At 45.1% G+C, this 71,708-nt stretch overlaps 1 protein-coding gene across 4 annotated transcripts; it reads left to right on the top strand.

Moving 5' to 3' along the window:
• The first annotated feature begins 14,053 nt into the window (after positions 1-14,053).
• EHF (ETS homologous factor) lies at positions 14,054-50,103 on the top strand. 4 transcript variants are annotated; one of them, XM_028087748.2, is made up of 9 exons: positions 14,054-14,137; positions 33,780-33,879; positions 37,658-37,903; positions 40,173-40,235; positions 42,924-42,992; positions 43,113-43,181; positions 48,450-48,512; positions 49,719-49,914; positions 50,004-50,103. In XM_028087748.2, exons 1-9 carry the CDS (start codon positions 14,054-14,056, stop codon positions 50,101-50,103), a joined length of 990 nt encoding a protein of 329 aa, XP_027943549.2. The 4 variants fall into 4 exon arrangements, with proteins under 4 accessions (XP_027943549.2, XP_087873743.1, XP_087873744.1 ...); XM_088017617.1 differs by lacking the exon at positions 14,054-14,137 and having other exon boundaries at positions 33,783-33,879; positions 48,453-48,512; XM_088017618.1 differs by lacking the exons at positions 14,054-14,137; positions 43,113-43,181 and having other exon boundaries at positions 33,783-33,879; positions 48,453-48,512.
• Positions 50,104-71,708: the final 21,605 nt, after the last annotated feature.

Below are 71,708 nucleotides of genomic sequence, written 5' to 3'. Positions count from 1 at the left end.
AAAAACACCCTCCCACAGTGTTCCTGCCCCCGTGCCCCCCATGCCCGAACCAATGATGGGTGTTACCAGTTCTGCTTGGGCTTTCAAAGCTGTGAAACCCTCCTCCTCCCTGCCCTGATCCTGTGGGCCACTGGTCAGCAGTATTCCATTCCTTCTCTGCTATAAGGTACCCAATAAAATGGTAGGTACCAGGCCTGAGGATATCTGGAAAGCTTGCTTTTAGGGCTAAATGGAGTATCTCTGTTTCCAAACATAAAGTCTAGAAGCAAAGGGTGATCTACTTTAAGCACATAGCAATATATTACTATGGCTTTTGTTATTGTAGAAAGTTCTGACTCACGGATCTTCATTGTGCTTGGCAGGAGGGTAGTTAGGAGAAGAAGATGTGGAGAGGTTGAGGTGTTAACTTTGAAAAGTGTGACTTTGTCAAGCTGTGCTGTCACGTGTCCTGGTCACATCTGGGCCTTGGGTGTCACAAAATGCAAAGCACCAGGTAACCAAATAGCATTTCCATGGAAAGAGCCCGTGGCCTCTGGGGCTGGGCGCAGGTGAGAGAGTGAGCACTCACAGCAAGAGGGGGAGTGTGAGAGTGGGGAGGGGGGGACTGGGTGTCTTTAGCCTGTGAAACCTAAAACAAGGGGCCACTGGAAATTTCCAGGACTGGATTACTGATGACACACAGGCCCCATGGCTGGCATGTCTGGGCTAACCAAAGACTCAGGAACCCGAGACCGGGGCTGGTCACCAATTCAACTGGCTCCGTTTTAAAACTCCCACAAGCAGGGGCAGGGAGTCAAGCCCAATGGTCTATGGAGAGATGGTGATCAATGGAAGTTGTGGAAGACAGATGGTTAAGTAGTGGGAACAAGGAGGCAGAATTCAGCATTATAGGAATAATGCATAAAATAACGGACAAAAGTAGCCCTTTACATGTGTGATCTAACTTAACCCCCTTAATGACCCAACATATTTAGTACTGTTATAGTCCACATTTAACAAATGCGGAAGCGGGAGCTCAGAGAGGTCAAGTCACTTGGCCAAAATCATGCAGCTGCAAATAGATATGGAACCAAACTTATGTCTATGAGACTTAACAACCAAAATGCCGAGGAGAGCCTCTATTTCAGCGTGGCAGGGCTCACCTTGGGGGTGGAGGATGCTGTCACAGATTGCTGGATATGATAGCGGCAGGTTTTCATTTTCTATCTTGATAAAGGATCTCTTTCTACCTTGTTGTGGGGCCACGCGAAGAACCACAACTTCCGTTTCTCAACCACATTGCTGATTTTTGTATATTTGACCATTCTATCAAGCTCCCAACAGTGTGACCCCAACCCGCCTCCGACTCTTTCTGAGAATATTGGGTGAAGGTGGTGGGGGGTGGTTGGCATTGGATTCTTTGGCACAGACTTCCAGAGGGAAGAGAGGCAAGAAGCCTATGCGGTGTGCAGGTTGGCATGAGGGAGGTTTTTACTTTTAAAATTCTAACTGGGTCCCCAGTGGCCTGGTGGAGCCCTTGGCCTTTTCCAGACTATAATCGGCTCTACCACAGGTTGCTGCCTGGCCTTCTGCTGCAGTGAGGTGCTCATCCCTGAGATGCAGGTCCCTCAGGATTCCTGTCATTCCTGGGCTCACACGTACTTATCAGGACTCGGGGGTCATTCCCTTGCTATCACCTGGGGAAAGGGGGAGGTGCTCCTACGGCGAGGGTGCTCCCATGGCAAACCCCTGTCTTCTCTCTAGGCACTTGTCAAGAGGGGTGGGCTGAGAACCGTGGGAAGGAGGATGCGACCACAGGGGGCTTGTGAGTGGGGCACGTTCTCAAGGCTCACCTCCTGGAAAGCCGTGGGGTACATGCTATGGGAGACAGGACACAGGGGTAAGGGGGGAAAGAGGGAGAGAGGGCAAGGTTCTTAGACAGCCTGGCTTTCAGACCCAGGCTCGGTCACTTACTACGTGTCTGACTTTGGCTCAATTTCCTAAATTCTCTGAGCCGTGATTTCCTCAACTGTAAACAGATTAAAAAAGTGACGTCATCAAAGCATTTTTGGGAGGAGTTGATGCAAAGATGCAAGTATCGTGCTTTGCATAGTGTGGGTACCCCATGAGGGGTGATGCTCCTGCTGATGATCCTAGGGCAAAGTTCATGCCCGTTCTACAGATGGGGGAAACTGAGCCTCAAGTTGTCCCAAGTAGCATAGCTGGTAAGTGGCAGAGTTAGGATGAAAACCATCTATTTCTGGGGTGCCTGCGTGGCTCAGTCGGTTAAACCAAGAGTTTCGGCTCAGGTTGTGATCTCTGGGTTGTGAGATCGAGCCCTGCGTTAGGCTTCATGCTCAGCAGCGAGTCTGTTTCTCTCCCTCTCCCTCTGCCCCTCCCCATGCTCTCGCATGCTCTCTCTCTCTTTCTGTCTCAAATAAATAAATAAATCTTTCAGAAAAAAAACCCTGTCTGTTTCTAAGTCAGGAAACCTTTCACCTGTGATGGATGGTCTTTAGGAATGGGTCTGTGTATTCGACTATTGAGGACTGAAAAACAACCTGTCCAATCTGGCTTTCATTGGCATGGGTTGGTTCTATGTTTTCTCCTCAGTCTGAAGCCAGGAGCAACGTAATGAGATTTTGCAAATATTTATTCAGGGTTCTGGGAAGCCCAGCAGGGTTTAGGGTAAGCCATCCTCCAGCAAGCAAGGGCTCACCTGCTAATTCCCCTCCCTCCAAGGCTGATCAGATTGCTCGGAGGCCAGTTTCCTTCTATATGCCAAGGGAGAACAGCAGTCGGCTCCTGCCGGGCCGCAGGGGGAGGCTGCTTCCTACAGATGGGCAGGTGGTGGCTAGGGGTCTAGGTTCTGAGCTCAGGCAGCCTTGGTTTCTGTCTGTCCTTTCCAGCAGTGTGACCTTGGGCCAGTTACTAAATCTCTCTCAGCTTCAGCTTCCTCATCCTTAAAATAGGGAATTACAATGCTACCTTGAGGGGCTATGTAAGGATTAAGTGAGAAATTGCATGGAAATAAAGTGCTTAGTATCTGGCACATAATAAGTGCTTAAGAAAAAGAATAAGGCAGAGCTGAGTAGATTGTGGGTTTGGTTTACAGTGCTTTGCTAGCAAGTCTCTTGTTTCCTGCCCACTCAGGGATCCTGGTGAGACTGTCTGTTTTGGCCACAAGGTCCTTGACACATGAATCTCCAAAAGAGATCCAGTCAGTGGGCATCAACTGGCTCATAGGTCCTTTGATTCAACTGCAGCAATTTCTTTTTACATTGCTTTCAGTCCACCCGCAAAGGTATTCACAGCAACCATTTACGGTGCACTGGTGGCCCTCTAGACTTCTTACATCACCTCTTTAATCCCTGCGGCAACCCTGGGGGTAGTGTCATCTCCACTTGCAGATGAGAAGGTAGGGACTCAGAGATGGTGGGTAACTGCCCAAGGACACACAGCCGTTAGAGAAGAGCAGATGGGAGCACAGTCTGTGTGACATTCAGCTACATTGGCCAGCCTCCCTGGTTTGCCTGGGATCATGGGGTTTCCTGCTAAACCCGGGGAGGTCTGGGATGAGTTGCTTACTCTACCTGTAGCCTCCCTGCCGAGGCTTGACAGTGGTTCTGGAAAAGAGAACGGCAGGAGCAACTCTGCACTGTTTCTGGAAAGATGTCCTGGGGGGCTCAATAGCTTCCGTGGGTTCGATTTTCCAGCGGGAAGTAGCGTTGTCTGTGTCTGGAGGTGTCCATCTCTGAGATTTGAGGAGAGCAATCAGAGTGGTGGGAGATGCTCTTAGGAGCTGTGCCCCTGACCTTGGGCCTCTGCCTGCCATGTACGAACTGCATGGCCTCTGGAAAGGTGTCAAGCCTGATAGGGTCATCAGTTCAACTATCTTGTGTGTATCACACAGCCCCGGGGTGTTGGGAGGATCTAAGGAGATAAACGGAGGTAACAGTTTCTAAACCACCATAGATCTACAGGGTGTGTGGGTTATATCACTGCTTCTAGACACCGGAGCCCCAACTCTGGGGTTTCAACCTCTGGGAACGGCCAATTCAATGTCCCACTCCTTGAAAGGGAGTCAGATCAGGCCTTTCTGGGGATAGGACAATGAAAACCCTGTCTGTCTGCATTAGGTAGGCCAGCTGGGGGAGGGGAAAAGCAGTACCCCAAAGTGGCCCCACACGAGAGACTAGGAAACATGCTGACATCTTTCTTCATTAGAATCTACATTCTGTGATGGCAGGAATTGTGCCTTTTTTTCCCTTCTATGGCTGCATCCCCATTTTGCTAGCCCAGAGCCGGGCACATGGGAGAAGCTCAATGAACATTTGTTCACTGTCGGCTATTGAGTGGTCCCAAGTACAGCTCTTCCTCAATGCACAGTGGGGTTACATCCTGATAAACCCATTGTCAATTGAAAATATTGTGAAGTCAATAATGCACTTCATAAGCCTGACCTACCAAACATCCTCTTACCCTAGCCCACCTTAAATGTGCTCAGAACACTTACGTTAGCCCACGTAGCACAAAATCGTCTAGCACAAAGCCCATTTTATAATAAAGTGTGGAATATTTCATGTAATTTCTTGAATACTGTACTGAGAGTGAGAGACAGAGTGGTTGTGTGGGCACAGAAGTGTTGTGGGTGTACCAGTTGTGGACTCCTGTGATCGTGGGGCTGATGCGGAGCTGCGGCTACCCTGCCCAGCATCACGAGGCAGGATTGGACCACGTATCACTAGCCAGGGAAAAGATCTGAATTCGGAATTTGAATGTGGATCACTTTTGCACCATCACGGAGTTGACAAATTGTTCAGTTGAACCATGGTAAGTTGGGGGCCATCTGTACAAACGAACTGTTCTGGGAGATTTCAATCCTGATGAAGAAGTTGTAGGAGACTGAAAGGAGGAAATGGGATGTGTCCCACCAGGCAAAGATGGGGAGGGGAATGGTCCAAGTGGTGGGACACACCGGAAGCTGGGGAGCATGTGACGCATGCACAGGAATGATGTGGGGCCACTGTACCTGGGATGCACCCCTTGAGGTGCAGTTGGGGTCCAGCAGGCTTCAGGCATTGGTGGGGACCAAGTGGGGAAGGGCCGGTAAGTGGCGCGCCCTCAGGGAGTTAGGACCATCCATCTTGAAGCTACTGTTTCTCCAATTTCGATCACTTACATTTTCTGAACACTATTTTTGCCATGTCTGTGCACTTCCCTATTTATTCACTTAATAATTTTCACATTGACTTATACTGACTCCCTTTTATACTTTACTAGGTTTGTCTTCATGTCAGAAACATAAAAATTATCATTTGCACTGAAAGTCGTCTTGCTTACTACCCTCTGTAAGGTAGACTTCTCTCTGAGGAACACCTCCAGGGAGTGTGGAGAACTGGCAAAGCTTTCTGACTGAGGGAAGGATCTCATGGTTTTCCGAGAAGGCTGCAACCATAAAGAATGGGAGCGTGTGTATAAAACTCTGGTACAGTTGTGACAGAAATGGTAAGAAATATTACCAAGGTGAGTTTGTGGGGGCATTTCCCAGTCTGTCAATGGGCATCAGGATAAAACATGCAGGGAATGCTGTCTCCTTCCTTATTGGTCTTGCTTCACACTTTTTCCTAGCAACTCAGCCCTACGGCCTAATGCTTGCTGCCAGGAGCTCTGGATAATGGAGCCCTGCAGTTAGAGGAATGAATGGTGCGCTCTGAGTGAGGCTGTGGGCCATTCAGTGACCCATGGTGGGTCTGGATGCCTCTTGATTGTATAGTGTTGTGACTTTCCTAGACTTGTCTTACCTGGTTGTTCAAAGAACGTTACCCCAGCCAAGGCTCACAGAGTGTTGACCCATCCCCTAACCAGCCTATTTTCTCTAGCTGTGCATTCGGCTTCCAAGTTAAGGTGACCTGCCAAGCTGGAAAGAAAAGGGATCAGCAAAAATCAGACATTTGCCAAGGGTACCCCTCCTCCACCGCGACCACACACAATTGTGAGATCTAGGGTTGGACTCCCTGAGGCTTTCTGCTCTGGTGGCTCTGGCAACCTGGAGACCCACAAACTGGTCAGTTTGAGGACTGTGAGCTTTGGGCAGACCTTGAAGTCTTTTGGAAAAAGTCCATCAACACCAAACTCTGCTGTTGACGGAGAACATCCCCAGCAAGATGACCGTGACTTTCTCACACCGTCACCTTGTCAGGGGTGGCTCCAGCCCCTCACCCTCCGTGTCCCCTTCTTTCTAGCATAACAGAACTCAATGGCTTCCATGTTTTCCACTGTAAGGAAGTGGGTAAACTGTGGCTGGTCCCTTTCAAAACAGGGCTGTCCGCCCTGACAGAGAAGTTTTCAGATGAACCAACAGTGCAGATTTTGGGTTAAGTTTGCAGAGAAGGAGTTCCTTATTTCAATTTTACTGTACACCCACCTACACAATATTTTTTGGTTCTCAGAATTTCAGAGCCATTAACCTCAAACCTTAAATCAGGATTCTCATAAAACTTTCCTGGGGCACTGTCATAAAAGAAACTAGGTCTTAAAATATGACTGTGTGGTATACTGTCCTTGCCCAGGAAGACAGATTGACTAATTTCAAACCCTGAGCTCACATGTAGTTGCTAAGAATGGGGGTGGGGGAGAGAGAGGGGAGGAAAAATCATAGACATGCCATGATACATGAGGGAAAATTTCATCTGGACTTCCCCAACTATGGGATACTTATTCAGAAATAATTCCGAGGGCTTCTTTCTTGACATTCCACCAGGGTGCAGGTGCACATGTTTTGAATGGACTGAATGGATAATTTATTTATGCAAATGAGTTTTTTGCACAGTCCTAATGGTTGTGCTTATCAACTCTCAGATACCATTTCCAGGAGGTGTCTAGATGCATTCTTTCCAAGGCATGAACAGACCTAGAATTCCTAATTTCTATCTGGAATGCATTTAGGGGCAGAATCTGGTTGATTAGCATTTTATGTTACCTTGAGCCACTCTCAGCTGCTTATGAAGAACGGGGACGGAAGAAACTAGGAATTGATGGCACTTCGTACCCTCAACTAGATTCCATGCAACCTTCATGTTTAATGCCTTCATCATCGCACCCACTCTTTGATCTACGCCTCTGCCATTTCTGGATCCAGATGCCTACGGGCTTCTCACTGTGGTATTTAGCCTGCCCAGTGCTATTAAGCCTGGTGGGGGGTAGAGTGACCTTTGTGTCAGAAGAGTCTCATGATTTCCCAGGCAAGACCAAGTCACAGCTTTTCCAATGGGTTTCCCCTCAACTCTTATTCTGAGCATTTAGCTTTTTAAGTATTTGGTACTGAAGGGCAGAGGCTGAGGACTTCCATAATAGGAGCCAGACCTGTTTGCTTATTTCATACTTCTCCCATTTCAACTTTACCATCTCCTTCTTCCAAGAAATATTCACATCTCCAGTTGCCTTCCAGAATGGAGCTTGGTTTTCCATGCCTCAGTAAGCTATTACAGTCCAGATTTCAACAAGCTGTTAAGCTTCTTTTTTTTTTGTAGAGGGTTGTGGTTAGGAGATCTCGTTTTGGAATGACATTTACTTTGGTCTGAGCTCCAGCCATTGGCTTTACTGTGTGACCTTGGTCAAATTACTTCTCAGGCTTATGAGGCTTAATTTCCTCATCTGTAAAGTAAAAATGGTAATAGCACCTTTCTGATGGAATTTTATGAGGATTAAATGAGCAGATGCAAATTAAATTCTTGGTCTAGCGACCAGGACATGGTTAAAACTTCATAAATGTGAGTAGTCATTATCACTCTTTGTTCTTCCTATGACTTTTCCAGCTTCACCCCCTTCTCCTCTTTTGTCTTTTGAAACATGGAGAGTTAGTTTTCTGACCACTGTACGCAACCTCATATGTCATTAAGGGGATCACTGAAGATTGAAGCTTTATACTTAGAGGAGACAGTAAACGTTTCCTGAGAGCCCACTGAGTGCCAGGCACTCTGCTAATGCTTTATACAATTACTCACTTAACTCCCTACAGCTCACTGAGAAATCAATATTCCCAAAGAACAGATGGGGAAACTGAGACCTAAAGTTTAAGTAGATGTGACAAGGTTGTCCTGGCTCCAAAATCCATTTCCTCTCTATCACACCAGGCTGCTCCTGAGAAAGCTGAGCCATCTTGTTATTTTAGGGTGAGAGAATAGGTGCCGAGCACCCCTAGTCTTCCAAAACGACAGGTTCTCCCAAATAATTAGGCATCTAGATGGTGATTTTACACATTTTCTCCTTGGGTCTGAGAGTCTGCTGTCTCTTGTGGTCCCTGGGTAAAAGATACCAGGCACTGAGACCTTCACCCAAGGTCAACTCCATTAAAATGTACGTTTAGATGGTAGGAACCCAGTCTTCTGATTTATCATTAGTGGAATAATATGGGAGCCCACAAAATATAAACAGATCTCGATGAACAAAAAGTTGATTATTGTCTTTGCTATCACTCACCCCTGCAGGTGTCACTTTGGTGGGCGTGGGGAGAGACTCCTGAGTTGTGAAGGTGGTTCTGATGCTCCATTGGCTTAGAGCAAGGAACAGAGTCAGAAGGATGATCTAGCAGAGAAAGCTGTGTGCTGCTGGGGGAAGCCAGGAAAGGCAATGGATTAGGGGGGACACTAGCTGTGTCACCCCCAATCCACACATAGTGGCATCTCTTCATTCTTTTTTCTGTATGGGGGCTCCATGAGAGTGGAAAATGGGTTCTTAAGCTAAAACAATATATATTTGTTCTTATGCTAAAACAATATAAAACATCTGCCATAATTATAAGAAACTTCCCCAGACCAAAAAGAAAAGAAAAGAAAAGAAAATATTGGCTGCAAGCAGGTTGCCTGGAAATGGCCAACATTTGTCTGCTCTCCCCTCCTCCTCTGAGACTGAGAAATGTGCCTTCTCGAAGACCCTGATGGGCATACTGTTTTGAGACTCAAAGCAGTTCGGTTCAAGAACCCAAGTGCTTATCTCGACAGTGAAGTTGGCTCTGAGTGTAGAGCTGTTTGTGAGGAAAGATAAGGTAAGTAAGAGCATGATAACATGTAGGTGAAGGAGCGGAGCAGGGTGATTTAAGTTAGGCAAGAATGAGTGTCTTGAGAATAAGTAAATTTGAAGGGGGAGTTCTGAAAACTCTGGTCCCTGCATGGCTAAGACTGGTGACTTATTCAGATGCCTGAAGGGTATCTCTGTGTGTGTGTGCGTGCATACATGCATGTATGAAATGGGTCATTCTTTCCAGACACGGTAAGCCACCCTCTCCCACTCCAGCACTGGCATTGTCCCCCACCTCAGCGGTTCAGTGGTACGTGCCATTGGTGGTGGATTTGCTCAGCGTGTAGGCACAGATGTGATCGCAAAAGGCATGATCAGAGGCGCCATGCAGATCTGTTAGGACAGCTGACAGTGTCAGACCTCCCAGATAGAACTCAGGAGCTACCTTCGGAGCCCATGAAGCTTCTCCTCAGGGCATTTGAAGATCCCCAGGAGTCTAATCTAAGTCAAAATGTAAGGATTTTGGAAACACGGCTTTTAGAGGGGAGTAGGGTAAGAGGCAAGATGATATTTATGAATCCTAGTTCCTTATTTGACTCTAGTCAGGGTAACTGATGATAATGTTCCGCTCTATGTAACCTTCCCTCCACTACCAGACAGAAGTTCTTGTTCCCATCGGTCCTACAGTGATATTCTTGTGTGGCTCTCACTAAATAGTTGTCAGGTTCTGCCCTTGAGGTAACTCCATGTCATGAGGAGGGGATGATAGACAGAAACATATACAAACACACACTTGCTTTCAAAAATAAATTTAGGGCCTCTAGTTAAAAGATGCTGTGTAAAGTAAGCAAGGATCCTCTTTCTTGCAAAGCAAGCACGTAACTCTCATTAACCTTGTAACCACAGCCTGTGTTGGTATTAAGATTCAGACCCCTTAGGGCTTGATACTTGGCTTGGAGAGATTCTTTTTCTTGGCCTTGATTTAGGAAGTAAGGTCTCCTGGGGTTCTTTGGTTCTGTGTCTACTAGAAAAGATGAGTCTTCTAGGAGACAACCCAACAGAACTCAGGGTCCACCACGTGGTCTGGTTTGCTCTGCTTTCCTTTTCCTCTGTGGGAACCAGCATCAGGACTTGATTCAAGTGTCTTTGTGCAGATCTGGGACAGGGATAGGGCCTTGGCCTGCAGGGGAGACCAGAAAGAGTAATTGGGTTCGTAGAGCTGGTTCCTGATCCCAGTATTATCTTGATCTTGACCTGGGGGCAATCCGCATTGTCTTTCTCTCTCTTAAGTCCATCTGTATAACTCAGGCAGTCAGCTCTGTCTCACCACTCCGTTCACATCCCTGTGTCTTCATCAGTGCCCCCCCACCAACCCCGAGTCCTGGGAGCACAGAATGGAAGGCATCTGTGCTAGGATTGGAGGTCTGACATGATAATGAGAACCTTGCCCGATTCCTCCTCGAGAAGGTTATGACTTTTAGGAAACAAATGATGTATCCATATAAAGGTTCTGGTGCACTTGATGTTTTTGTGGTTATACTTTTAAATTTCATATCCACGAGAGACATGCTTGATGTACTTGAGACTCTTGCGACAGAAGGTCTCAGCATTAAATCCAACTTGTAGCATTCTCAGTTAAAAATCAGGACTTCCATCCATTTTTTCCCTATCTATCTATCTATCTGTCCACCTATCATCTACCAATCAATCATCTAATTTGATGCAAATGCTGTCTTGTTGAAGTTGACCATAGGATGAAAGCCCTTATACGCTGAAGGAATTTATTTATGGATTCAACATGCCAAAAAAAATCTAGCTTTTTTTTTTTTTTTTTTTGGAGAGGGGAGGTATTGTTTTTGTCTTTCTTCTAGAAGGTTCAACTAGGACCCAGGTAACGAAAAGAACCAGTACTTAACAAGAACCCACTAAGTACCAGACACATTGTTAGGTACTTTATATACATGAAGACTCCACGAATAAAATAGCTTGTGAGTATGAGGTGACATTTTCCATCTCCTTCCACCTGCACTATCCCCAAATGACTCTTGTCAGGAAAGCCTTAATGGAGCAGTACTTTGATCTAAAATAGGCAGGAGAAGAGTGGATAAAGGAATAGCGATGTCACTGGAACTCTTTAGCTGGAAATGAAATGGACTATAAATTATAAGTGGTTGGGACTGGACCAGTGAGCCACACCACTTTTGGGGTTGCTTTTAAAGTGTATCACCTCTTGACCACACAACCTGAGGCCACCTGCCCCGCCGTGGTCTCAGGTTAATCTCAGGCAAAATTGTAAGGGCCAAGTTTACTTCCTGGAGTCACACTAGCACAAATAACAGCCCACAGCACCCCACCCCCAACACATACACACACACACACACACACACACACACACACACACACGCACGCACACGCACGCGCGCATGCACGCACATACTCTGTAGTGGGTGGAGGTGCTACTTCAGATTGCTCCTGATTCATCTCTCAAGCAAAACGTCACCAGTCTGTTCCCTCAGGGCTCTGCTCTCAGATCTGGAGCTGATAGACTAATTGGGGCTAATATGATAATGCACAATAATGACATTTACTGTTTTTATCAGACATTTGCATTTTAACAGGGCCCTTGGGAAATATACAGGTGGACAATAGGGGAGGGTGGCGATATTTGATGAAAGCTAGGAGGCAAAGGGGCTTTTCGGGGCTGCCTAAATCACACTCCCCAAACCTTCCAAACCTCCGAGACCTGCCTGAATTCCAAGACCCTCCCCAATGCACCCCTGCTCTCCCACCAAGTTTTTCACACATTCAAAAACCTCTGCCTTCATGTTACATAAACTAGGAACACAGGCAAGAAAGGAATGTTGCTACCACTCACTCACCATTCCACCTGCATAGGACAACCACTTACTTTTTGTTCTATTCAGTCTTTGCCCACATACACACACTTTCTTTTTTATACAAGGAACTTCTTGGTTTTGATCATAAAGGCTTTTGGCAAAGCTTTCTTTGCCCAAACTCAGTTTTCCTTTCCTTTCCCACAAAGGGGAGTTCTGATGAGTTAAAGAAGTCTGCTTGGACGCTTAGCTCATGCCAGGCCAGTGTCCAGGAAGACCCAAGAGAGAAAGTTAATGGTTAGGATATGGTATTTTTTCCTTGCCAGGAGCCGTCATTCACCTACATGGTGGGAATGCATTTGTTACCCAGCGAAGCAGGCCCTCAGCCCAGGGGAATGGGGATTGCAAGGGCACTTGAAATCCATGGATCCTCTCTGGGATTCTACCTTGTTTTTGTCCACACTGTGTTGTTTTATTTCCAGTTTCAGCATCTTGGTCTTTTTCTCTCTAGCTCCTTCCTATAGGGAGTGTTGACATAAAAAAGACCCTGTAAGTGTCAAGAAGGAATAAAGAACCTGGATAAACCGCCAGCCAGAGAGTCAGCCCTTGCATTGTTGAGAGTTGACTGTTCCACCTGAGCAACTCAGAGCAGACCCTCCCTCTCAGGACTCTCCCTTCAGACTTCCGAAAGCTCTTATCTGAGGCTGGGGTGGGGGTGGGTGGGGGGGGGGAGAGTGACTCTTCAAAGTCCATTGACATCGCCAAGGGTCATTGTCAAAGAGGCAATCATGGCGCCTGGGGAGAACTCCTTCAGAATCCGGTACCTGCACGGCCAGGGCACAGGTCTTGATGCCAAAGCAGAGTCGACTAAATACAGATTAGTACACGAGACAGGTGTTTAGGAGGGCCGCCACTCCCCGATACCACCATTCCCTCCATGTTTGAACCTCTGCTTAGCTTGCTTTTACACATCTTTGGGGAGATGGTGTCTCTGGAGAGCTAGCATGGCGCTCTTCACCCGAAACAGTCTCTAAGCTGAAAAGAACAGTCACCACCAAATCAATTCCTCATCCATTAACAGGTCGTCTCTCTGTTCTTGAGACACAGGCATAACCTGGTTAGACCTGTTTTGTTTGAACACTAACGTGTGAGTTGGCCAAATGCAAATGAGCCAATGTTTGTAATCCTTTATTTTATTTTTTTAAAGAGCCCGGCAGCCAATCAGAAGAGGGGGAAGTGACTTAGGGAATTCCCGGTTGGTGACTTATTGCTTAACATTCTACAAAATGATTTAAAATTATTGTCATATGCGTTTATCTTCACTCTGATGAGGGCTCAGACGTGATAACACCTCTGGTTCCCTGTCCCCGCGGGAGCTGGCTTGCAGGCTGCGGGCTGCCTCCCCTCCATTAGCCACAGCTATTGGATTTCCCACCCAGAATCTTTAGGTAAATGAGGTAAGTTCTTATTTTTTTAAACCTTCTTTTGAATCTGGAATTCAAACACCTGAGTGAAAGAGCAGTCTGCCTTGAATCAGGCAGATGAAAATAAAAGACTCCCGGAGGCAGGGGGCAGGCTCGCCTCACCTGTGCTTACCTCACTGGGTCTCATTAGAATTTTATTCTGGAAGGCAGCTGGGCTTCTTTGGATATTGTCTGTGAATTCGCTGCATTGAGTCTGGACTTTCAGCCACTGTGGATTTAAAAGCCCCCTGGTTTTCCTCTGTGTGATAAAGCCATTTCCCTGGGTTGAATTGTGAAGCCAAAAGGCAGTCAGGGCAGCCAGGTGATCCCGAGATAGCTCAATGAAACACGGGTTGGCAGAATTGAGTTGGGGCTCAGAGCACATGTTCTCACTTTCCAGAGATGTCTTCTACTGTCTTCTACATCTAGAGATGTCAACTACTTCTACTACCAGTCAGAAAAACTGGTAGTTTTTCTGACTCACTGGTTGGAGAGAAAGGCAGATTTGTCTTTGGTATAATCTGTTGTTGGAAGATGGCTGGAAACAGGTGATGGCGTATGCACCCACACTGGAAAAAGTGGTCAGGCAGCCCAAGTAAGTGAGGACGCTGGGGAGTGCCGCACACCTAAAAATGATTCTGTCCAGAAAAAAAAAATGACAAAGAATTTTGCCATATTGCAAGGGGACAGACTAACCCTTCGTTTGTACCATCATGGGATACCAAGACCAGACAGGCAGATGTGAGTCAGCAGCACCAAATGCCTACCAAAACAGGGACTCTTTTCATTTTGTTTGGACACCATAGAGAAGTGTTGGCCTCAATGTGGGTAGAACTGGGAACAGTGTGGAATTCATCTTGGGGTAAATAACAACATCGAGTCAGGAAAGTAACATTGTCACTATCTGCCTTTGAGCAGATTTGGCATACTCCCAGTGTTGTGGAAGCATGTTTCTAAGATGAACTGGGAGACCCTGTGCGTCTACGTTCACAGGTGCCTCTGCTATTTATCTGCACCGACCTTAGTCACAGGGAGAAAGTGGGGGTTTTAGATTGAGAACTTTCTGATGGGAGGACAAATTCAGGAATTGGTTTTGCAGGCGTGGGTGTGAGGATGTGTTCAGATAGAGCCTTTCAATGTGTAAAAGGGTAGGCAAGGATCACGAGTGGCCATGCGCTAATGCCATGGAGGTCGAGGGACGCGTTGATTTCCAACAGGGAAGCTGAAGTCCTTAGGAAGCACTTCATGGGTAAGAAGTCTCACCAGAAAAAGGCTCTTCGAAGATTTCAAAAATAATTTTAAAAGCTGTATTTGGAGGTGCCAGAAGGCTTCACTTGTCCTCACTTTGAGATCTAGCATTCTGAGACTCTGAAATAAGTCATCCGTTACGTGTTCTTATAATCCAGAGTTGGGTAGGATCTGTCATTTCTACAACAACTGCTAATGGCTGATGTGGATGGATTTGAAAAACCATGGGAACCTGAAATGAGGGTCACTGGGAAGTCTGTGATCACATTTGAAAGAATAACAAATATAATGGAGACAATCCTTCCCCACGTTTCCAAAGTATTTTACAGAGACCTTTTAAAAGAAAATAACTTGGGGGGCATAACTGCTGTAGGTTCTCTTGTGCTGCTGTTCTGGATGGCGGCATTAGCCAGGCCCCTTCTAGAGTGACTGTGGGCAGGGCAAGGAATTTGATTCAGGCCTCATATGTACGGAAGATCACAAATTCAATTTTATTTGTTCTTTTGTGTTAAAAAGCATCTACTTGTTAAATTCAAACAACAATTTTTTGATATTTTTTCCATTTTTTAATATATCGTGAGCTCCCCCAAATGGAAATGTCTTGGGTCTTTCTGGACCTCTGAGAAGCCCTACGTTCACACTTATTGGTTCCATGCTTTTTATGCTCTCATTAAATTACCTCTTTCAATATCTTTTTGACCCCTGGGGACGCTGGCACAAAAAAGAAATTGAGAGGTTAAAATATTTACTCAACTGTATTCAATTAGCTAATTGAAAACTGGAAGGAACTCGGATAGGGTCCTAGGTCAGAATGTGAGTGCTTTGGGCCAAAGTTCACTTCTAGGAAATAGAATTTAGCTTTCTGGAATTCTGTAATGTTTTATGTTCTTTAAACAAATCATTCGAAAGCCCTTCAGTCTGTTCCCCTTTCTCCAGATGGAGGCATCTCTACCCCCTTTCCAACTGATGTGATTTTCAGAGACCTCTGTGAGATGGGGTGGGGTGGATACCAAGAATGCCAAGGCCGAACCTGCTAACACATTTGAGGAGTAGTGCCACGGTTTTAAGAAACCAAATATGAACTTGGAACTTGATACTCGGTGACACCTTTTTGTGGCTGTTTCAGCCCATTTTTCTTGTTTGAGATCTCTTTCTGGTACAGTTGAAGTGACAGTCGTTTCTGTTGTGGTGGGGCTCTCGTGGGGAGGCATGGAGTCCACTGTGGGCTCTGTGTTTAGAGAGTACGCGTTCTCACCCTGCCTTTGTTACTGGGTAACTGACGCAGTACAGAGGCTTTCGGCTTGAGTAAACTGGGTCTGCGGTAGGGGGTTGTCCTCTGAAGACAGAGGGAGGATGGTTGTCATATATTGCCAGCGTTGTCTTTTTTAACATTTTTTTTATTTTAAAGATTTTATTTTATTTATTTGAGAAAGAGAATGAGAGAGAGAGCACATGGCGGGGGGAGGGTCAGAGGGAGAAGCAGACTCCCCGCTGAGCGGGGAGCCCGACGCAGGACTCGATCCCGGGACTCCAGGATCATGACCTGAGCCGAAGGCAGTCGCTTAACCAACTGAGCCACCCAGGCACCCCACCAGTGTTGTCTTAAATCTGTTGCTGAATAATTGAAGAGATGAGGGTGATAATAAATTTTATTTAATGTTTTCTTGCCTAATTTTTAGTAATACGATTTTAAGTAATACAGTTTGTTTTAAGGTGCAGGTGACTGGGCTCTTGCTAGAAATAGGTGACTATTCGGTTTGTTTCAATTCGATGGGGTTTCAAAGGACCAAGCTATAGGGCTGTGCAGGGAACAAAGAGTGCAGTGGGGAGAACAGCTCCCACAGCAGCTACTATTAGGAGGGGCATGTGTTCAAGCCAAATGGCATTGATGTCAGGAAGCCGAGATGTGCTGGAGTAGAAATTTCCATGCATCCCTCAGAGTTATTTGATAAAACATTTATTGGGCTTCAGAGGGGAGAAGAAAGATATTTCTTCAAGAATCTTCCCTGAAGAATTTCAGACTTACATTTTTGAATGAGGGGAGCATAGTGTGCACGAGGCAGTACACCGGACTGGCAGTCAGGAGACCTGGTTTTCTAGTCCTGGCAAAGCCGGGTGTCCAGAGCAGCACACCCTTCTCTCTGGGCTTTAGTTTCTTCATCCAGACAAAGGCATTTGAACCTGATTATCTTTAAGATCTGTTTCCACCTTCAGATTCTGATGACCGGGAGAAAGCAGGTAAGCCTAGCGGTCAGCAGGCTCGGCTTGAGTCTGCAGCAGCTGAGAAGGGCTGGGGGATGCCCTGCTAAAGACAGGAAAGAAAATCAGTAGGAGCCCGTCAGTGGCTTCCTTAAGGGGTTTGGAACGTGGCTGAAGGGCTATACCTGGTGGAGGTACCAAGACCAGATTCCGGGAGCCTTGATTAAGGGTGTTAGCGTCTGCTGCCATGACAACTTCTCACCTTTATCAATGGGCCTCATGATTCCAAAGTGGCTGGGGGGTGTAGAAGTGGATGAAAGCAGCTGTTTTGTGGCCACAGGGCACTCTGATGCTGTCTTCTGTAGAACACCGAAGCAGCTTGCTGAAAACATTCAGGCACCCATGGAGTCTACTCCGTTTGTGGGGTGCTGATCAGCTTGCTTGACTGACTCTCTGGGGATTATTGGCTAGACTGCACAGAGATGGACTCCCTTCTCCTAGAGGAAGAACCAAGATGCAATCAGACAGAGCATGGCTGGCCCAGCCGCCGGGCAGCCCACCCGGGGCCTCGGTGTTCTCAGAGGACTTTGGCCTGAATCTGGAGCGATCAGAGCTTGCAACAGGGTCGAACAGAGTGGTCCATTTAAAGAGGCTCCAGGGGGTTTGATTGACCTTGTTTTAAAAAGAGACACCCTGTAAAATACTCCTTTGAGAATTGATTTCACTAGCACCTAACCACACTCTGTCTTCGGTTTGTTTTATGGGCTGGGCCCTTGTTCATTGGATTCATATTCTCTCTCCTCTTCCGATCTTCCTGCACACCCTGGCCCTTAGAGCCTCCTTCCCTGCCTTTCTTAGAAGCATCTCCATCATTATTAAGAGTATTTGCCTGTTTATTTAAAAATATAGCCAGCATTGGTGCACTTAAAACATGTTTTCTGAGGAAAACAAAGCCCCAAATAAAAAGGAACCTAAATGCCTACTATAATATTTTAATAGACCACCCCATTAACCCCATCATTTTAACATAGCTACTTATTTTTACTTTTGTATGACCTTATCTAGATGCACACTTTTTTTTTGAAGTTTTTGTGATTGTGGTGACCTTAAAATTGCATCTTTTGTCACTCTCCCCTCACTCTAAGTCATAGACACACAATAAACAATCTTGGGGGCTGGGCCCCCATTGGGCCAACTGTGGATAAGAGAAGATTCTGCCATCCTGCCAGCCCTTTCTCAGCTTGATACAAATTTCTTCTAAAAGTCTGCTGGGTCTTTCTCGGAAGACGAAGAGGGCCTTCTCCTTTTCGTATATGACAATGGAGCTTGGCTAATATGGCGGTCTTGTAGAGATTATTTTGGGATCCCTCTTAGGAACCTTTGAAAACACTCCCTTAGTAGGGCCAATGATAGATTCTGGTGGATGAAGTCAGTGAGGTCTGGAAGGTGAAGGCTATTTTCGGCACTGTCTTCATGGTGACTACTCACAAGACGTGTTCTGTCTTTGCAGTGGGCTTTAGATTTGGCCCCAAGATCAGCCAGATGTCCACCTAGAAACTCAGACAGCATTTAGCTCACCTTTCAGCCATCTTAACTCCACCAGCTCGAAGGCTGTGGGTTGAACGATGTTGATGAACAGTAGACTTTGGCCGCTTGTGTATCTGAACTGGGCAGGAGGCTGTGAGTTTTTTGTTGCCTGGAAGCAGCTAGAATGTGTTACAGAGAACACCACGTGTAGAATCAGAGTACCTGGATTCAAATCTGACTCTGCCACTGAGTAGCTGAGTGTTTGGGTGAGTTATGTAAGCTCTAGACTATAAGTTTCCTCATCTGGAAAATGAGGTTAATAGCATCTGCACATGGCTGTTGTCAGGGTTAAATGAGACCAAAAAATCTGAAAATACCTGGACAAATGCTTGTGAGTAAATAATTAGAAATTTGTAGAATGATAATTGAGGGTAAGTCCTCAACATGGCTGTTCTCAGAGAACCTTGACTGGGTCAGAGTAGATGAATAATTCTGGGATTTTGTTTTTCAAGGTGATCGATGTAGGTTCCGCACTGTGACCTTGGGAAAGAAATGCAATAAGGTTTTCACTAGGGAAGGCGGGCAGCAGGGACATGGGATCAGCCGTGTTCATGGGGGACCTCCAAATTGAGCTTGTCTTTAGCTGGCTGCACCACAGCCTGTAGGAGTTCCAAGGAAGACCTGGTGTGGGCACCCAGCATGTTCGTATCCATGTGTTTTGATGCCTGGCATGTAAGCGGCTTTCAGAAGAAACTGATCCCCTCCAGGCAGTTCACTTGACTAACCACAACATCATATACCATTGCCCACCCCTAAAATTCTTGATAATGTCTCCAGATGTATACTGACTACTACCCTTGGTGTTATAGAGGCTTTGAAAAAAAATTGCCAAGACACCATGGGGTCTACCTCTTGGTAAATTGTTCAAATGACACTTGTAGTGTCTTGTAGTGACTTGTAGTCGCGTGGAAGTGGTTTCTAGAAGCTATTGAGTTGAACAAGCAGTCCTTGCTGTTAATAAAAGAGCAAGGTTCTAACCTAGGATCCAAGAGGCTCCTGGTGTCCATGGAAAAAATTCAGGGAGTTTGTGAACTTGGATGTGTAAAAGAATGATGTTTTTATTCTTAATAATCTAACTAAAATTTAATATTTTCTCTTCTAATATATAAATGTAGGCAAAACCCTAGAGTAGCATTAGCTGTGACTGTCACTGAGAGAGATTAACAGACATTTTCATATCACATTATACCTGTTGCAGATGTCTCAATATCGATGTTCATCTCTACTTTGATATCATGGATGTTATTCGATCTGCACTAGATATTCTTATTTAATGTGTTAATAAAGAAGCATATATGTTCTTATGATATCACACATTAATTTTAAAAAGTATATTGATAATTGTATTTCAATATAAACTTTCTTTCTAATCTTGTTATTTTAATTTGTCATTTAAAAGCATTATTTTAAGAAGGGCTCCATAGGTCTCACCAGACTGCAAAATGGGTCCATGTATAGAAATAAAAGTCTAGGAACCCTTAATTTATATCATTCTCTTGCACAGGGCCAATGAAATGATTTCTGAATGATGTCAGCTAATAGATGGTCTCTGTCAAAACAGGGATATATGTTCTTCCCACTCATTGTTTTTGCCTATGGATAACCCTGGAGTTGTGGAGGGACCTTGGAGTAATGAAGATAATGATTAATAATAATTAATGATGATAATAATAGTAATAACAGCTAGCATTTGTTGGGTGCCTGCTATAAGCCAGGTGGTATTACAGGCATGTTCAATGTCATATTTTGTTTAATACTACCAACTACTTCAGGAGGTCATTCATGGGGCAAAGACAAAAGACTCCCCCCCTGCTCCCCATGGTGATAGAGTGTTGCTGCAGGTGAAGGCGAAGGATGGGACTGACCCCCTGAACAGGGCCAGTGTCCTGGGTATGGCACCTGTGCAGTAACACAGGGCTCCACACTTAGAAAGGTCTTGGGCATGGTTTAATGCTCTGCTATTACGGTCTTGAAATTCTTAATAGCTTTTGAACACGGCACCCTGCATTTTCCTTTTGCACTGAGCCCTTTGAATTACGTAGCTTGGTCTGTCCCTGGATGTAATGAAGTTGTTGTAATGTGTGACAACTCCTGATACTGGGAAGCCAGGAATCTGCTCGGAGATCCCCCTTACTCATCTAGCTGACCTTTGGTGGAAAGCTGAGGCCTGTCAAAGAGGGATGCTGTAGTTTCTGAGTTGGCGAATTTTATGATTTTCTTGAATGTCAAAGATTTCTTTCCGCCAAAGCAGCTGGGGGAATGGCTGAATAACTGGCTGGAAGGTTCCCGGTTCCTCGGAAAATCTTTCTGGTAGGGAGTTGCTTATCTTGCTGTTGGGTTTTTTCATTTTTTATTTTCCAGGGGTCTTACTACATAGACAGGGAGCTAGGAGAAGCAAAGTGTGTTCTGGAAGGGAAAATGAGACCAGGTGTGCTGAGAGTCGATCATTCTTGTAGGAAGGTGATATGAATGAACTTGGCTTTCTTGCCTATTGTCAGTTAACGATTATCTGTGCAAAAAGAAGACCCTACTTCTTCTAAAGAGGAGATCCTCTAATCTGTGAGGAAATTCGGATAGTAGTTGTTTCTCAAGTTCAAAGATGATCATTAAAAAAGCCTTATGAGGTTCTGTCTGCATTTTACAGCTATGTTTTTACAAACTGTTCCGGGGTCATGGACATGGTCTGGGGGGAGGGACTTTCCTAGATGTATTGGTCAGAGCGATGGAATTCAGGCTCCCGAATGACACATCCAGTCTCTCAGTCGTCGGTGTCATGTCTACAACACAACACAGTGGGTCTATCATCAGGTTCCACGTGTGACGGCTCAGCCGTCAGGTGCTTTTCCAAAGGAGCCATAATTTTCCCTTAACTTCTCAACAGTTTTTTTTTCCTTGTTATTATTACTGCTCTTTTATCATGGCTAATAAGTCTGAGGTGGCTTCAAGCAGCCAAGCCCAGCCCCTGAGTCAATGTGGGGCTTTCAACAAGAAGCCAGACTAAAGTTTTGACAGGTGGGTCGGAGTGGCTATGATCTGCTGCTTCTGTAGCATTGGGATGGACGGACACTAAAGGGAAGTTTTATAGTTGGGCACAAGGAGGATTGGTGTGCCTCCTATTTACATGTAGGGAAAAATGATGGAAGCCATTCTTAAAGGATCTCAATTTCCAAAACAAAAGTGTGAGCTTCTAAAAGTGAGCCTCTTCCACTCAGAAATACAAGGATCCATTTTCAGTTCCAGAGAATGATGTTGCATTTCCTGTCGTTTATACCCATCCCCAACTCTCCAGTATATTTATTATAATATATACAGTCCATTTACTAGCTATGTCCCTGGGTAAGTCGTTTAACCTCTTGTGCCTCATCTGTAAAATGGGGATAATATTAGTACCAGTGTCCAGGGTTATGGCAAGGATTAAAGGAGATCATGTATGTAAAGCCTAGCTCACTTCCTAGCACATTGGGGATGTTCAAAAAATAGAAACTATCATTGCTGTCATAGTTTTGATTGTTGTTTTGTAATTGGTCTGTGAGAATCCATGTAGCGGCTATTGATCTTTCTTTGGCTGGAGAATCTTGGTTTTTTTCCTGGAAAGAAACTTGAATCTTGAAATGGTCAAATCCATTGTTCCAGTCCATCCCAACCCCTCCCTGGCTCCAATCCCCACCTCCTACCTCTCTCCACCCTTCCCGCATTCCTGCACAGTTGGTCTTAATTTATTTTTCAGTCAACTGAGGGTGTTGTTAAATCTTTTATTTTTCTGGCTGCCCGATTTGGTTCTGAGGCACTCCACTCCCTGCCCTGCTCATGACAAGAATGCTGGGGAATGCTCAGCCAGCCATGTCCCTCCCCTGTCGGAACACCCTGTTCTTAACGCTCCTTGAGAAGTGGCATTTCTGAGACCTCCCCTGGCTGCCATGACCCCCCCATTAAGCCAGTGATCTGGTGATAATGAAGACCCAATGGCTGAGAGAAAGCCGGGAGAAGGTGGTAATCTAGGGGAACATCGCACATTGCCCACGTCCTGTGCTTTCTTCTCAGGGCTTAAAAAGAGATATTGAGAGGCTTTCTCTAATTGTGTATATTGAAGGCTGGGTGATGATGCCATTGCTTAATTAGTGTTGTTGTGATCTGCATTTGAGTGATTTGTTTAGCACTTTGTGGCCCTTTTTGGCTTGAGCTCATCATGTGATACTGACAAAGTGATGAGAAAGGGAGTGCAATGATGCTTGAATTAATGCAGAGATCACACCCCGAACCCGAACATCTCAGGTCCTTTCTACCTGGGATGTGGGACCTCAAGTCACTTGGTGGAACATGAGTGAGTCTACACAGCCCACCTTCAAGGTAGGTATGGCTAGCTTCGTTTCCCCGATGGAAAAATTGGTCCAGGGACCAGAGGCTTTCAAATTATGTGTGTTGCCCAGGGATGGACGTGGGAAGTCTGTGGGAGAGGCTGGACTGAGACTCAGCACGCTGAATCTCTGCTTTAGGTTACCTTAGACCACACCTACTCCCTGGGCCATGTTGACTTTCTGAAGTCAACCATCGGGAAGAGTGTGGTTTGGGTTTTGATCATATCCCAGCAGCCCCTTCTCTGCTCCTGTTAATCTGATTTATGATCTTCACCTGGGCTGACTGGAGGCTGGCCATGTCAGTCTTCAGATCTTGGACACCCCTCAGTGCCCTCACAGAGCCAGCCAATGGAAGAGTACAGTGTCTTCTGGCTTCTTGGCCCTGCCAGCTCTGGCCGGTCTATTCGATACCTCCTTTCCTTCTGGGGGAGTGGGAAGGTAGTATCCAAACTGAAAGCACAGGTTTTTCTTTGGTTTTTATAGGAAAAACAAATTGGCATGAATGCTCAGTCAAACCAGCTCAGGCTGTTTGGGCAGATGCCTTTCTTTGCTTTTTTCTGTTTATTTTCCAACAAATCAATGCTTAACTGCGTTGTTATTGGAGCAGAGCAACAGGTGCAAAAAAATCACTCTGCTGCCGACTCAAATGAGAAGGTAGGGCTTACACCCTCTGGGAGGTATCCAGAAGACAACAGAAGACCCTGCCAGCAACTGAATTAACAGCTCTGTTTACGGTGGGTTTTATGTTAACAACCTGCTCCTAACTAACCTCCCACACAGAAACTCGCCATTGTCTCGGGGAGAGACAATCAACCATCCAGACAACTAACTACTTTCTTCTGTCCCGAGTGGAGATTGGTTTTGGCTGAGGCCGCTTTGTGAAACTCGGGGGCATGATCCTGTATGCCAACTCGATGTCTCAGTTAGGGTTTCCTGTAAAGGCAAGGCCGTGGGGTTGCCTGACAGAAGAGGATCGCTCCTGCTTTTCAACACAGTCGCAGTTCTTTCCAAGGTTGGTTGTTTCCAAATAGCAACAGGCTGCCTGGCTCCCTCTGCACTGGCTTCCCTCTATCGCCAACAGGAGATGGGGAATGAGCTCAGACGACTTTGGAAAGAGCTACCATTGTTTTGGAGGCGGTGTCTTTGCTGAATAGTTCCATCAGGGCAGAGTAGCATCTGTGTTTTGTTCATCATTGTGTCCTCAGCAGCTAGCAGAGGGCCCGGCATCCAGTAGACATTCAATAAATGTATATTAACTGGAGGGGATGAATGAATATTTGTATTAGCAAGGCAAGCATTTCCTGATGACCCTTTCTCTCCACTGAAGGATAAGACATCAATTTTCTTGGGTATGAGGCCTAAAATCCAGGGTGGTTAAGTCATCTTTTGAAGGTCTAAGATGGGGGTGGGATTGGGTAAGGGGTGACTCAGCCAGCCACGAGATTCTCTGGATGGAAGTGATCGTCATAAAAATCCTCGGCAAATGCTGTGTTCTGAGGCCAGGTTTGTTTGTTCAGCATTCAGAGGCTCATACTTGTGAGTAGCTGAGCATTGTTGAATTTCACAATTTGGTGGTACTGAGCACTAGCAACTGCTTTATTTCAAGTTGGCGAGTAATACAGCAATAGTCTCCACAGATGGTTTGGAGTGTGTGTCCTCTGGATTGAATGTGTTATCTCTGACTTTACAAGGATTTCCATTCATAGATGTTTCCTTCAAGGATACTATCTCCTGGAGTCAGTTATCTTATTGTGAACATCAAGGGAAGGCAAGCAGGTGAGGTTCTGAACCATGAGAGTGCTTGAGGATTAGTTAAGGGAGGTTCTTGAAAATGAAGATTCTGATTCAGAGGTTTGGGGTGGGACCCCAGGAAACTTGAAGTTTAACCCCTCTTCAGGTGATGATGATGATGATACAGGTGGTCTATAGATCAAACTTTGAGAAGCACCTGTATGGCCTCTTCAGCCTGGATGGAAAATAAGCATCCTAGGAGTCTTGGATGCTCCAGTCTCCGTAACAGTGCCTTTCCAAAGACCTACAGAGACCTATGGTTGTACTAGGAAGCGAGGCCTCTTTTTCTTCTGCTATTCATTTCCCTCTCTATTTTATGTTTACTTTGTTTTAGAATAGAGAAGGGGGATTAGCAGGGAGACAGATACTGATGTGGGGAAAATGGGGAATTTGTTACTGCATTGCTAAACAGAGGTCCAGAATGGCCCTGCTGGTCGCAGCCTGGTTCCTACTTCAGCTGCCAATGGAGAGGGACAATGGGGCGCTTCCTTGTGTCACCATAGGGGAATAAGGCAACACCCATGCCAAGGAAGAGGGCAAGAATAAAAACTCTGACGCTTTCTCTCATAGGTCAGAATAAACTTACGTCTCCCAACCCTGACTCCACTACAAAGTTTTCTTTAAATTTCAATCCAATGTGGGTGTAAGGGAGATTTCTTAAAGATCCATGGTGTCCATAGATCTGTAGGGGTCAATGGTCTTCAGAGATGGTCTTTACAGGGCCTGGGGCCCACAGAATATATGCAAAGCAAGGTACGGATGAATGTGCATTTTTGGTAGGTGAGAGCCCCAGTGTCAAAAGGCTCTATGACCTTTTAAGATTCAAAGCTTGCCCCGTTTTTCTTAGTTTGCCACATATGAATGGGATTGATAAAGGCCCTGGAGGTCATGTAAGGCGATCGTGTCTTTTGATCCACTTTGGTGCCTGTCCTCTGTCAGTATCTGCATCTTGTCTGGCACCAAGAATGATAAAGATCAGCATAATATGTATATTTCCAAATGGCTTACAGTCAATAAAGTGTAGCTATAATGGATCAACACTTGGCTTCCCAACACGGCATCATCACTCCTGAAAATGCTTGAAAGCCCAGGAATAATACTGCAGATGTTGCCCCTGGGAACATGAAATGTCTATTTCAAAACACATTATGAGGGTATGAAATTACCTGTGATGTAATCCCGAGGGGATCAAATACATTCCCCAAACTTGATTCACATTTTGATTCATTTGGAAAACATGAATTATCGCCTGTCTTACCTCCAGTTAAATTTCACATGTACGTGGATTTTCTTTTCCCTTCTCTGGGAGTAGTTCTTTTGAAATGACAGTCATATTGAAACAGGAAGTCAGGAAGCTGTTGCAATACCCTTAGGGCAAATGCTGCGAATTCACCTGCTGGTAACTTTGATTAAGGCCTGAGAATGGTCTGGATATCACTGTCATCACAAAAGTAATTATTTAAAATGCCTAATTGCTCCTCTGGCTTGAGGAGTAAAAATACCCACAAGGCAGCCAATTCTGTGGCAGTTCAGGGATGATGTGGTTGAATGAATAAAGGAGTCAGGAAGAAGGCAGACCGTGGGCCTGGCGACAGGGAATGCTTAAGATCTATTCTGTGACCCTGATTGCTCCCAGTGTATTTTCACCCTCACAGCAAAAACCAGCTGTCCTGAGGTCTAATTCAGATGGAGAAAATAATTATGGGCCAGTTTATTTCCAAAATACAAGATAAAATAACTTTATTGAGTCATAGGAAAAGTATTTATATTACGTCCGTACGTATGTTAAGTACGGCACGTATGTTCATATATGTGTGTGTACATGTACCGTTTATATGCATGGATCTAGGCCGTAATGGCTCAAGGAGTATCACGGCCCAGCTTGTAAGCCACTAACGTATTCCTACCTGCGCATATTGTGAAGTGGCAAAATGAAGGCAGCTTTCTATTCTTTCATTCTGAAGGATCTCTCTGATATATTGCCAAGAGAGATGGCTTCAGGTTGATCTGACAAAGAGGGAAGAGGGGCTCAATCGGCGTCCCTGCATGATTGAATGAACTAGTGAGTTTTATAATCTTGGAGAAGCTTGATAAAGGTGTGAGGCCCCAGGTGGCACAGGGACAATGCTGTGACTATGTATGGAAAGGGGATGGGGGTGAGGATGGGTTGAAGGCAACTTCGTTCTCTGGCAAAGCACCCCCTTCTCAGCAGAAAGTGGCTCAGTTCCCAGGGTTTGTTGCTAGACGATCGGAGTTTGAATTCTCGTCTAGCTCCCATTCTTGCAAAGCTGTGTGACCTTGAATAAGTTACCTGACCTCTCTGAACCTCAGATAGGCCATCTGTTAAATGACATCATGCCTTGTAGAGATATTGTTGGTATTGACCGAGATAATGCATGTAAAACTATCAGCACAGAGCTCACACATTTTAAATGTTCAATAAACTCTAGCTGCCATAGTATAGTTATTATGTATGTATGTATGTATTTTTATAGCTTATAGCATTCAGTCCTACATCTTAGTAGCACCACCACGGAGCAAAAGGCATGCCTCCCGCATGACCCATGCTGGGTTGTGTTTGTCTCTTCTGGCAGGTCCTCTCTGTATATTTAAGAAGAAAGAGCAGTCGAGCAGTCTTTGGCCTTGTCAGGGGCCCTGAGACTGGGCAGAGCCTTCTAGGTTCTGGGGTGCATGGCTCCAGCTCCCTGCCAGAGTCCCAGGGGTGCCTTCTTCCCATGGCTTTTCTGTCCTTGTGAGCTCGAAACCCAGTTTTGCAGTGATTGAGCGTTCCTTGTGCTAAGGGATCCTGTAAGATAGGGAAGCACTCTGGCCACCCTCTGCCAGGAGCCCCCATTTTAGACGTGTTGCTGTCCTTTGCATCTGCAAACCAGGTGAAAGTACAACACGGAGGCCATAACACAGAGCCTGCGGGGCTGTGCTCTCCCACTGCTCCTGGCAGCCCCAAGCGTGGTGTGTCTGCTGGGAGGAAGGGGAGCAGGAGGGATGGCTGTTAATGCCTGAGCAGGGACCATTCCCAGAGGAACATAGCACAGCTTCTGTGAGCCTGGGCCAAGAGGGGCGGTTCATAGCTCAGCCTAATAGCATATCCACACAGCGGCCCCAGACGGGAGGTGGGGAGGCAGGAGATCCAGCCTAGACTTGAATGTGCCAGCTAAAGCTAGAATTTCAAACCATTGTATAGAAGGTAGAAGTTCCAGGCCTTGTTTGAAATGAACTTGGCTGTCAATTTCGTCCTTGGAGAGTCAATAAAATCCTAGTAATAACACAATAAATAAATAATAATAATTATAAAAACTAACATTCCCCAAGTCCTTACTATGTGTCAAACACTTTTCCAAAGATTTTACAGGCATTATCTCATTTTGTCTTTCAACAACCCTTTTCATATCATCTCCAGTTTATAAATGAGAAAATTAGGGCCCAGAGAAACTGAATAACTTGTTCAAACTTGCCCCTTTAGTAAACTGGCAAAGCCAAGATGTGAATCGCGTTTGTCTGACCCCAGAGCCCGGCGTTCCCAACCATTATAGTCTGCTGCCTCTGAAGGGGCTACCCTGACCCCAAGAACGTCCTCGAAGCCAACCAACACACTTTAAAGAGAGACTCATGGGCAGACCTTCTAATAATAGCTGACACTTGGGGGGCACTCGCCACGTACGAGCTAATATGTGAGAACTTTACAAACATTTTCACTTTTCCCATGTATCAGCTCCATGCCCCCCCACTTTTTGTCATATGGGGAAACTGAAGCTTTAGAAAAAATAGTACTTCCTCGAGGTCAACACAGCCTGCCAAGGTTCAGAATTGATTTCAACCCTTACCATCGGAGACATGAGTTCTTCCTCTTAAGAGACACTCTTGAGACGCGGAGCAATGCGAGCCTAGGTCTGGAGCTCCTTCCTCACACCTTGAATATATAAGGGAGATTCAGTCTCTGTGGCTAGGCCCCACCATCTCCCATTTGTGTCCCTGAGCAGTAGCCAAAATGTGAGACTCTTTAACTTCAGGGTCAGGCCAAGTGCTTTGCCACCCCATCAACCCTTAGGCTCCCCCCTGCCCCCGCCTCACCCTGTGTGTGGTGGTCAAGCTGGTGCTAGATGGGAACTTAGCCTCTGATGGAAGCCCAGAGGGGGACTGGCCACGAGGATTGTGGCCTCCCTCTCCCCCCAGAACACGGGCTGTGGCCACTCCAGCACACTGCAGTGCTGTCTCTCTGCAGAAATGCATTTGGGATTGGCCAAACCCTAGTGGCTCATCATGTGTAGGGGCATTGATGCCTAGGGTCGAATAGGTCCTGACGGGAAGTCTGGCATGAGGTAGACATCCATATAGTCTACTGGGCAGCATGCATGCTGCCTCCTCTTCAAAGATTTTTTTTTGACAGAGACAGCAAGAGAAGGAACACAAGCAGGGAGAGTGGGAGAGGGAGAAGAAGTCTTCCCACTGAGCAGGGTGCCCAACACAGGGCTCAATCCCAGGACCCCGGGATCATGACCTGAGCTGAAGGCAGACGCTTAACGACTGAGCCACCCAGGCACCCTTGCCTCCTCCTCTTCGAATAAAGAGCAGGCTTCTGTCTCCAAAAGTGTCAGTCTTAGAAACCACGGGGTAGGTAGGGGCACCTGGCTGGCTCAGTTGGAAGCGCATGCTGTTCTTGATCTTGGGGTTGTGAGTTTGAACCCCGTGTTGGCTATAGAGATTACTTAGAAATAAAAAAAAAAATCTTTAAAAAGAAAGAAAGAGGAAGGAAGGAAGCAAGCAAGCAAGCAAGCAAGTGAGGGAGCTGTGCAGAGGGTAATGTCCTGGGTGAATGTGGAACTCTGAACAATCACTGGGGGCACAGAGTCAAATACCATTCTCCCTGATTGTTGCTGCTCATGAAGGGAGGGATAAGAGAATGCAGATGAAAAAAACCTCTGGATAATCCACATTTCATTTCACTTTGGGTTTGGAATAAATGTCTGCTATATTCCCAGAATGCACAGCACCTAGGAAGAGACAAAGGTGGCCCGCATGCCAAGTGCATTTTTTTTCACCCCACTTATGAGGCAATTATTCTTTATTTGTACCAAGCACTGCACTGGGGGATTTTAAAGCCCCTTGTCCTTTTTAATCCTCTAGCAAACTTCTGCGGTAGTTCCTAATGCCATGCCTGTCTCCCAGGAGAGGCTTGGGCAGCTCAGAAAAGCTAGGGGACAGCCCAAGGTCACCACGCCAGCGTGATCAAAGCCTGCGGCATCCACAGGCTCTCTTTTAACCAGTGTTCGCCACTGGGGGTGATTTGGCCCCAGGGGATGTTTCGGGGGGAGGGGCCTGGAGGGGATTGTGTCTGGCATATAGTGTCTAGAGTCCAGGGAGGCAGCCACCGTCCTGTGATGCCCAGGACAGCCACAGACCCCTCCCAGCCCAGGATGTCAGTCTCGCAGACGCTGAGAAAGTCGGCTTCTCACCCTGAGCACGTGGCCAAGGATCATTGCCAGAATCCCCCCTTTAGCTAGAGATGAGGAGACGGGGGTTCTTTTCTCTGCTTGCTTTTGACTCAAAAGGTGGAACCATTCTTACTGAGGCACTGAATTTACTTCTTGCAATCTTGGGAAGAAGCTAAATGTGTCAGGGAAACACCTTCAGAATTGGCATTTAAAGAAAGGGAAAGAAACTGATTTCTGATGGAGAACATGTGTGCCGTGCTGGACTAGACATCTTTAAATCCAGTAGGTTATTCATCCTTTAACCAGGATGTCGACATTCCCTTCCATGCCCCCTTGAAGGCCAGAGAAGAAACTGAGTTTGGAAAGGTTATCACACTCAAGGTCGTCACATGGCTTACGGATGGGGAGTCTGGATTCTAACCCAGACCTCAAAGGTTCCAAAGTCTCCACCTGTATCTACGTGATACTTTTTTTTCAAGAAACAATAAAAGCTATGCTGATGGTGAACTGCAAAGCTTACAGAGGAGCATTAAAAAAGTCCCCCTACTTTGTAATTAAAAGGATTGCTTTTTATACCCCATAAAGTAATCTCTATGCGCCATAGAAAGTATACATGAGTATATGGGAGTGTGGGTGAGCTGGTTATAATAATGCTTTTTTACAATTCTCAAGGGACATTTATTATCTATTATCTCATTTGATCTCTTCAAGACGCTTGGGAGGCTGTCGGTGGGGGGCAAGTGTCCTCATTTTCCACCTGAGGAGCGGGACCTCCCAGGGAGTAAGACTGGGGGAGAGGCTCTCAGCGACGCTGGCCCTGGGCCTTCTGCGCCCACCCCCGGGGCACCAGCCGTGCAGGGCCACGGCGGTTAGAGACGCTGACCTTCTTTTCTCACGAGCCTGCATGAGCTCCAGTGAACTCTGACTCAGTAAGGGTTAAGACACATTAAACTCTTTTACGAGTAGTAACCATTTACTGTGTCCTGTAAAAAAGGGCCCCTTGCTTAGCTGGCTGCTTTCTCTAGCAGAGGGGGTTCCAGAAGGGAGCAGTGCTCATGCGCATAGGCCAGTCTCTTGGGGGGCCTGGCGTGATGGGGCAGCCGGGGCATCCTTGTCCTAAAGGCTTCTCTGTGGGTTGAGAGTAGTTCTGGGCGCCTTCAGGAGATCACAGAGAGAAAAGATAACCTACCCCAAGGGAAGGGGCTTGCGGGCGTTTGGTCACAAGTGGAGAACTAGGCCGTGCTGTCCTGCGACATTTATTGAACTCCTTGTCATTACCTGCAGAGCTTTCCACACGCATGACCTCATTTGATTCAACCCTTTGGGGTTGTTTGGGGTTGTTCTCATTTTATAGCTGGGGAAAGTGAGGATCAGAACGTTCTGGGGGCTACACAGGCTTGGAACTGGCTCGACGTCATGCACGGCAAGCAGGGGACCTAGGATCTGAGCCCACCTCAACCCAAATCCAAAGCTGGGGTCCTTAGCCCTCATACCAACCTGCCTTCTAGGTTTGGGGGGAGAAGGGGGGAACAGAAACCCTGGCTGAGGCGCAGCTGGGGGTTGGCCCGGGGCTGGTCTTGCTCCCACTGAATGGCCGCTTGGAAACAGCCCTGCAGGCAAACCCTTCCGAAAGCATTTCAGGGAAGCCTTCCCCACCCCCCAACCCCAGGCTGAAGGGCCGATCCCTCCTCTGTGCAGATGGGCTGGGCTCTGAGTTTCAGCTCTTTCAGGGTTAAACAGTAACCTTTCTACTTCTTGTGGTTGAGCAAATGCGGGCGAAGAACAAGCCCAGCCTTGAGCAAACAGGAGACCGGGCCATGCCCCTTCCCTCCCCCAGCCACCCCTCTGGGGACCTGCAGGGTTTCTTTTGCCCTGGAGTCCCCCATCAGATTGCTTAGCTGAGGGCAAGTGTTCTAGAAACCTCGATGGGAAAAAGGAGAGGAAGGTTTGGCTTGGGTTGGTCTTCCTTCTCTCGGAGTGAGAAACAAAGAGGTTTCTGGATGGGGAACAGAAAAATCGAAGTAGTCACCATCTTTGAATTTTTGTACGGGGGAAAATGAGGCCCAAGATAGTTTGTGGTTTGGGTTACCAGACGGGGAGCGACTCTCCTCCTCAACACACCTGCCGTATAGCCGAGCCTCACTTCGTGCAGAACGCTCCAGGTATAGAAACTCACTGAACCTCCAACCAACGCACACAGTAGGGACAGTGACTTGCATTCTGCATGTGAGGAAGCAGGTTCAGAGACAGTAGTGACTTGTCTGAGTTAATACTAACCAGCTGGTAAGGGGTAGAGCTTGGAACTGAGCCTGCTCTTTCTGGCTTTGAAGCTCACATATATGGTTCCACCACACAGAACCTGTCTCTGCCCTCTTCCCGGCCCGGGGTCTGCTGGGGTCCCATCTTTCCTTCTCTACTTTCTACTTAGGCTGGATTCAGGCCTAATTATTGGCCAAACAACCACGATGATGTTAATAATCCTCCCAAATGTTCTGTTGGGCCTAGCTTGACTCCTAGTCCCTGCTCCGTCCCCGGTCCCTACAACAGTACCCAGCCCATTGTAGGGCGGGTAAATATTTGTTGAATAAATCAATACACGAATGAATGTTTATGCCTCTTCCAGACCCCTCTTCTCCCCTCTGAAGCCCTACCCAGAACCAGAGAAATAGGAGCTAAGTTAGGGGGCGTGGTTTGGAGGCTGGAACTGCTCTGCTTGACCAATTTCAATCCTGGGGACATTGGTAACACCCAAGGATACAAGATTTCCCCAAAACAGGCAGAAAAATTTCCATGAGCTGCTGCTATAAGGTTACTTCCTCTCCATCCCAACATTTTAGAAAGAGCAAGTTATCTTCACAGGCCCTGGGGGATGCTCAATCCCCTCTTGGAAATAGGCAACTCTTCTTTTGAATGATTGAACACACTTTTAGGGCTTGAGTCTGAAAGGAGGAGGGTGGCCAGCCTCAGGGTCGGGAACAATATAAACGCTGGAGGATGGAGGTGACTATTTCTAAAGTGTAACATTTTTACGTTTCAAAAAATCCAAACAGTCCCATGTGAGAAAGGCTCTTCCCCTGTGTCCTTTCCTGAGAAAATGAGAGGAGAAAGTCACTTTCAGGTCCACTTCGAAGCCTCTGGTATTCTGCGGGGCTCCGAAAGGAGAGAGAAATCTTGTCAGAATTTTTACCAGGAAGGAAGGAGAGGGGCAGGGTCTTGTCCGAGAAACTGACCGATCCCTGATGTTATCATGGAGCCAAATACTGGAGGCACTTTAGGGACATCGGACTGAAGTCCTCTGAGATGTGGCCGTGGCCGTGGCCTGTGGCAGATGTCTGCACTAAGGAAGCTTGGCTAGGTGTCTGAGTGCAGGGCCACTCCGTTGTGGGGAATTGTGAACGCCTGGTTTCAGATCTGAGTTCCTGCGCAGATGCTGGGAGATGGCCGCTACCGGCTTGGATTTTTATTGATTGCAATTCCACTTTACACAAAATCTCTTTGGCGTTTTCACTTTTGTAAAAAAGAAAAAAAAATCGTGGCTGCTGGCCAGACTCGCCCTGTGAGCAGGTATTGCATTTTCCTCCTGCTTCATTCCTGATCAGAGATTATTCATTTATGAATGGGTGGCTGTAAAAACTTGCCTCATGCATATGAAAGTTGAACCTGGAAATTTTTAATTGCCAGTAAGTTTTGCTTTTACTGAAAGCGCTGTGGTAACACGCTTTGGAGGTAATGGATGGAAGGACAAATTCTTTTTTTTCCCTTCTTTTTCTTTCCGAATTAACTCTATGATCTGTGCTCTCAAATGACATTTGTCCAGGAGGCCCTGACTGAGCGAACTGTTTGATCCCCTTACAGATCATGATTCTGGAAGGAAGTGGTGTAATGAATCTCAACCCCAGCAACAGTCTCCTCCACCAGCAGCCAACCTGGACAGACGGCTACTCCACGTGCAATGGTAAGGGGACCAAATAGGTGTCAGTGTCACTACCCTCCCCCCTGCCCCAGTGCTTTTCCCTCTGCTTAATTAGGCTTCGTTTCCCAACTTCATGTTTGAAAAATACAGGTTTTATTCAGCAGGCGCGTGGGGACGAGGGAAAATGGAAAGCACTTCATGCTGGAGGTCCCAATGGGCTCTTGGGGCTCCACACAGAAGCCCTTTGGAGATTTTCCATTGTTTCTTCCCAGTATTCAAGGCAGACTGGCAGAGAAAGTGCTAGAAGATATGCTCAAAGGGAAGGCCACCTGTTGATGCTTTTAACAGCATTTGGCTGGGATATTAAGACAGGATATTGAGAAAGGTGTGTGTGTGTGTGTGTGTGTGTGTGTGTGTGTGTGTGTGTGTGTGTGCGCGCGCGCGCGCGCATGTGTGTTGTGCAGAAGCATGTAACTTAAGGAAGACAGGCTTATAGCAGCTTATTCTTTCTGTTTCAAAGGGAGAGATTTTTTAGGAGACCATGTGCCTCCCTTAGGTGCTTTAATTTAGAGCCCTTGATCAGAAAAGGGAGGGCCTGCTGCTGGGGCTCAGTAGAGGGTTTGGGAATCAAGCCCACTGCTCACCGTAGAAGCAAATGGAATTCAGATGTTGCCGAATCAGGCCCCACACCCCACTGTGAAGGTGTTAGGTCTAGGCAGACTGCTGTGCATCAGACTGCGGTGGGTTTAAGGAGCTCTAGGCCCTCTCCCGCCCCATACTTGCTGCTAATCTCCTTGCAAGAGGCCAAGCTGCTCTTGCTTCTCCTGAGAAAGGAAGATGGCTTGTCGGTAAGCAGAGTCTGCAAAGCAGGAGGCGGAGGATAATGGAAGGTTGTATTCTCCAAAGAGCAAGTGCGGCTCCACCCCCTTTCAGTCCGGAACCCTAGTCAAACAAGGCTGGGAAGCATGGTCAGGTGATCTTCCCTGGTCACCTATCACAGAACTGCTGTCCTTTCTGGGCAGTGAACTTTTCTGTGGTAGGCCTCAGATTCCGTGTGAGGACCTCAAAGGAGGGTTCCAAGTAGGGTAGGAAGTTTCTTCAGACTGGAAAGCCTTCGGTGTCCCCAGTCTGGGCCCTGGATCATGGCAGCGTTCCTCCTGTGTGCTTTGGAGAAAGCTGGGGCAGTGTGTTTAGCAGGGAGTAGAATTTGGGTGCCACTGGTATGTTTTAACTTCCAGAGGCCCCAAAGAAGGCCCAGCTCCTGATCATGACTGATGGGGCGAGGGAGGTCAGTTGATCAATAGACAAGAGCTGACCTTGTAGGATTTTCATGTCTTCTCCTAAAACTTTGGGAATCCGATGAGTCCCCTGGCAGATGGTAGAATCTCCTAGTCGATTTGAGACAAAATCCTCTGGTTCTCCCAGGTTCTCAGGATACAATATTGGGAACTGTCCTTTAGTCTGGATCATGTGAAGTTGGGAGAGGAATTAGAGAGGCTTGTTGTCGGGGTATTGAGAGTTATGGTCTCTTGTTGGCAAACTCAGAGCTGTACTGTCATAGTCGTATCATTATTTTGGAAAAAAAGATCAAAGCCTCAGGGAGCCACAGAAATATATTCCATCCTTAAATAGCTGTTTTTGTGAGACACCAAAAAATTGGAGGGACACGGATGGAGGGACATGGAAATATCCAGTCGAAATTCCATGTGTTTGTATATTTGGGAATATTTCTATGTAATGAAATTTTTGGACTAGATTGTTCCAATCCTTGCCCCTTGTTCCCCACCACAATTGGCTTCCCCTCCAGGCCCCAAGCAGAGGGTTTAGGGCTGCTTTTGTCTGGCCATGATGTATGACGGGTGAAGCATACACTGTGAGCGGTAGTTGTGACCCATGGCACTCACCTTTGTGCCTATCATGACGTCCATCTCCTCCCGTTGGTGCTCCTAGGGTCTGGAAGCAGGGGATGGATCCAGAGGGGCTGAGCACACGTGGGACTGGGTTGGAAACATTCCCCCTTCAGCCTCTCTGGGGGTGCTGAGGCTAGGTGAGAGCCATTGTGGGACTCAAACCTTTGGAGCTCTTCAGCTCCTTGCCACTCAAACTGTATTCAAGGACCATCATCATCATCATTATCATCATCAACATCATCATGTGGAAGCTTGTCAGGAATGCAGAAACTCAGGCCTCACCCCAGATCTATGGAATTTGAATCTGCATTTGAATAACCATTCCCTGGTGATTAACAATCACATTAGAGTTTGAGAAGTACTGATCTAACATGACTTCGAAGAAAAAAAAATAGGGACAGTTTTCACGCACTCTGTTTTCTCCTGTCGGTCCATTATTCAGTTAGTGGAAATATTTGTATGTCATGTTCAGTTGGATTTCCCTGCTTCAGCTTGGTGGGCTACAGTAGTGTCTTCCCCTTGTCCCTGCCCCTCATCTTTCCTGGATGAGAGTTCCTCCCTTTGACCTCTGTTTTCAAGGGGACTGTAAGATCTCAGCCCCATTACCATGTCCCCAGAGGATGGCTCTCTCGTCTCCATCTCCTCCCAGGACTTTGGGCTGACTTTGTGATTTTCTCTGAAGTGAGCATAGGAGAGTCACACATGTAGAAATTCAGCCCATCCAGTTCAGCAATATTTATTGGCTTGGGTGAACTTGACTTCTCTGATATTTAATTTAACCATCTTGTGAATGCACCTCAAACTCTTCTAGATTGCTACATTATCTCTTCTTCAGGAACAGATTCCACCAAAGAAATATACAGAGGGCACCTACGATGGCATAGTCTCTGAGGTCATTTTTGTAGGAGTTGCAAAGATGACCATGACTCCATGACCTTGAGTTTACAATTTAAAAAAGGAGAATAAGACAGAACCTAGAAATGTGTAAAGTAAAGCAGAACATGACAAAAGCCATTAGGAGAAGTACCAAACACATCTGTTGGAGATTCAGGGGACATCAAGCCCTGAATAATAATATTTTTTTGGGGGGGTGGTCTATGATGGCTTTATGGGGTGGCCAGAGTCTGCAAGCTGGCTAAGTGTTCAATAGGTAATGACTGGCAGGATACAAACCAGACTGAAAGAACACCAGACAAAAAAGGCAGAAGTGATGGGGTCACTTGGATAAGTTATCGAAGAGCCTCAATGCCTGGCTTGGCGATTTTGTAGCTAATTTCAGTGAATAATGGGAAGCTCCCGAAGGTAGCTGAGTAGGGAAGTGAGTCATAGCGACTGTAATAACCAGTGTGGGGCTGGGGTAGATCAGCACAGTTAGCAGGCGACTAAGCTGGACCACTCTGGGGAGGAGAAAAGGCATCATAGAGAAAAAGACTCTTACTCTTGAAAATGGTCTGAATTTGGGCTTATGTATGTATGTGGTGTGTGTGTGTGTGTGTGTGTGTGTGTGTGTGTAAGAGAGAGTTAAAAATGCGAGAGAGAAAAGAGAGGAAGGAAACCATGTGGGAGTGGAGAATAGGCTAATAAGTTGATGACATTGTAGCGATGTGTTAGCCTTCACGGTACTTTGCAGGAGGCAGGGATGCGCTCATGATCTCAGAGCATTTCAGGTCTGTGTCCTCATGAAGCGCCCAGGGATAAGTACTATTCTAAGGAGGACGTGAAGAGGCAGGGAGGCACATTTCTGAGAGCCTCCTCTCTAGAGCCTGTCACATACTTCAACCCCCACACTGATGTCCACCAGCTGCAGTTGTGCCGACACCTGGCAGCCGAGCGGTGCCTCCCACGTCTGAGATTATGTCCCGGAAGAACCACGGGTCACTCACGGGACATGGGTCCCTCCTGTTTTTCAGTTTCCAGCGGGTTTTTCGGAGGCCAGTGGCATGAAATCCATCCTCAGTACTGGACCAAGTACCAGGTGTGGGAGTGGCTCCAGCACCTCCTGGACACCAACCAGCTGGACGCCAGCTGCATCCCTTTCCAGGAGTTCGATGTCAATGGCGAGCACCTCTGCAGCATGAGTCTGCAGGAGTTCACGCGGGCAGCGGGGACGGCAGGTCAGCTTCTCTACAGCAACCTGCAGCACCTCAAGTGGAATGGTGATTATCTCTCTCTACCCTGCTGGGAGGTTCCTTGTCCAGGACTTCCAAGGGGGGCGGGGTGGGTCTCACCTCTGAATTACTGTTTCCCGAGGGAGGGAAGGAGAGAGGAGGCTAGAGAACAGGCACAAATCTGGGGTTCCAGGCGTGTCCAATCCCACAGGAACCCAAGGTAATTGCATTTCTCCTTCTGGTTAATTTTTCAGGAGACAAAGGCTCGCTGGGTATTCACAGAAAACTTGCTCTCAGAAAACCTTTTCTTCTTTCCCCACGTCCCGCCCCCCCCCCGCCCGCCCCAAACATGTTGGGATAGTCTAACTCCCAATCACTTGCTTGTTAAGATCAACATGGGCCCTTTTTATTTTCTTTAAACTTCTAGACCGAGGTTCTTAAGATGGGACCTACACGCGGTAAGAAGTGATGGAGAATTAATTAGGTCTATGTTTGTTTTGGGGAGGAGAAGGCTCTCAATATTTCAAGAATCTTGAAAGTCAAAAACTCAAAAAAAAAAAAAGAGAGAGAGAGAGAAAGGGTTAGAATTAATGGCCTGGACACGTGTAGGATGTTTCTGCAGTGATTTCTGGAATTAGTGCTGCCCTAGGGCCCTGAATGTGTCTCTCTTGAGGCCCCACCTAGAGCAGAGGCAAGCCACCACCTCAAATGCTGTCCATCGGTGATAGTCTCTTCACGCACGTTCTCTCCTGGCTTCCAAGACACGATAGGGCAAACAACCCGTCTTGCAGAATGTCTTTGACACTGACCTAAGGTTCTACTGACAATGCTGGTAAAAAGAGTTCTTCTGGGAGCTGCGGGCATCTTGGGAGACAGTAATATTACATAGGAATAGTGAGCTGGGCTGTCCACGTCAGAACGGGCATGTCTGTCTCAGCAGAACCTGTGTTTGGGCAGGTAGCTGGAACTTTGGGAAGCAGGAGGTCCTGGGCTATGAACCAGATTCAGACCCTGACAGCTGCATCAATGCTAAGGAGGACCCAGGATCTGGCTGCGAAGCTGGCAGCTGAGGTGGCCATTTTGGATGACCTCATTCAGCTCCCGGGCACTCCCTTCTTCCCATCCGCCTCACAGAGATGGTTGCTCATTTTTCTTTTAACTAGAACCAAACCAAACAAGGCTCTGTAAATAACCCCCAGGAATCTTCAGAAGGAGCAGACTTACACTTGAAGATGTAAATATATTTACCTCCCTACCTTCAATTAGATCCACTCCTTTAAAGCTTTGCCCTGATTGAAGCCTGAGGCAGAAAGGCTTGGGAGGCAGAGAGCAAAGGGGTGGTGGCCATCTTTGACCTTCCGTCTTTGACCTTCCATAACTTCTTCGGCCCCACTGCATGCTGTCGGTGCCTCTGAGTGCCTAATGACCAGATTTCTTTCCTTTGTTTCATTGTTTGTCTTTTTGTAGACATTCTATTAGCTTATATTCACTGTTTATTTATACTGTAAGTAAATTGATTCATTTAATGACCTTATGAAAAAATAAACATGTACCCATTTTACAGATGGGAAACCCGAAGGTCAGAGAGGTTAAAGGTACGACCTCTGCTCCTGAGATATTTATAACCTGCCTGGGGAGGAAAAACATACTAAGCGCATTCATATGTGTGTGTGTATATATGCTTTTATATTTGATAATATAAATATCATTATATATATATATATATATATGGAACCAAGAGAGGAGTTGCAAGGCATAAAAAAGAGGAGAATTATTCCATTTATCTGGGTGTATCTCAGATTGGATCTAATCAAAACAGATCTGATTACATTTAAGATCAAAGAAGAATCAAGCTGGTGAAAATGGTTTCTCTGGGATTTTCGTTTTCGTTCTGTATCCTAAGTTAGTAAGGGAAAGCACTTTAGAGGCCATTGACTGACTTTATCTGGTTTAATCCCCTCCATCTACAGACGAGCTAACCAAGAGCCGGAAAGGCCAGGCATCAGTGGGAAAACTGGCCTTCTGACTTGTTAAGTTCTATTTCCACCATCCTGGATGGCTTCCCTCTACAAGGCCCAACAATTGCATTGGATGTAGATGCCCTAGCTCCTGCTTTTCCGGGCCAGGGACTCCAGGCCCCAGTTTGTAGACGCTGAGAGGGAAGCCCCCTGGCCTAAACATTCGGAGGTGGACAGACGGCAGGATGGGCAGAAGCTCTCCCTAGAAGCCAGCTCCGTCCCGGTTGAAGCTTTCGGGACTTGTTTAAGTTCTGGCTCCATGTGGGCCGGCTCTGACTTCCCCAATCTGTCCTCCACAGGCCAGTGCAGCAGCGACCTGTTCCAGTCCACACACAATGTCATTGTCAAGACAGAACAAACTGGTGAGGAGCAGCAGAAAAAGGGAGCCAACTTGGGAGGCCAAGCCCGGGGGAGGACAGTTGGGAGGGTGTCAGGAGAGTGCGGGAGCAAGACAAATCCAGTGCTCTGGCACAAAGCCAAGGGACGCCTCTTGCCTGGCTGTCTCCAATGGACCACCCCACCATGAGTCTTGTTCCTTGCCTTGGGGACCAGGGACTGCCAACTATTTCCAATCTAGATTGAAGCTGTCCATACGTCTGTGCCTCCCGCTGCTGGTGAGGGCATCATCTAGGCTCGGGTCCAGGAGGTGGGGAAAATGCAGAGTCTGGGTGGGCCTCCTTCTCACATGAAGAGAGTCAGGGCCTTGGGCTGGGCCAAGTTAGGAGAAGCAAGGGGAGAGAAGAGAAAGGTCCAGTGTCTCCTCCCCGCTCCTCCCTCAGTGGGAGTGCATTTCACAAAAAGGAGGCAGCTACAGACTCGCTGTTGTAGTTACTGTAGCTTCTAGAGGGCTTGGGGGACATCCAAAAGCAGCTGCGGAACCCACTCCCTGCCTCAGGTGTACTTTTAGACAAATGACACGATTCTGGGCTCTGAGTAGGGTCTGCAGTCTCATAGGATCTATGTTTATTTTTTGTTCTCCTTCCCTGGTCCAATCAGTCCTCCTTTCTCTGTCCCAAATCTTTCTCCTGGGGACCCGGTGGACCTGTGGGGTGGGGATGGGGGGGGTGGGGGGGGCGGGAGGCAGGCAGTAACTGCCTGGAGAAATGTACCCCAGGGTCTCACACCCATCAGAGCTCCTTGTATATTGACTTTGGCCTATGACCTCTCAGTCCAGGGAGAGCTATGCAAGTCCCCCAGCGTCCCTCGGCCTTGATAAAACCAGGCAGCCAACGCTGCTCCAGGGCCACTCCCCACATCCACAGCAGTGAGATTGTTAGCCACGTAGGATGGCAGAGGTTGCCACGGGCCTCCCTGAGGCTTGCGTGCCAGTCACCAAGGACAGAATTTGACCCAGGGTGATTTGTGAGTTGCTAGGGGCTGAAATTGGCCCCATGCAGTTATTTACTCTTTTATAAGGGGCTAGTCACCATTATTAAACAAAAAACAATAGCTGCTAAGCATGTTAACTAGGTCTTCCTAGCCTTGCCTTTCCCTCCCACCCCGCAGAGGCCAGGGGTTGTCCGGATGGGCCTGTGTCTCTGAGCATGACTGCCCTAGAGGCAGACACAGGACTTGGCTCAGAGGCTGGGGCTCCACCCCCACTCCCACCGGGACCTGACAGATAGACCCACTGGAGGAGCCAGCTGGTATTGGAGAGAGCCCAAATAACTCGGTAATTCCTCCTTGACCATCCAGACATTCTCGTGTTGCCAGTTCCGAAAAGCTGAGCCAAGGGGTGGAGAAGTAGGTCCGCCCTGGGAGGAGGGGAGAAGAGGCTCTTAGAGGGGCCAACACCCCCCAAGTCTTTTCGGTTCAGTTTGTTTTCAGAGACAACAACAGGTGTACGAGGTGACCCAATGAGGAGAGAGGGTGTAACCCCAAGAGATTGGGCTTGGGGTGCCCAAACACGTAGCTATTAGTTAAAATACCAGCTAAATCCCTATGTCGCAAACAGGAGGACTTAGCCAGTGAGTCAGGTTTTATACTATTTATGCTATAAAAACAAAATGAAACTTGGCCAGTGGCTTACCATCCTGACCCTGAAATTCAGAACGCAGACGGGGGGGGGGGCGGGGGGAGCTGAGGGCAGCCTCCATCTGTGAGGAGGGGGAAAGGCAGGAAATTCCCGGTGGGGACGAGGTGAGAGCTCCCGCCAGGTCTCACAGCTCTTGGCCGGGAAAGAAAAGGCTTCTGTTGGAGGTCAGCCCAGACGTGGGGGTTGTGTAGGAGTGAGGCTTCATTTGGGGTAGGTGGACGGCAGTTTCCTCTGAATCTGACATCTGAAGACTGAGACATGCTTACCCAGCACGCTGCAGGGGTGGGTGGGGGGGGGAGAGGGAGCGCGCTTCTTCTCAAAGATGAGGCAATGGGACCTCACTCTGAAAAGTTGTTTGCTTGATTTGGTGACACTCTCTTCGCCTTCTGCTCTGTTTTATTTTGAGAATTTTGTGTCACCCCTTATGTTAATTGGAGAAATCCTGAAGGGAGGGGACTGTCACCCAACTGCAAGGGGAGCTTCTGAAATTTCAGCCATGAAGACACTGTGATAAAGACTGACTAGACTTTCCTGAAAGAAACATTAATTCTCCTAGGAAGATATTTCTAGGAAACTACGCTCATTAATTAGGAATTATTTGGCCTTAACAATTTCTTTTTCCAATGTAAAAATATTCTGATGATTATACAGCAGCATGCAAGACGATGCCAGGCTCCTGAGCCCACCCCCTGCTATGGGAAAATTCCCAGGAAGCCAAAGCATGGGCCTAGGACAGGGTCTCACTACAGTACTCCCTCACTGCCCTGAAGAGGCAGTAGGTGTAGAACACACAGAGTTGGGGCCATAACAAAGCCCATTTCCCTTAGGACGCTGGAAGAAAAAGGAGTTAACATTCTTATAAAGTAGCATGTGGCAGAAGCCGAATCTTACCCCTTGTCTCTGAGGACCACCCACGAGGTCCAGCACCTCTCTGATGAGCAGTGAGTTAGAAAGGGCAAACTCATCACCCAGGGAAAGATGATTGCTGACCATTCCCATTTTCTGTCTCTTGTAGACCCTTCCATCATGAACACATGGAAAGAAGAAAACTATTTATATGACACCAACTATGGTAGCACAGTAGGTAACTAACTCCGCAATACTTATGGGCCTTTGACATTCTTCTTATTCTGTTTGATAACAGCCACAAAGTTATGTTGTAAGGAAGGGGCTCTTAATGTCATTTATCATTTCATTGCTGCAGATTTGTTGGACAGCAAGACGTTCTGTCGGGCCCAGATCTCCATGACAAGCACGGGTCACCTTCCTGTCGGTAAGTTGTCCTGACATCAGGGGCTGAGGGTGGGTCCTGCAAGTGCTTACCGAGAATTAATGAGAATTACAACACCCTACGTTTCTACTTTGCTGGAGTCTTTCTTGTTGAAAGACTAGGAAAGGAAGGGAGTTACTCTTTTTAAAAGGTCTGCTTTTCAGCCAATATTTGTACATTGAAAATGACCAGCAAGGAAGCCTCTGGGAAAAGTGTTGGTCTCTTGGGAAACCAAGTCACTCTCTTGTGACAACAAAAATTCCTTTCAGCAGAAGCTTGCTCTTAGGAAATTATCTGATAAAACTGTTTTGACTTGGGTATACTTATGGCGGAAGAAGCTGTATTTAATTTTCAACAAACTATGTCTGACTTTAGGGAAAGAATACCTTAGAAGTGGCCTTCAGAGGTCAGTGAACCTGCAGTGATGATCTCTGGGTAGTGGGGTAGCTGTTGGAAATTTCTAGAACCCTGGCTATCACAGATCAGCTTTTAAGCCTGACCCTGATGGCTCATTGCGACTCTGATTAGTCAGACCCCCTGTACTGTATGAATTATGCTCACGTTAGTTGTGTTTGGTTAAAATTGGATGCAACCGGCGGGGGCGCTATCCTTGACTCCTAGTCAAGGTTCCCCTGAGAGGGGTGGTCCGTTGGGAGTCCAGAGAGGGGCTTTCAGGTGATAATTTCCCCTCTGCTTACAAAGAGGCATTTTGGCACGTGTCCTGTGAGCGTGAGTGCACTGGGGAGGTGAACAGAGGGTTTCGTGGTGTCCCTTGACCTGGGTGCGAACTTGTAAAACTGCTTGGGTCTATGAAATTTGGAGCTTAGACTTGTCATGAGGCGATTGCTCTTTTCCTGGAATTGAAGTTGGGGCATCTTCAGAACTGGGATTTAAACGTGTGCTTTTGAAAGAACTTGGAATCACACAGCCTCTCCTCCCCCAAAACCTCCCCTTGTTTTTGATTTTGTTCAGTGTGTTTTTAAGAACTGAAATAATGAGGTTTGAGGTTTTGTTCTGGTCAAACCCCCTGAATGAAGAAGGGCTGGGAGCCAGTGTCAGTGCTTCTGGAATTGAGGTTAAGAACGGAGGCCAATTCATTTCTCGATTTCCCCCCTCCCCCAACGGGTGCAGCATTATGTGTCACTCTCAGTATTTTTTCAACTTAGGAAACAGATCAGATACTGGAAAGGCTCTGCAGTGGGTTTGCCATTCTGGGGGAACTGAGCCAATCAGGGGGAAATTTTTGTAGCAATCATTGCCACCCAGTCAAGACCGAGGGTTTCAGAGCCGAGGAAACCACCCGGTCATACTCTGACTTCCTCTGACACCTTGTAAGGTGATGCCTCCCGTGTCCTTCCGGTTGGGTCTCTGGCTTATGGCAAAAGATTGCAGCTAAGAATAAACTAGCATCGATCACTTCCTGAGCCTCGGGGGTCCTGAAGCGCCTGGAAAACCTAAAAGCCATAGTCCTAGCTCTCCTGCCCTCACAGCCTGGCCGCCCTTCTCTCTTCTGTATCCTGACTTACCTTCTAGAATCTCACAATCCATAGGGGCCAGTTCTGCTTTCATATTTGTAGCAATAGGGAACCCACTGTCCCCTTATTCCATTTTTGAATAATCCTTAAAACGGGCTTTACAGATCTGCACTCCTTTACCTCCCTTGATCCTGGATTCCTTTGTCGCCCATTCTGATCCTTCGCCTGTAACACGGTGAAGCAATCCAGGACCTCTACCAGAATTATTACTGATAGAATCCACTCAGCGTCTGGGGCTGGCAGCTTCTTTGGAGTAATTAACTATCCCCCAGCCCTCCAGAGGGATAGTTAATTACAGCCTTGCATGGGTCTATTCCTTCTGGAAAGGTTTAGTCTCTACTGGATGGGACCAGAACACCACCCCCCTTAAAAAAGGACCTTTGTCATTCGTCTGAGTCTTTAGATTTCAAGTTCCCATGAAACTGAGTGCAGTTAAATGTCTTTCTATGTTTTAATGCAAGTTACAAGCCAAGCGAAGGCGAGGCTCCACATAAACTGATGCCCTCTGTGATAAACGCAGGTGGGGAAGCGGGCTTTGTTTTGATTCCTCTGTCATCTGCCCATTTCACAAAATGGCTGCTGCCAGTGTTCCTGATCTGCCCGATAGTCCTCGAGCCAATCATGCCAACTAGGGCCTGATGTGTTTATTCACTGACTTGTCGAGCCTAGAGCTAGGGTGGCATGGTCTATTATAACACTGATATTTGTATATCCCGTAAAGAAATGGCTCACAGCTGAATCACATGCAAATGCTTCTAATCTTCGCTTCTTGCGAAGCGGCTTAGCTGAAGTCACACTCTGGAACTTGCGTCATAAACCTGTGGCTCGGTGCTCCCCTTGCCCAAACTGGACCTTGGCCTGAGGTGCCTGGGAGCAGAGCGAGAGAAAGCTGAGCCGGACAACTTCCCCAGAGCAAGCCATTATTTTACAAGAATGAATCACTTAACCACACGGCTAACTTCAAAGGTTTTAACTTTTATTTTAGGGTGAGGGGAAGACACAAGGGGAGAGGCCATCGTATTAAAGTGAGGTTTCAGATCAAAAGACTTTAGTGCGAAGGCAGGTCCGTGATTCCACAGTTTGCCCACACACACTGGGGACAGGAAGAGGAGGCTGGAAGATATCCGAGTTTTCTTTTGCCTTTGGCTGCGTATTCCTTCATGTTATGACGGAAACATTTTTATTGGGGGATTTATTTTGTTCCCTGTTTTTGGTTTTTCTTTGAAGCTGGTTGGAAGTCCAGGCTGGGTAAAGGGCTGACATCTCACAGAGGACCTTCCCTCATGGTCTGTCTGGTCTGGGGTCTTTAAGTCTAGAGTCCATGGACTCGTCAAGTGAGCCTAAACCCCTGAAGTTGTTTACAGATTCTCATGAGTGTACACATGCGTGCATGTTTCTGGGGAGAGGCTCCAAGGTTTCCATCTTATTCACAAGGGTACCTTAGCCCCCAAAGTAACTAATTCTGTATCAGCTCGGAACCCTTAAACAGTGATGGAGGCCAATAAGCTGAGAAACCCCTGGGTTTTTCTGAACTCAACCCTGGCTCTGAAATAATGGCCCTGCATCCCTCCTGGATGCCATTGGAAAATGAGCTTTGCTTGTGGCCTACTGGGTAAATGCCACTCTTTGTCTGCAGAACAACGCAGCCCTGTCAGAGTGATGTATCACTTGGAAACCGGGGTGAGTGCCAGACCTGTCGCAATATTGTCACATCCTGATGGGATGTTGCAACCTCACCCTGAAACCTCAAGGTGGGAGAGTGGAGTCTCCTTGCATTTCCTGCGAATTTGCCCTTCCAGATTTCAGAGAAACCCAAGTCAGGTGCAGGCACTCCTGCTCACAATGCCAGGGGAGATTCTTGGCCTGAAGAAGAGGCTTCCCAGCTAACCAGAGCTTATGAAATCCCTGTCCTCTCTCTACCTTGTCTTGCGGAGAAACTGCCGGGAATGCTGAGTTGTGACGAGCTGGGTGCTCTTATAGGTGATCGTGTACATGTCCACGTGTGCTGGGAAATCCAGAATCGTTGAGTTGGAATTACTTTTTCCCACTAACTTGAGCATTAGAGACCTGAGCCTGAGTCTTGGCAGGGAAGACTTCTGTGAAATCTCTTATGTGCCATTGTCTCTAGAATTGGCACCGAGTGGTGGTTGTGACCGAAGCCTCTGGATTCAAATTGTGTTGTGTTCACATCGTGGCTCCACTTTCAGGCTGTGTGACTTCAGACAAGTCACCTGACCTCTCTGTGTCTCAGCTCCTGCACAGATCTTTGGATCATCATAGTAGCCACCTCAGAAGGTTCTTGAGTGAAGTGAATAGGTCATTCATGTATAAAGTGTAGCACGGTGCATGGTACATAGTAAATGCTCAATAAACAGTATTAACCATTTTATTTAGGAGCTAATGGTTATTCTAACTTTTTTGAATCATGAACCACTCTTGACAATGGAAATGAATGCCTTGTACATGTACAAGGTCATGTACAATGCCATGTACACTGTCACCTATAAGAGCACCCAACTCGTCACAACTCAGCATTCCCGGCAGTTTCTCCGCAACCCAATGCCTTGGGTCCTCTCCATTTGCGTGCAGTTTCAGTCCATCTGTAATGCCCTTGAAGGCCACACAGGGATCAGTGAACCCTAGCTTAGGAAGCCCTGATGTACTGTGCACTGAGAAATGCATTTTACTGGCCCAGTTTCTTAACAGGATTGGCTTGCATTTAGGGACTACTCTGTATTCAAATTGCTGGGTTACTGATTGAGAGATTTTTTGGTAAGTTCTGCCTTGGTCTTCCTGACACCTGAAGCACCCATTCACACACACACACACACACACACACACACACACACACACACACATATACACGCATGCACGCACACTGTTAGACCATTTATTTTTCTTTTTAAGAAGTTTTATTTCACCAGATCTGCCTCTGTCATCTTGTCTTTGGTGATACTCACAAGGGTTACCATAATGAATCATTTGTTAAACTAATCTGTGTTTCCATAGTCCACTGGTGGCCCTCTGTACTGAGTGCAGGCCAGTCAATGGCCCCTTTGTCAGACTGATTAAAATGTAACTTTGCATGCCAAAAAAGGCCACTCCTCTGGCTTAAAAGCCATTTTTCTTTGTTATAAGTGTTTACATTTTGTATTATGTAAAACACACACACACACACACACACACACACACACACACACACACACACACACCTTCTTTCAATGACCTATTTCCTTCAGTGGCTTCCTATCTCTCTCAGAATAAAAGCTAAAATCCAAAAAGAGTCCCACAAAGCCTTACTGATCTCAACCTCTGCCCCTTGTTCACAGTCATGCTGGTTTCCTTCTATTCTGTGAATGTACCAAACACATACTGACCTCAGGGCCTTTGCATTTACTATTCTTATTCATAGATGGTTCTTCTGCAAGCTCTCTGCATGGCTGGCTGTCTCCCTCACATCCTCTGGTCCCCTTCTGTGAGAGGTCCTCTGTGACCGCCTTATATTTAATTGCAAATTATTCCCACCTTCACATTTCTATCCCCATTTCTTACCCTGCAAGATTTTTCTTCATGGTATTTCTCATCTCTGTTTTATTTTGCTCATATACCACACACGCAAACAGTGCCAGGCATGTAGTAGGTGCTCAATAAATACTGGTTAAATGAGTGGATGAATGAATGGCAATGATGACTGTAGGAAATGGGTAAATTAAGCAGCTCTCATTGTTCCTTTTAGCAGAGTCACCTGAGATGAAAAAGGAGCAAGACCACCCTGCAAAGGCCCACACCAAAAAGCACAGTAAGTTGGCTGGCTTTCAGATGGCTGTTGTCCCTTCCCTTCAGGGTGGTGTAACTGGAGGCCACTAGGTTTTAGACAAATATTGCCTCTGCCTGTCACCTCCACTTCTTTACCTCAGCCTGTTTAGGGTGAGACAGTGGGGACATCACTCGCTGGCAAAGTAAGCCCCTCTGCAGTTTCTCAAAGTGGAGATCCACTGGATATTTCCTCCTTGTGCTGTGCTGTTTGTTCTAAAACTGAGATACCCAGTGAATGAGACCTGACAGGCATGAGGTTAGCAATTTCCCTCTCTCCAGAAAAATGGATGAGAAAAGAAGATGGGAAGTAAAAGCGGAGATGTATTCTTTTTTTCTTTTGTTGGCTGTTGGCTTTCCTACCTTTGTTGAGTGACTGATCCAAGAAAGGACTGTTTACTCTTAATATTCAACAGTGCTCTTTGGAAGTTGTCTTTCCCCCAGTAATAAGACTTTATGAAAATATAGGAACTCTCAGAGACATGGAGGGGAGGGCTCAGAAAGAAATCATTTGGACATTGTTACATGTCGTTCCACAGAATTGAACGAACGTAGCGCAGTAAATGGCGAGGAGGTGTTGTGTAGCGCAGGTCTTGCGGGGGTCAAGTAGGATTTGGTTGCTAATCTTATTACAGTAGTTGCCTCATTGTCACATTGGCCCCCTCAACTCCTACCAGACCCTGACCCAGTATATTCTAGGAGTTAAAGTTCTAGAGCCCTGTTGATGTGCATTTGACTAAACCACACTTGCTGGGTGAGAGTGCTATACTCGGGCTGAGGTTCTAGACAAAAGTGGTTGAAATTTGCTCTTCCAGGAAATGACAGATGACAAGGAATCCTGAGCAATTCATCAACAGTAATTAAAAGAGATTCCCCCTGGCATAGGAGGTCTAAGACTTATTCCTTGGTCTTCGCTTTGCCACTAGCTAGTTGGGTGATCTTGGTCAAGTCACTTGAATTCTCTGTGTCTCAGTTTCCTGATATATAAACTGAAAAATTGTGCTAGTTCATTCTCAAATGCCTTTTTTTTAAGATAAAATATTTGGTGATTCTGTGATCTGACTGTGCTGGTGGATGGGGAAAAAATGAGTATGTCCTCCCTGATGGAGGATGTTGCAACTCTATGCTTCCTCTCCCCCTTCTTTCCTGTGACTTAGGCCATTAATAAACTCCTTTTCCAACTTGCCCTCAGATCCACGAGGGACTCACTTATGGGAATTCATCCGTGATATCCTCCTGAACCCAGACAAGAACCCAGGGTTAATCAAGTGGGAAGACCGGTCTGAGGGCATCTTCAGGTTCTTGAAATCAGAGGCTGTGGCTCAACTATGGGGCAAAAAGAAGAACAACAGCAGCATGACCTATGAAAAACTCAGCCGAGCGATGAGGTGAGGAGTTTCCGGTCCTGACCGTGACCACTTAATTCCCTGGCAGGCTTGGTCTGACTGGCCACCTTATGCAATGTCCTTTGTTACAGATATTACTACAAAAGAGAAATTCTGGAACGTGTAGATGGACGAAGGCTGGTATATAAATTTGGGAAGAACGCACGTGGATGGCGAGAAAATGAAAACTGAACCTGCCAACACTTTGAACACAAACCCAAACATTCCCCAAATGATAGCAAGCCAAGAGCTCCTGGACATAAGTATTCCAAAGACTACTTTTCTCTGATATTTATGTACCTTGAGGGGGAAAAACATCCACTTCTAATCGGAAGAAGGAACACTACGGTTGATAAAATTATTTTGTTACTTTGAAGTATGTCCTATATGGGGAACAAACGTACACAGTTTTCTGTGATATATGATGCTGTATGTGGTCGTGATTTGTTTTTGCCTCTATTGTGAAGTTCCTTTCCACTGCAAGAAGAGCAGGATTTGTAGCCTTGTGCTTCTTGCTAAGAGAAAGAAAAAAAAATTAGAGGGCATTAAATGTTTTTATATGCAAAATGATTAGGAGAAGGTGATGTGTCCTCTGCGCATGAGCATCCACGTGGCCTCATCAGGAGAGGTGGGTGGGGTTGCTAGGATGAACTCCAAAGTGTCAAGTTGACAGGATGAACCCAAGGATGCTGGGAAGTTTAACTTGACCTTTAGGAGCCAGTGAGTGGAGCATGAAGACTTCCAAAATCCAAGTGGACTATAATCACTGCGTAATCACATGACTTGCAATGCTTAAATCAGCAAGAATAATGGTGAAGGCTTTCTACTCATTCAAGAATGATTTACCTGATGCCAATGCTGTCTCTCTCTCCCTCCCTCTTCGATGACTGGGGGAGAAAAATCTTCAAATGCCATCTCTGCTCACTTCTAGGTATTTAAGAGAGGCTCTAGCCTTGCTTGTTTTTAATCCCAATTGTTTGAAAATAAATGGGAAAAAGGAGGTGGTGATGAGTTTGCTTTTGTATTCCTATAGCCCATCGATTCTCGATTAGCAAAATGGACATTTTGGGCTGAGTAATTCTTTGTTGTGCATTATTTGGCTGTCTTGTGCATTGTGGGGTGTTTAGCAGTATCCGTGACCTTTACCCACTGGAGGCCAGTTGCACTCTTATCCCCAAAGTTGTGACATTTTCAGACATTGCCAGATTTCCCTTGAGGGGCAAAATTGTCCTTGAGAGAACCACTGATGTAGTCTGCTGAGATGAAGATGGTGATTTACTCTCAGAACAAAAATATGTGTAGATCTTTCAGTCCCTAGAGTGAAGTAAAAGCAAGACTTCAAAGTCAATCAATTTTTAAGTTCTAAAATATTAGGGACAATGGGAATTTTAGAAATGGGAAATCTAGAGGTTCTGAACCCCAGATGAGAGCCAAAGTCAGACAAATTAAACACAGTAATATAACAAGAATTATAATAGAAGACATTTCACTAGAATGACAAAGCAGAGTAAAAATTACATTGCAAAAGGAAATGCTGAGAGAAGAATTGGGGCGTGGTGGGGGGGCGGAGAGAGAGAGATCCAGGGAAAATCTTTCCTCTTTTGGATAATCTCTTTCCCATCTTATCTGGACTCCTCCCAAAGTGAATGGTGTGTTGCCTAGATTTGTGTCCACAGGATTTTTTTTTTTTTTTTTAAGACAGAGAAAAGAAAGATAGATGGAAGAGAAACAGAAAGCTCAGCTCAGGAGCTACTGTCAGTAAGACGTTGGGGATTTCTTCAGTGGAATTGTTCTGGGATGTTCTGGTGTCACTGGGCCCTGCAGCCTGGGAGGATCATGAGCCTGTAGACACTTTGAAAATGGGTTTGAACACCCAGATCCCTTTTGCACCTTTTCTTTTTGGCTCCCCATGTCCTTGGCTTTCTCCCCCCTTTTGCCTCTCTATCTTGAGCAATAATACGGGAATGGAGACAGCTAATCTCATCAACGAATGGAGCACCTACCATTGTGTCTTACCCAGCAAAGGTGAGCGATTCATAGTCAGAGGTTGCAAAGTGTTTGTAATGTATTCAGAAGGTTGGAAGTAAGAATTAAGAATTTGTCCTGATTATAATGAGAACTATTATGGATGGTGACCTTGGAATGGCAGCTTAGTGAGATGATCTTCTGAAGGTACAACCAAGTCCATTTGTATTTCTGCCTGGCTTGGTCACCTCCACGGAGGTGTTATTTGGTGTTGTCAAGTAACAGTTACGGAGGGAACTGAGAGAAATAACAATGAGCAACACAGACCTAAAGCATGCTGCATAAAAGACACACCTTGCTTTCCCAGCATTTTACTACGTTTCACTCAGAACAAATTAAACATCCAAATATCTGAATCGGTGTAAACGCATGAATGTTTGTGTGTCTGTGTGCATCTGAATTGTGTGGAGCTATTAGGGACGTCTGCTAATTTGCTCTCTGCTCTTTCTTCCCTGGCTTTGCCTGTTCATCATCCAGGGGGGCTAGATCCTTCCCTGAGCTCACCCTTCCTAAACCTGCAAGTTTCTCACATTTCTCCAAATTGGCCTTGGCTCTTTCTGCACCCTCCCCATCGATGAGCAATTTCTACTAGGTAGTAAGTAAATCTGGGGAGTACCGATTGGAACCGTTCTGCAGATAATTAACAGATTGTGCTATTTGTTGAAAGTGACGGTTTCTTGGCACCCAGTTCCTGCTTAAATAGGCTGGAATATTAAGTTCTCAGCATATCTCTCTATTGTCTTGGCTTGAGTTGATGCATTTTCTATGTGCTGTTCGTGACTTGGAGAACTCAAGGTAATTGAGCCATGCCAACTTGGGGTGTGAACAGAATACTTCCCACCACAGTGTTGCAAGGGAGAGCAAAATCCCAGAGATAAGCCAGCATCAGGTGAAGCGTTCCCCCCCCACACCCCGCCCAGTCTCTTGGGGACTCACAGCTTCTCACTCAAGAAGCTTATCTGTGCTAGATGCTCACAATGTCCCTACACCTGGTCTCCTTGATCTCTCAAAGCTTAGGCTCTAATTTGCCATTTTCATGGGAATCTGAGGCAGGAAATGTGTTGCTAAGACTTTACCAGACGCACATAATCTGAGTCTCCTGGATATGTGACTTGATGAAATTTGAGCAAGGTCCTGGATCCCAGAGACATACACCCACAGCTTCTTGAACTTGCCTTCTGAACAGGGCAGACCCACGTGATGAGTTTTCCTTTGAACATGCTGGTCCCTCCTCAAAGTTCTTGCCTTGCTAGACTGTAAGCTCTTGGAGGGCAGAGACTATATCTTATCCATATTGTTTCCCAGCACCTAGCATGGGCTAGGTCCTTGATTAATATGTTTTGACTTAATGAATGACTGTCTTCTGGAAGACTTCTCCATATCCATAATCGGGATGTGAATCATTTCTTCACCGGAATAAAAGCTCAATGGCCAAAACTTCAAGAACATATTATGGATTAGATGAACATTCTACTGCCAGACCTTTTACTTTGCCTTCCTACTTGTCCTAAAATGAAACCAAATAGACAGGTTATTTGGTTCCACAAGTCAACATATGTTGGATGAGAATTCTTTTGCCTTATTAGGAGCTGTGAGACTTATCAGGTACGAGAAGCCAGTAATGGACCTTTGAACTGTTTCAACCAATGAAGATTATGAATGTGTTTATATGGTGTACATTGCTATTTAAGTGTAAAGCAGTTCTAAGTTTTAGTATTTGGGGGTTGGTTTATATATATATATATATATTTGTCTTTTTGAAAAAAGGGATCTTTTGATAAGGTTAGTCATGCTTGTTAGATCTTAATTTTGCAAGTGTGTTGTCTTTCAAATCTATAAAATAGAGGAAAAGATAAAATAGTAAGAGAGAAAGGCAATTATCTTATTCTTTTATAGTTAAAAAAAGCATTTTTTAAATGGAGCCCTCCATGTGAGGAGCTTCTTTAATTCTACAGAATGTCAGAGATGTTCCACACGACCCTACTGCATGGATACATGCGGTGTGAAAGAAGGAACAGCACAGCAATCACAATATCAGAGCTGAATTAACTTCAGCATTGGTTCTCAGGATGCCTTTTCTGGAATAGGAGATAGAGCACTTAATAAAAACCCATCAAGACTGTGCCTTATGAACCACTGAAATGTATAAGCCCTCACAAATTTAGCTTAATTGGGATTAATCTTTCTGTAGCTATCTGCATAATTCTTGCTTTTCTCCCCATTGGGCTTCTGGGTCGACAATTTGTGGGAAACAATCCTACTGCTGCTCTTTTTTTTTTAATTTTATTATGTTATGTTAGTCACCATACAATACATCATTAGTGTTTGATGTAGTGATCCACGATCCATTGTTTTTGTATAACACCCAGTGCTCCATGCAGTACGTGCCCTCCTTAATACCCATCACCGGGCTAACCCATCCCCCCACCCCCTCCCCTCTAAAACCCTCTTTGTTTCTCAGAGTCCATAGTCTCTCATGGTTCATCTCTCCCTCCGATTCCCACCCCCTTCATTTTTCCCTTCCTTCTCTTCATGTCCTCCATGCTATTCCTTATGTTCCACAAATAAGTGAAACCATATGATAACTGACTTTCTCTGCTTGACTTATTTCACGTAGCATAATCTCCTCCAGTCTCATCCATGTTGATGCAAAAGTTGGGTATTCATCCTTTCTGATGGCTGAGTAATATTCCATTGTACATATGGACCACATCTTCTTTACCCCATTCATCTATTGAAGGGCATCTCAGCTCTTTCCACAGTTTGGCTATTGTGGACATGGCTGCTATGAACATTGGGGTGCATATGGCCCTTCTTTTCTGTACATCTGTGTCTTTGGGGTAAATACCCAGTAGTGCAATTGCTGGGTCATAGGGTAGCTCTATTTTTTAAATTTTTGAGGAAACTCCACACTGTTTTCCAAAGTGGCTGTACCAACTTGCATTCCCACCAACAGTGTAAGAGGGTTCCCCTTTCTCCACAACCTCTCGAACATTTGTTGTTTCTTTCCCTGTCCACTTTTGCCTTTCTAACTGGTGTAAGGTCGTATCTCAATGTGGATTTGATTTGAATTTCCCTGATGGCTAATGATGATGAACACTTTTTTCATGTGTCTGTTAGCCATTTGTATGTCTTCTTCAGAGAAGCGTCTTTTCATATCCTCTGCCCACTTTTTGACTTGATTATTTGTTTTTTGGGTGTTGAGTTTGAGAAGCTCTTTATAGATCTTGGATACCAGCCCTTTATCTGTAGTGTCATTCGCAAATACCTTCTCCCATTCTGTGGGTTGCCTCTTTGTTTTGTTGACTGTTTCCTTTGCTGTGCAGAAGCTTTTTATCTTGATGAAGTCCCAAAAGTTGATTTTTGCTTTTGTTTCACTAGCTTTTGGAGATGTATCTTGAAAGAAGTTTCTGTGGCCGATGTCAAAGAGGTTACTGCCTATATTCTCCTCTAGGATTTTGATGGATTCCTGTCTCACATTGAGGTCTTTCATCCACCTTGAGTTTATCTTTGTGTATGGTGTTAGGGAATGGTCAAGTTTCATTCTTCTGCATGTGGCTGTCCAATTTTCCCAGCACCATTTATTGAAGAGACTGTCTTTTTTCCATTGCATGTTTTCTCCTGCTTTGTCAAAGATTATTTGACCATAGAGTTGAGGGTCCATATCTAGGTTTTCTATTCTGTTCCATTGGTCTATATGTCTGTTTTTGTGCCAGTACCATGCTGTCTTGGTGATCACAGCTTTGTAATATAGCTTGAAATCGGGCAATGTGATGCCCCCAGCTTTGTTTTTCTTTTTCAACATTTCCTTGGTGATTTGGGGTCTTTTCTGATTCCCACTGAGCCCACCTCCCGCCACAGGGGGCAGGGCAACTCTGCCCAAACAAGGTTGCCTGAGTAACAGCGCAGCAGGCCCCTCCTGCAGAAGACAGGCTGGGAAAACAAGAGGCCAGCAACCCTGAGGTCCCAAGAAAACAGGTGCATCTTGCTTGCGTTCTGGTCAATAATTTGGATTCTATACATTCTCTCAAACACCCATTAACAGAATGACTAGGAGGTGGAGCCCCCAAAATAGAAAAGACTCAGAGATTATGACTTATGCTGCAGATTTACAAATGGATGCAGATATAAACAAGATGTCGGAGAAGGAATTCAGGCTAGCAATTGTGAACACAATGGCTAGAATGGAGAAATCAATTAATGGCAACATAGGGTCTCTAAGGGCAAAAATAAATGAAAGCTGAATTGGCAGAACTTAAAAATGCTATCAGTGAGATCCAATCCAATCTAGATAATCTAACAGCCAGGGTAATTGAGGCAGAAGAACGAATAAGCGACCTGGAAGACAATATAATAGATGAAAAGGGAAAAGAGGAGGCCAGGGAAAAACAACTCAGAATCCATGAAAATAGAATCAGAGAAATAAGTGACACCATGAAGCGTTCCAATGTCAGAATAATTGGAAACCCGGAGGGGGTGGAGAGAGACAGAGGACTAGAAGATGTATTTGAGCAAATTGTAGCTGAGAACTTCCCTAATCTGGGGAATAAAACAAACATTCGCATCCTAGAGGCAGAGAGGACCCCTTCTAAGATCAAGGAAAACAGTCCAACACCCCAGCATATAATAGTAAAACTCGCAAATCATAGAACCAAGGAAACCATCTTAAGGGCAGTTAGGGGGAAGAGATTCCTTACATACACAGGGAGGAACATCAGAATAACGTCAGACCTATCCACAGAGACCTAGCAAGCCAGAAAGGCTTGGCAAGACATATTCAGGGTACTAAATGAGAAGAACATGCAGCCAAGAATACTTTATCTGGCAAGGCTTTCATTTAGAATGGATGGAGAGATGCAGAGCTTTCACAACTGGCAGAAACTGAAAGAATATGCGACGGCTATTTTTTTAAAAATCAGAAATCTTGCCCTTTAAACTATGTGAAATTCAAACTGAGTATTTTTATTTTATGAAAGAATTATATTTTTCAAAGTATGGGTTTTTTTGTTGTTGTTGTTTGATGGGTCCCAGAAAACACTAATAAAAACCACAGAGACCAGCCTGTAATTGTATGTTTCATGCTTCAACAAACTACCCAAAACTGGGCTCAGAGGAAATGCAGTTGGTCTACAGCAACAAAATGCATGCTATTCTTGCATATATTTATTCCATAAGCATTTATTGAACATCTACTATGTGCCAGGCACTTTCCTAGACACTAAACTATGTTAGAAAAATGAAGGAGATAAAAAAAAACCCTCTACTCTCATGAGGTTCATGTTTCATCGGATGGAAACAGACAAAAAACCAAAAACTAACAAGCAAATATCAGATATGTAGTAAGGAAATATAGAGCAAAGAGGACTGGAGAGTGCTGGGGTGTGTAGGGATGTATGCAAGTTTCACCGGGGATAAGGAGGAAACATTTCAGTGAAGACCCGAAAGATGTAAGGAAAGGAGCCATGCAGATAAGAGGGAATACCTTACTGAAGGGACCAGCAAGTGCAAAGGTCCTGAGGTTCCTGACATGTGTTCCTGACACGTCCAAGGAGCAGCGAGGAAGTCTATTTGCCAGAGGAGAATAAGCAATAGTAGGAAAGGATGTAAACGAGGTGCTAGATGACATAGAACACGGAGAACATTATGAAGGCTCCAGGTTTTCTTTTGAGTGAGGTGGGGAGCCACAGAGAAGTGACGCACTCTCACTTCTGCTTTAAAACAACCCCTATGGCTGTTGTGTTGAGAATGAATTGCAGGGAGACGTTCAATGCCGAACAAACATTCTTACTGAAGGATGAATAAAAGGAGGAAGAAAAGCTCACACTCACATCCAGGCTTCCCATACGATACTTAGCAAATATTTCAAGGCAGTAAGTGAGCTCTACCTGTTCATAACATATTTCTTCTGGGGCCCAGAAAGTCTCAGTCAGTTCTTAACTTCATAACCAATAATATGAAAATAATAATAGGTGAGCATTTGAGGAAGATCCACTGGTGCCAGGAACTGCGATATGTGCTTTACATACATTATTACATTTAATCCTCCCACAAGTCTCTGATACATAGATATGATCTCCAATTTTCCAATTAAGGAAACAAAGGTCAGAAAGGTTAAATGACTTTCTTAAGGTCACACGGCTAGAAATAAGCAGTAAAGCTGTCTTTGTACACCCAGACCTCAGTTCCCCAAAGCCCATTTTCCTAATCCCGATAATCTCTAGTTTATTGGGATGCTAATGTCACAACAGACATGCACACACAGTTTCATGGTTAAATATTTTGGAGTAATACTGAGTTAAGCAAAGTCTTACAGAGTTATTCTGTAGGAATTCTTAGAGCCTTTATGATGATGGTGTGCACTGTGAATCTGTAAGAGAGGGAAAAGTGTTCCCAACTTCCCAAACGTATGTAAAATGGACCTTTTCCATCAAGGCAGGCTTGATGAAAGTGGCACTCTTTAGACGCCCAGGGAAATGATGATATGTAGAGATTACTTCTCTGACTTAGGAAAAGCAGTATTTTCATGTTTGGGCCGAATTAATATGCTGATAATATTCATGCACATCACACTTGGCCAACTTTGAATATATTCTATTTCTTTCTCATTGAGAAGAAATTCCCTTGCTGCCCTGGGCGTTATTTATTTGCATCGATGCATTTCTCAGCAATCACAACGGACTTGGCCAAGTGACTCCTCTTGGGGAACTGTGAATCCTCCTGAATTTTAACGCTTTAGAACTATCTGTCCCAAACTATAGGCACTAGCCACATGTGGCTATTTAAGTTTCAATGAGTTCAAATTATATACATTAAAAATCGTGTTCCTTAATCACACCATCTGCATTCCAAGAGCTGCCCAGCCACGTATTACTATTGGCTCCAGTACTGGCTGATGCCCCCGTAGAACATTTTCATGATCAGAGAAAATCGACGGGACAGCAGTGCTCTAGAATCTGACTAGGAGGAGGGAGTAAGGGTGAAAAGGGTAGTGAGTAAAACTAACCCAGGCTGAAATAAGATCCAGGGAGCCTTAGAAACCAAAGGCGACCCTGAATTGTAGAGAACAATAAAAATAAAGATCCAAAGCAAATATCTTTACGTTTGCTGGATACGTGACAGTATCTGCGAGTGCAAACAAGTTTGATGCTGTCAGTGGAGACTTGGAGTGGGAGGATGTTATTATTCTTATCTGCAAACCCCACACATACCCTACAGTCATTAAAATGAGTGTTCCAAGGATGTGGCTTTCTGGTTGGGAATATTGGCATTGAGGGAAGATCACTGAAATGGGCAGGGAAATGAAAGTTTCTTAAGCAGGAATGGCTGGTTACTTCCACTGTCTGCCACAAATGACACGAATACCATTTTCTTCCTTTTTTTTCAAGACTCACTTCTTGAATCATTCATTTACCCATTGGCTCTTTCCTTACAAGTCAGTTCTCTTCTATTAACTAGCGTGATCTGGCCTCTGTTTACATCAAGTCACTGAAAATGCTCTGTTGAAGGTTACAGCCAAACTCATTGCTGCCTCGGGGACTTTGCTTTAGCTCTTCCCTTTGCCTAGAATGCACCTTTGAGCATCATGGGGCTGGCTACTTCCAGTCATGTGGACTTCAGTTCAAAAAGTCGCCTTTCCTAATCACGCTTAGAGCTGGAAGATCGTTTGGTGCAAACCCCTGTCCTAAGAGCACAGAGAGCTTAATGCATAGACCAAAGTCACACAGGCTTTTAGCTAGGAGGGGAAGCCAGGTTCCCTGTTTTCCTTTCATGAATCCTTACAAGTACAGGTTATGGGTTCTCATAATCACAGGGGTCTTCTGTTCCCCAACATGGGGACATCCTCAAGGAAGCTCCTTTTCCTCTGTCTCCATGGTGATGCCATGCAACTTTCTTATGCGGCTTCTTTGAATCCAGTCAACATCATCTCCCCTCTGGAGCCCAGCCAGGTCTGCGAAGAAAAACCACACTTCCTCGATGTTAGTGGAAGAGCAGATGAGACCGAGAGCTGCTCAGAAACCATAAATGCAAAGGTCCCTGGCACTGCTGAGGAGGGAGCATGGGAGAGTACAGAATCTAGTACAAGATCTGATGAATCATCAGCTTTCTGACTTCTCTCCTCAGCTTCACTGTGTGTGTGCGTGTGTGTGTGTGTGTGTGCGCGCGCACGCGTGCACCTTCCTTACTCTTACTCTATGTCTCTTTCAGAGTTCTCATTTCTTTCCCATACCTTTCCTTCCTCTTGCTCACCAGTCCCTTTCAGACTCCTTCTTGCTCCAAACCTGTCTTTCCAGGTTGCTGAAAGATGGAGGGCTGACAAGAGGACAGTCCTGGACCAGGAATGGTGTCACCTCCCTGAAAGCCTCAGTGGTGACAATAACAAATGGTATTTACCTAAGAGTTACTAACACATCAACTGTTCTCCCCTTGACTGTTTAGTCATGTCATTCAGCATTAATGGACTTTTCCAATAGCAAACAGAAAGAGAAGAAGGAAAACAAACAGTGTATTCACACTTGATACGAGTCAGTGATCCCTGCCAAAGCTGTGAAAACAGAGGCGATCTCTTAAGTTTGACCAGAGGACACGTCTCACCTGAATGGGGTTACATAGGATTCTGGGTCCATGTTGGACTTCCCACTGAGCTCCCCGGTGAGAGGGAGAGCAAGAAGTAAAGGATGTGGCAGCATGGCACACAGGAAACAACTGAAGTACTTTGTTTCCAGCTACATAATGATTACAGCCAAGGTGCCAGGCACTGTACCAGGTGCTGTCCCAGAGCACAAGACGGACTCAAGGCAAGATCAAGTGACTGGTCCCAGTTCACACCACAGATTAGTGTGAGAGCCCACGTCACTTCCAGTTCTACTCTACTCTGCTGTCTCCATCAATGTCCATGTTTTCTTTAGGAAGGAGATATCCTTAACTCACTGGGACTGGAAAACAGGCTAACAGAATAAAAAGCATAGGCTTTTGAGTTGCAACAATTCCAGCTCCAAATTTCATTCCTTCTCCTATAAGCTGGGTGACTTTGGCCAGTTGACTTAAACTCTCTCTTTAAAGCTCAACTTCCTCATAAACGAGCAGGAGTTCCTAAGCTGGAGCTTATGCTTTATGGGGGAGACAGCCAAATAATTGGGTATTACATTGCAGGGTGGTCAATGATAGGAAAATGCAGGAAGGGATCTGGTCATGGCTCCATCACCAACTAGCCATGGCCCTTCAGAAAGTTTCTTAAACCCTCTTGCTTTGGTTTCTTCATTTGTAAATTGGCAGTTTGGACTAGATCATCTCCAGAGTCGTTCCAAATAGAAAGTTCCAGGAATTTATGGAAATAAGTTTGAGTCTAGTCCAAATATAATTTAAATGTTTATGATTCTGCCCCAGGGTGGGTTGGGTTGTTAAAGTGAACATGGAGGTGTCTCTGGCGGTTTTACAGGACTGTGGAAGTGGGAGAGGAGTAGAGACAAAGCAGCAGAGTCTGGATCCCTGGACATATGTAGCCAGTTTCAGCGGAAGCATCCTTCCAGATCTAAGAACCGTGTCTCCACCTGGTGAGGCTGCTCCCTGGGGAAATGGTTCATCGGTGACAGTGATGGCTGATACTTATTTAGTGCTTCCTGTGTCAAGCAAAGTACCATACACTGTACTTATATGATCTCATTTAATCCTATGAGGTAGGTAATATCATTATTACCATCTTTCCCTTCAGCTGAGGTTACTGAGGACCAGAAGGATTAGACCATTTGCCAAGTGGCGGAATTAGGATGTGAACCTAGCTCCCAAGCAATGCTGTTTCTATCACACGAATTCCTCAACTACTAAAGGAAGCACCGCCTGAGGTTTCAACAGCTGAATGAAGTCCCTTCTTTGACAGGCTTTCTTAGAAACAAGAAGTAGAATTTTGCTAAAAGTGCAAGAAATAACCAGGTCCCTGAGGCATTGAGAACAATTTGAAATTCAAAACTCACAAGAATATCACCTTTTCTTGAGTCTGATCGATCCCACTAATGCTAATGGTGGAACCACAGATTGGACTCCCAGGGAAGCATGTGTTCCATGTCCACAAACAGTGTTAGTTTCAGAGAATATGTGTGTGCTGTGTGAGTGGTGCTGAGTAAGGGATACAGGGTAATGGAGAAGAGAGGTAATTTCTGATCCCGACCACTTTCAAAGCCTTCACAAGAATGGGATTTAATTGGGCAGAGAAAGTATTTTCATTTTTAATAAAACTTTAAAAAATGATGTTTAATCATTATATATATACATACTATATATATGTAGTAAGAAAGTTAAAAAAAACCCCTCAAATTCCAACACTCAAAATAGCCAGTGTACACATTTGGTAGACACCATTCCATTCTGGGTCTCTAGAATAATAAAAATACAGAGGGATTGAGAGCTGGAAACTAGGAGGGTGGAGGATATGGGTGAAAACGAGACTTTTCACTGTAAAACTTTATATCTGAACCATATTAATGTATTAGCTACTCAATTAAAAAATAGGTGTGTAGATAGAATTTTATAAAAATGTGATCTTAAACATTATTTAACAATAAAAAATCATTCCATTTGACTTGAACTCAATTTGAAGAAAAAGAAATAGAAAGGATTTCTGAATTCAAATAAATGTTTCTTTAATATGAAATATATTTAGTTCAAAAAGACACTTCTAAGTTCATGACAATAAAGTAAGAATATTGATCTTGGAGTGATTATACTTTCTAAAGGTACATGTTTCCATTTTAGATGGGATTGATTGACTCCTTATTCTGAAAGATGATAAAATTAACGTGTTGTCCCTCATATTTCCTTTCTCCCACTTACTGATTCAAGTTAGTGTTTTTTCATTTTCCTATTGCTGAGGATTACTTTTATTCTTTTTGATAAAATCAAAACCCAGATTCCAAAGTTATCTAGTCTTAGATCTAAATTTAAGTGTGTTAAATGTTTGCCACCAGTCCTTCTACTTTGGTTACCCTTTTGTATTTATTTCTTTATTTGGATTCACCTCTCAGATGTCTGGATTTCATAATGTAATGGATTCCTACGAATCCATCTTGTGTATATTCTTCTCTCTTTCTGATAGTTCTTGGTTTCCACTGGGGATCCATGTTGTTCTGAGGAAACTAGCTTTTCCTTGAGCTCCAGGTATGGAGCCCATGACCCAGGCTGAGCAAATCAGAGTATTCTGTATCCTTGATGAGGGTTATCTCTATGACCTAAGCTAGTGCACTCAGTGAATCTCAGGAGATTTTTCTGGGAAAGTGGGGATTAAAACTCTCTTCCTCAGGATTGTGTGATATGAGGATATGAATCATAGAACTATAGCAACTATTTTTTTCCTTCCATAAGGGAAGTTAGCCTGAAGATAAAGTCACTACAGTGAGGAGGGGCAGAACAAACCAAATTTCGGAGAACTGATACTGAACCCCTGACCATATCATGGACTCTGGATTGGGCTGCACCTGAAGCCCTCCTACCATTGGACTTCAGTTACGGGAGCGTAAGTTCTTCTTTTAGATTTCTGATTTTTCTGTTGATTGCAAAATGAAGAGTACTAGTTAATGCAACTGTGAAGATAGCTGGTGACAACAACTAATGGAAAGAGCATTCCTTTAAAGGAAATGGCATGAACAAAGCTTCAGAGGCCAGAGAACAGACAGCATGTGGTTTAGTCTTTGGAAGCTTAGTTTTTCTCAAATTATAAGGGAGCTTATTCTTGTTAAAGAGGAGTAGAACCTTGGACTGAAGACTTGCCTATCACAGTATATTTCCTTATAGGAAAATCTTTTCTTAAAAAAAAAAAAGATTGATGTATTCATTTTAGTGAGAGAGAGAGCGAGTAAGCGCAAGTGGGGGGGGGGGCAAAGGGAGAGGGAGAGAGAATCCTTAAGCAGACTCCCCGCTTAGTATGGAGCCTGACATAGGGCTGGATCCCACAATCCTGAGATAATGACCTGAGGTGAAAGCAAGAGTCAGACCCTTAACTGACTGAGCCACCCAGGCGCCCCTCCTTATAGGAAGATCTTACCTGGTGCTGAGAAAATGTAAAGGAGCCAAGAAGAACCTGGTGGGGGAGTGGGGAAATGGGGGAAAGGAATTGTCCTGGCAAATAGATGAAGCTCATTTCATTCTCTTGTGGAATGTTATTAGGCATTGGTTACAGTTCAGTCCTGGGACAAATAGAGACAAAATCCTGAGTAAGAGCAACCTTAACTCATACTAATGAAGGTGACAACTTTTTATCAGAAATTCTGATTGCAGTTTGTCTATCTACAGGACAAAGTCCTGTTTTGTAACCTCCTGAAAGAGTACAACTTTGGAGCCACTGATCTCTAATCTGGTTGGAACTATGAGCCAGGACAACTGCAGGATGTGGGTGACTGTGCAAGATCCCTACTGCCCCTAAACTGACCTGCATAATGGAGAAGATTGCCTTTGGAAATATTTGACTTGGGGAATTTCAATAACAATCTCTGATTCTTAGAGAGGCAGTATATTATAGTACTTAAACACTAGGCTCCAAGGTCAGATTGCTTGAGTTTGAATCCTGGCTCAAGCATGATCCTAAAATCCCATTTAACCTGTAAAATAACTCTATGTGGTATTAGTATTCCCATTGTACAGATTAAAAAGTGAGGTTTGAAAATTTTGTGATGTTACCAAATTCATACAATTAGTTAGTGGCAGAGATAGGATATAAACCAGGGTCAATCTGGCTTCAAAGTCCTTATTTTTATCCCTCAACTACCTTTTATCACTTCTGTTAGGAGATGCCACCCATAAGCTCACTGTTGCAGGGAGAATACCTTTTTCTGATTTTTCTAGAGCAAGGAATGGGAGCCTAAAAGGTTGGGTCATTTCTCAAGCAGATAAGAGTTGGGGAAACAATTACCAGTTTCTCCACTTTCTGCCTCTCTCACCTCTATTCTATTCCATACACCACTACCAGGAAACTCTATGTAATATGCAGTTCCAGTCATGCAATCACTGGGCATTAACATCTCCAAAATCTTACCATTATTGGGGCACCTGGGTGGCTCAGTTGGTTAGGCATCTGTCGTCAGCTCAGGTCATGATCCCGGGGTCCTGGGATCAAGCCCCATGTCTGAGCTCCCTACTATGTGGGGAGCCTGCTTCTGCTTCTCCCTCTCCCTTTGCCCCTCCCTACCCCTGCCTGCTTGTGTTCTCTCTCTCTCAAATAAATAAATAAGATCTTTTAAAAAAATCTTCCCATTATCTACAAATCAAACTCTGACTGCATATTTCCATTCTTACCCTCCATAAAAATAAAATAAAATTATGGTCCAACTTTTCAAATTTTAAATACACTACAGATTTCTACTTTCAGCTATAATACAGTAGATTACAGCAGGAGGACTAGAAAGGTTGGAAGACATTGAGAGCTCCTAAGGCAACCAGGATTTGAGGAGACAAAGTCCCAAGGAAGACGGAATCATGGGAGGTCAGTTGACATTTTGAGTGACTTTCTAATCTCAGGTCGTTTTTCAATTTTGGATTTGAGACAAAAAGCCCAGGTGGGAGGCATCTACCAAGAGGCAGAGAAACTGTAGAAGTTTCGATAGTCTTGTAGGGCTGGTGAGACAAAAAGCTGATGCTTAAAGAATTAAGATAACAATGACAAGAGAGGGCTGGAGAACTAATCCCAACACTCCATTGGATTCCCCACCCCTCACAATTTGCCAAATTCTAAAACTGCTTATGGTAAGAGATGAATAAACCTAGGCTCTGAAAAGCAGAATGGAATGTTGTTAGTGTCATAATGCTAAAGGGCAAAGGATTAGGATTCAGGACCAAGCAGGTGGAACAATATCCAATAAACATCTGAAGGCTTTATTGGGAATTCCAGAAGGTGGAATTTACCCAAAATGGTGAATTCTTGCCATAATTGCAAATCTACTTCAAATCAACTAAGTACTTGATTGGTGGAAGTTGATAGCCCCTCATTTGTCTGACTCACAAAGGAAAGAGTGAAGCTTTTCAAGAGGAAAATAACATTATTCAATGTCTTGACAGTTTTTCATACATACTTCAATGAAACATTACTAAGACCAAATGACAAAAACCTCGAAAAAAACTAGACAATAGAAAATACGTATGGAGGCAGTAAATAGGTCTAAAAACTGTATAATTGGAGTGCCAGAATGAGAGAAGAAAGAATGAACCAAAGCAACACTGAAGAGGTAATGGGCAAGAATTTTCCAAAATGGATGAAACCCATAGTTTCAGTGATTCCTGCAAACTCTGAAGAAAGACTCAAAAGAAAACCACACCGAGGCTTTCACTGTTACGCTCTGAAAAACAAAAAAGAAAGGCAAGAGACAAAGAGAAAAATCTTAAAAGTAAGCAGAGAAAAAAATTAGTTCCATGACTTTTCTTAAGAAATAATGGAAGCCAGAAGACTTTGGAATGGAATAGCTTCTATAAAGTTCTGAAAAAGTCTTCCAAATTAAAATTCTGTACCCATCAAAAATATCCTTCAAATGTTAAAGCCAAATAATGACTTTCCAAACAAACAAAAATAACTAGAATGAGTTACTAACAGACCTACAGTAAAATTAATACTAAATGGAGTTCTTTGGGAAGAAGAAAAACTATCCTAGTTTGGAAAGGACTTTAAAAGACCATCTGGACCTTTCCTCTGTCTCTGGGAGCACAAAACTCTCTGCTCTTCAGGTGCTCAGAGCCTAGTGGTAATCTGTATAAGGTCTGCACATTGCCTGACACAGGGTGCCCACTCAGTAAATGAAAGGGATTAATTGCACTATCACTAGATTTCATCTAAAATCTTTACCTTTCTGTTCTTGTTGGATGAAGGACAACAAAAAAGTTTCTTTGTTCAGACAAATAAAGTCTTAGAATTCTACAGTGTCTAAATTGGAAGGGTAATAGTCTGGTTCACTGCCTTAGAGCAAAGGGATTGAGGATTGTATCACCTTGTGGTAGCCAGCCTCTAAGATGGCCTCCCAGTGATTCCCATTACCTGGTATTCACATCCTTGTATATTCTGCTCCATCCATGTACCAGGTTTGGTCTGTGGGAGCAATAGAATATGGCAGAGTAATGGTATGTCACTTCTAACGTTAGACTATAGAAGAGATCAAGACTTCCATCCTGGGCATTCTCTTTCAGATTATTTGCTCTAAAAGAAGTCAGCTGCCATGTCATGACCAGCTTCACAGAGAGGCCTTCATGGGGAGAAACTGAGGTCTCCAGACAATGGCCACATCAATGAGCTTGGAAGTGAATCCTTTGGCCCCAACTAGGATTTCAGATGATTAAAGCCCTGGCTGACAGCTTGACTACAATGTCGTGAGAGATTGTGAACCAGACCTACCCAACTAACCAGCTCTTAGAGTCCTGATCCTCAAAAACTGTGTGAGAATATAAATGTTTCTTATTTTAAGATGCTAAATATTAGAGTAATACAGCAATAGATACTAATATACCCCTTAAACATGTTTAATAAATATTTGTGGAATAATTTAATGCACCTGTATTTGGTTTCTCATCCTAAATTCAACATACTGAGTAACTTTCCCAAGATCCCACACTTGCCTCTTCCATACCAATGAGTCATCTTTTTGTTTCTTGATCATGGCATTTCCTCATCTTTTTCTTCTTTTCTTTCTCCTGCTCACATCCTGTCTTCAGCCAGATGGGGCAAGATGGTTAGACTGTGGGTCACTTGACTCAGGTTGGTACTTCTCCACTGCAATGACTGGACCTGTTCTCCTTAAGGGAATAATCCTGACCTTATTATGCATCCAGAAGCTATGGGAATTATTTCCCTCCAGGCTTGTTTTCATTACAAATTTCAATACATTAATAGAAAATTTATATCTGAGCTCCTGAAGGAAGCATCATTTTATAAAATTATTCCATTCCAAAAAAAAATTTAAAAAAATAAAATTATTCCATTCCGATCTTCATATTTCTTTCCAGAGGGTAGGCTGGGGTGAAAGAGACACTTGTGGGAAAGGAAAAAAAGCTTTTCAAGTCATCCCATTATACGAGGACCTGGGCAAAATCAAGGAAGAGGCTGATAATGAATCCCAGGGTCAAGCCAGATCAAGAAAAAATACAGGCCTATTGAGAAAACCTGTGTGAGAAGCCTCTGGTGTTTTTCCTTCTTCAACAAGAACCAGGATAGGGAGTCCCAGAGTTCAGGACTCAAAGCTGCTGTGTTGTCATAATTTGCCACATTGAGAAGAGTTTGGAAATTTCCTGTGTGTGTGTGTGTGTGTGTGTGTGTACAATTGTGCGTACAGTGGACTGTAAGTTCCTCCAGGGCAGGTAATAGTCATATTGGCTATCACATGTCAGTTCTAGGCGCAAGGTAAATGTTGAGTGAAGGCAAGGATGTGCATTCTTCAGCTGTGGTGATTATGTATGCTTGTTTTAAGATATGTTTTCTTTATTCACTTTAACCCTTAAAAATTTCTTCCTCCTTCCACAAAAACAAACCAAACCAAAACTAAAACTCAGTTTGGTGGTCAAGCTAACAGTTGTTTCTCTTCTTCTGTGTGTCATTTATTGTCTGAGGCCATTTTCATCTATTACTGCATTTTTTTCTCTCAACCTTCTTGGGTTGGGATCAGAGCTCCATTTTACACAGGAGATATGCTCAGAAAGGTTCTTTCCTTTGCCCAAGCCATGCACATCAGAAAGGGCAGAGATGAGATACGAACCAGGAACTTCAAAGCCCCATGCACTTTCCACTACCCACACTGTCTCTATCCATGTGCTGATGACATAGTCCTTTAGCCACCAGCTGAATGGCCACCATCTTGAATTAAAAGGTGAGTATGTCAGGGCTCCTTGGAAGAGGTGAGGCTCTGGGTTTCCCACTCATTTTCAACACACTGGTTCTACTTTTTTCACCTTACACTTTGGGTTTTCCTACAAAATTTCATTTGAGCAAAGCTTTCCAAAGCAAATGAAGTCCACATGAAATAAACAGGTCCACTGACCTTAATGATTAGAAAGCCTCGAACGTCCCTACTATAAAAACCCCCTCCAGTTTCTTCCTTCTGAGCCATCAGTCTTCAGTCTCAGAGGCTCCTGGTAATGATGAGTGAGTATGGAGCCAGACCTCCTTTGGCTCAATGCAGTATCTGCTGCCCTCCTGCTATGCTCAGTTTCAGGGCTCAGGCCCCATGGGAAATGGGGAAAACCAGGCAACCTTAAACTGAGACTGTTTAGCAGGTCACAACTTCTAGGAGGCTGAGAGCCAGTATATCCTAATGGCTAAAAGTGCAGGCTTTGGACTCAAACATCTCTAGTTTAAGTCCTGCTTTCCATTGATTGCAGCTTTTTGCCTGTGGCCAAGTCCCTTTATCTTGTTCCTTTATCTGTCCTCATTGGTCAAACGGAGGGCATAGTAATAAACGTTTCATCAAGTTGTTGGAAAGGTGAAATGAGACCAGGTATGTAAAGAGCCAGCAGCTACCATTTATTGAGCACTTACTATATGCTGTGAGCTCTGCTGAGTGTTTCAGATGGGTTGTCTTACTGCAGCTTCACAGCAACTTTGGGAGGTGGGAATACTTGGCTTTTGACTGGTACCTGAGAAGCAATCAGTCAGTGGGAGTTGTCATTATATGGTTATTGCTTTACAGCGACACGGTGTTGGCTCAGCAGTGCCGGGTGACTGCAGTGAGCTCCCCCATGCGATGGTGCAGGCTGCACCTTCCCATGTGCTGCCTCTGCCTGCTTCTCTGTCTGGGGTGGACCCCACCGCCACAGAGCTAAAGGGTTTTTCTCGGTGGCCTCTTCCTATTGGGTTTTCTCCTCTCTTGGCCCATCCTCAACCTCAATTCCAACTAGATCCCCACCAGCTAGCATTGATAGACAAGAGGGCAAAAAGAATTTTCAAAAAATTAGATTTTAAACCAGAAAACTAACTAGGTCCCAGCTCTCCCACTTTCCAGGTGGAGAACAATGTGTGTCATTCACCACTGAGGGGGGAGACCTTTGGCAAATTATAAAATCTCTCCAAGCTCTGCTTTCCATATCGGACAAAACTGAAGAAGGAACGAAATGCTTATTGAGCATTTACTACATGCCAGGAGATCCATATAAGCTACCTCAATGGTTCATAGCAACAGCCTATAATTATGGTCAACCCTTTTACAGATGATAAAACTGAGGCTCAGGGGAGCTAGGCTCACCCAAGTTCATACTGTCATTAGGGGACGGAAGTGAAACTTGAAGGCAGGTTTTCTAAAACCAAGGCATATGTTCTTTCTGCCAGACCAACCCGAAAATTCCAAAGGGTGTCCTGGAGCTGCTTCCCATCCCCACCCTGGGTATATGGATGGACAAGATCTCCTCTTTCCTTCAGAGGTAAACATCTACCTCTGTGTGAACTACCCACTACACTGGACCCTGCAGCCTTTCAGTGAGAGTTTTAAGGGCTATCCCACCTCCCCACTGAGGGCAACCTCACACTCTATCTCTTGCAGGTAATATGGAATAATACGAGCCTTTGTTTTCTTTCATGAGATTGTTTCTTCTCTGAATCTACAAGCTTGGACACAAATGTAGCTTTGGTCCCTGTAGACAAACACAGTGACATAGCCACATGACTCACCCACCAGTCACTTCCAAAGCCTGGGCATGGCATGACCCTGACCAGCTGTTCTGTCTCCTGGGAAACAGGCTCTTAGGACATGCCTGGGAGGACTCATTCATGTATCAGTCAGTCACCTGCACTGTGCCATCCTGGTAGAGTAGATCTGAAGAGGTGAGGAACAAAGTCTGAAAGCAAGAAGAATTCATGGCTTCACTAGGAAAGAAAGAGGTCTCCTTTTTTTTTTTTTTTTTTGCTAGGAGAAATTGGTCATTAGGCAACCAGGTGATTTAGAACCTGTTGAGAGCCAGATGCCTGGAATACAGAAAGCGATGGGAACTTAGAGGTAAAACCAAGGTTGGAACACATTGCCTGACCAGCACAAGTAGTAGAATATTCGATATTATGACTGTTTAGGAAAATCTGGAATTCTGTGATAGGTTTAAGATAGGGGGCTCTGCCATTAATTCTACAACCTTTTGGTAAAGGAAAATCAACTTCTTGGGATTGAAAGCCCCTTCTTTCCAAATCTCCTTTCCCAAATATTGGGCACATTGGGTTTTTTGTCTTTAGACTAAAGTTTTGATCTAGTGATGAAATATGTCAATAGTTAACGTGTAAATGTCCTGGGGAGGAATGATGCATGAGACCAGAGATATACTTCACCCACTGTGCTCTTTCAGTTGATTAGAAAGAGAGAGCTGGATGATTGTATTGAGAAGGACTGTAATCTCAGGCAGGATTCAGGGGAAGAATCACAGGAGGCTGTGCTTGATTAGCAGTGTCTTTCTTGGGCTGGAAGGAGAAGTCTTAGGACAGATGCTTTGTAGGCACATTTGTTGGCTCTAGAATAGGTGCATGTCCTTACTCATTCAGTGGCGAATGTGTGAAAAGAAGCTTTCAAGTATGAAAGAAGCATCTAGGAGTAAATCAAAATATAGTCATTTTTTTCTCCATTAAAATGACTATAATAGAGAAGTTAGGGAGCCAGAAAAATAAGAAAAGAAAAAAGAAAAAGAATAATCCATAGTTTTGACCCAAATATGTGTTATATATATTAACACAGGCTAACGTTTTCACATATTTCTTTGCAGCATTTTTTATATGCATTACTTCTTTTGAATATTGGTGAGATTAAATAGTAGTAATTTTGTATCTTGCTTTTTTTATCGTTATG

Source organism: Eumetopias jubatus, unplaced genomic scaffold (assembly GCF_037043125.1).
Source record: "Eumetopias jubatus isolate StellerSeaLion01/CBP00866 unplaced genomic scaffold, mEumJub1_p1.0 scaffold_13, whole genome shotgun sequence".
In the NCBI taxonomy this organism is placed as follows: Eukaryota; Metazoa; Chordata; class Mammalia; order Carnivora; family Otariidae; genus Eumetopias; species Eumetopias jubatus.
This window is presented reverse-complemented; position numbering and strand designations above follow the sequence as displayed.

Excerpts from the sequence above, each read along its gene's own strand:
- EHF (XM_028087748.2), top strand. The coding sequence starts at position 14,054 with ATGCCTACCAAAACAGGGACTCTTTTCATTTTGTTTGGACACCATAGA. Across the intron at positions 37,904-40,172 it reads GCAGCACCTCAAGTGGAATG|GCCAGTGCAGCAGCGACCTG; the intron begins GTGATTATCTCT and ends TGTCCTCCACAG. Across the intron at positions 40,236-42,923 it reads TGTCAAGACAGAACAAACTG|ACCCTTCCATCATGAACACA; the intron begins GTGAGGAGCAGC and ends TGTCTCTTGTAG.